This window comes from Mizuhopecten yessoensis, unplaced genomic scaffold (assembly GCF_002113885.1).
Source record: "Mizuhopecten yessoensis strain PY_sf001 unplaced genomic scaffold, ASM211388v2 scaffold716201, whole genome shotgun sequence".
In the NCBI taxonomy this organism is placed as follows: Eukaryota; Metazoa; Mollusca; class Bivalvia; order Pectinida; family Pectinidae; genus Mizuhopecten; species Mizuhopecten yessoensis.
In genome coordinates, this window is record NW_018479998.1 from 1 (window position 1) to 55,634 (window position 55,634).

At 34.6% G+C, this 55,634-nt stretch overlaps 1 protein-coding gene across 4 annotated transcripts; it reads right to left on the reverse strand.

The window, feature by feature from the left end:
• Positions 1–11,701: 11,701 nt before the first annotated feature.
• LOC110442063 (serine incorporator 3-like) lies at positions 11,702–37,400 on the reverse strand. Of its 4 annotated transcripts, XM_021485490.1 has the most exons (14): positions 37,250–37,400; positions 35,261–35,425; positions 34,799–35,004; positions 33,073–33,152; positions 30,149–30,286; positions 29,304–29,380; positions 28,843–28,936; positions 27,573–27,659; positions 26,443–26,599; positions 24,157–24,230; positions 23,276–23,290; positions 19,195–19,206; positions 16,602–16,752; positions 11,702–15,634 (listed from the first exon to the last, which is right to left on the reverse strand). In XM_021485490.1, exons 1-14 carry the CDS (start codon positions 37,268–37,270, stop codon positions 15,496–15,498), a joined length of 1,416 nt encoding a protein of 471 aa, XP_021341165.1. In that variant the 5' UTR covers positions 37,271–37,400; the 3' UTR covers positions 11,702–15,495. The 4 variants fall into 4 exon arrangements, with proteins under 4 accessions (XP_021341165.1, XP_021341167.1, XP_021341166.1 ...); XM_021485492.1 differs by lacking the exon at positions 23,276–23,290 and having other exon boundaries at positions 15,166–15,634; XM_021485491.1 differs by lacking the exon at positions 19,195–19,206 and having other exon boundaries at positions 15,166–15,634.
• Positions 37,401–55,634: the final 18,234 nt, after the last annotated feature.

Consider the following 55,634-nt stretch of genomic DNA (forward strand, 5'->3'; position numbering starts at 1 on the left):
TAATCTGTGAGAAAGTTTAGCGACCCTGTGGGGATTCCCTATAAATAATATCACTCTTATCTGCGCGGTAGTGTAGCAGCATTGTGGGGATTCCCTATAAACCATATCACTATCCATTCTGTGAGAGAGTTCAGCGACCTTGTGGGGATTCCCTATAAACAATATCTCTTATCTGTGCGGTAATGTAGCAGCAATTACGGGGATTCCCTATAAACTATATCACTATCCAATCTGTGAGAAAGTGTAGCGACCTTGTGGGGATTCCCTATAAACAATACCATATACATGTAACTCTAATATGTGCGGAAGTGTATCAGCATTTTGGGGATACCTCATTACCCATATCACTATTCATTCTGGGAGAAAGTGTAGTACAATTATGGGGGTTCCCTAAAAAACACATGAGTAATTTTTCCGAGAAAGTGTAGCAATATCGTAAGAATTCTCTATAAAAAATACCGTCTAATCTTTGAGATAGAGTAGTAACATTGTGGATCTTCTCCGTATACCAATTCTTACTCTACTCTGTGCGGAAGTGTAGCGACATTTCGAGCTAGGGATTATTATTATTTATTCACTGTCTATTCTGAGAAAGTCATTTATGGGGACTCCCCACATATTGAATGAGATTCTGGGGAGGGGTTTATTTTGGGGATTCTCTGTGAACCATTTCACTGTCTAATCTGAGAAAGTCGTTTATGGGGACTCCCCACATATTGAATGAGATTCTGGGGAGGGGTTTATTTTGGGGATTCTCTGTGAACCATTTTACTGTCTAATCTGAGAAAGTCGTTTATGGGGACTCCCCACATATTGAATGAGATTCTGGAGAGGGGTTCCGAAATATATCCCCATAAAATACTGTGATATAGCTTGTTCCCCATATCCCCATTTTGTAATTTACGAGTAGATATCTAGAAGTATGGTTTTATGGAAGAAGTGTTTGCTTACAGGATTGATTTTGCAATGGAATCCGAGCAATTTCGAGTTAATTCGGACTTGTTAAAGTGGTTTCCCCACAAGTCGGGTGTATAACTAATTCCTCATAATGGACCGTCCATATTCAACATATATGTACAAATTATATAGTAGATTTTAAAATTTGTCATGAAAATGTAACCATCCAGCACAGCCAGCGCAGTGATATCCTGGCACTATTCCATACTTCTAGCTATTCAACAGTTCGTCACGTCCCATGCTTAGTGACTTTCTCCTTTTCATTCCATCCTTTCTCGAAAATTCGTTTCCACTGCACTGACTGTAACTGAATGGCCCATCACATGCCTATATTACATACATTATATACAACGGTAAATGGAACGATTTACAGAAATAACGTAACGCACATCTCCACACTCACTCGCATACATTCAAGCACACGCACACTTCTTGCATTCACGCTCTCGTGCACTTAAAAGAAAGTTTAACATTACAGAGGATTAAATTTTCATTTTCGTCACTCGAATAATCTTCATGGCCATACAATAATTTCTCTAAGCTAAGAGGCCATACAATAATTCCCTGAGCTTAGTGGTAAGTATTCATGAAGATTTCTAAACATTTGAAATCTTTGATCAGTATATATACTGCATGTAAAAAAGAAATGATGAGCATTTTCATTAGGATATCCACATGCACAAATAGGAGAGTTGATAAGGTTAACATTAAAGAGATCATCATTTAAAGGGCTGAATTTATGACGGAGTGTGGTTAGTAAAATATTTAACTTACGGTCACCGGCTAAATAAAAAAACAGGCACTTTAAATGTTTCATTTTGTTTTTTGAGGCAGTTTGTGAAGCTCTTAAAAGAATGTGCAGTTTTAATATTACTGTCAAGCTCTTTCCATAATCTTAAAGTAGAAGGTATGAACGAGTTAAGTGAAGATTGTAAACGGAAATTAGGAATGGAATAGTTCTCAGAGTTTCTCAAATTATAAGGAGTTAAAGTAGTTACTAGTGGCGGAGAAGGTCAGTTAGGTAAGGGGGAGTCATATTGTTGTGAATTTTGTAGAAAGGTTGAAGTTTGCGGCGGGTGCGACGTTGAGACAAGATTTCCCAACCAGTTTCGAGATAAAGAGACGCTCTACTAGCAAAAGATGGCAGACCGGTGACAATACGCGCCGTTCTAACTGGAGTTTTTCAAGTTTATTTGCATCGGCAGTTGTACAACCGTCCCAAACTTCGCAACAGTATTCAAGCAGAGGTAGTATAAAAGTAAAATAAATTCTGTTTAATGTCTTGCGATTTAAAGTATGTTTGAACTTGCGGAGAATCCCTATTTGTTTCGTAACAGTTTAACAAATGTTATCAATATGATGAGTCCATTTACAGTTAGCATCTAGGAAAATGCCTAGATGTTTATGATGTTCAATAAAATCAATATTAACATTATTAAAAATAAGATTGACATCAAGCTCAGCGTTGATATTTAAAAATTAGTAGAGCTTCAGTTTTATTAGAATTAAATTTAACAAGCAAATTTTCTGCCCAGTTATGATTTTTTTCAAGATCTCGGTTAGTAGTAGTTTCAAGTTCAATTGCGGAAGGAGAAGAGACGGATAGGGAAGTATCATCAGCAAAAAGACGGGAAGGGCTGACAAGGTTATCAGTTATATCGTTGATATACAAGAGAAAAAGAAGCGGACCTAAGACAGAGCCCTGGGGTACACCAGCATTAGTTGTTTTAGTATGAGAAGTAACATTGTGGATGAAGACTTGTTGNTTTTCTAATAAATAATTATGCAGAAATTTTGTAATAACTTTTTCAAAAACTTCTCCTACAGTGCTTAATAAAGCTATTGGTCTATAATTACTGGGGCATTGTTTATCACCTTTCTTAAAAATGGGCATGACTAAAGCTTTTTTCCAGGAATTGAGATAAATTCCAAGAACAAGAGACTTTCTGAATATAAGAAATAGCGGAAATGAAACATAAAGAGCTGTGTTTGTAAGCATTTGGTGACTAATTTTATCATATACAACAGCTTTACCTAATTTTAGAGACTTAAGGATGTCAACAATATCAGCTTGTGTAAAAAATATATTATCTTAACGACTTTGGGTTCTCATATCAACTTGTGTTAAAGGTACACCTGAGTCGTCTATAGTAGAGATAGACACAAAATAGTCGTTTAAAATATTAGCTTTCCGTTCATCATCTACTGCAGTAGAATTAGTAATAGGGTCTTTTAGAGGAGGTATAATGTAAGATACATCTGCACTTATAATTAATCTCCGAACCAGTTTCCAAAAATTCTTTTGATTAGTTTTTGCATAATTATCTAAAAGCCCATTAATATCAGCATAAAAATGTTCTCTTGTCCTACGTTTGAGATTTTTGACATGATTTCTATGTTTTTAAATTTAACTAAATTCTCTACAGAAAAAAACTCTTTATATTTTTTTATGCAATCTATTTCTAATCCTAATTTCACGACGTAGTTCAGAAGTAAACCACGGTTTATCATTCGGTCTAACTGTAAAATACTTAGGTGGAATACAAAGAGGGCATATTCCAAATACTTATCTATAAAAAATCGAACACATATCGTCGCATGTATAAGCATTTCTAAATACGTATTGCCAATCGGTGTTTTGAAACTAACAGGTTATTAAATTTAGGATAATCAGCATTTTTATAACACCAAATCATGCGTTTAAATTTGTTAGTAAGAAGAAAAATGTTTAGTTTAATTTCAACGAGAGTAGCGTCATGGTCCGAAATGTCCCTGTCAATTTCAATAACATCGGAACGAGCACGGGGTCAAGGAGCGATACACGTGTTTGGCCTACCCGAGTTAGTTGGTTTATTACATTAGAAAACAGATACGTGCGGATAATGTCGTTCAGTTTATGACGAGTTTCAACCAGTAGGTCAACGTTTATGTCACCAACTATAATGACATGTGGGTTTTCATCGAGTGCATTTTCAATGGAGTTTTCAAATTGTTCCCAAAATGGATTTACAAAGTCATTTGGTCTATATACTGCACATAAAAGATACGAGGAGTTATTAAAAATAATTTCGACCCAGATGGCCTCACCTGATGGAAATTCTAAATCAAAACACCGCTGGGCAGAAATTAAAGGCGAAATATAAACAACGACACCTTCCGGAAAGGATTATTTTTAAAACCTGCAAGTGCTATTTCTTCGTCAGATATACTGTTGTCTAAGTGGGATCCCGTGATACATACTACTGGAAATTCGTCTAAAATATTTTCAAGGTGAGTTAGCTTATTTCTTAAACTACGTATGTTGGAAGATACATCAGGCCCAAGGTTTTCATGACTGTCCATGCAAATCAATAATAAAAGTAGAGGATAAGGATGAAAGTAGTATACTGTATTGCGTGGTCTTAAATGTAAGAAGAAGGATTTCAAATAGATTTCTAAATTCATCAATTACGAAATTTAAATTAATTTTAAAAATTAAATATTGAAGATGAGCTCGAGTGGTTACAGTGTGTACGCATGTAGAAATTGCCGACCGCCACCCTGTGTGCTACTATATCGTTACCCATTATCAAGAACGGTCATGGTTGGTAGGCTATCGGCAAAAAAACATGCGCACGTGCGTATACACCTGTCCAACAGTGCAAACGGACTCGAGGTGAAGGTCACACAGAAGTAAACAAGAGGAAAGTGGGAAGGGAAGGTGGAATAGTAAACAGGAAAGGAAAATAAAATAAAACATAGGGGGAGAACCGAAGGATGTTTCTGCGGCTATAAAGAAAAGTAAGAGTTAAAATGATTGTTAGGTAGATAGACCGACAGATTATGATAATTTTGTATATAATGACAATGTAGAGAACAAGAGGCCCAATGGGCCTGCATCGCTCACCTAGTATTAATCTCCCACTTGTAATCTTAAAAGTGGCAGAATATCAGTGTTTGACTCATAAGAACCTATTAAAAGATTTAAACATATGACGCCTGTGACCTTGAATGTCGTACAAGGACATCAGGTTGAAAGTGGATCAAGGTCATTCATTTAAACAAACTTGGTAGTCCTTTATCCCAGCATGCTACAGGCCTAATTTCAGTACCCTGGACCTTTTGTTTATTGAGAAGTTGTTTGAAGATTTTAAAACATTTGACCCCTGTGACCTTGAAAATTGGTCAAGGTAATTCATTTTAACAAACTTGGTAGCCCTTCATCCCAATATGCTACAGGCCCAATATCAGTACCCTGGACATTTTGGTTATTGAGAATTAGTCGTTTGAAGAGTTTACGACATTTGACCCCTTTGACCTTGAAAGTTGGTCAAGGTCATTCATTTGAACAAAATTGGTAGTCCTTCATCCCAGCATGTTACAGTTCCAATATCAGTACCCTGGGCCTTTTGGTTATTGAGAAGAGGTTGTTTTAAGATTTCAAGACATTTGACCCCCTTGACCTTGAAAGTTGATCAAGGTCATACATTTTAACAAACTTGGTAACCCTTCATCCCAGCATTCTACAGGTCCAATATCAGTACCCTGGGCCTGTTGGTTATTGAGAAGAAGTTGTTTGAAGATTTTAAGTCATCTGACCCCAGCGACCATGAAAGTGGGTCAAGGTCATTCATTTGAACAAACTTGGTAGCCCTTCATACCAGCATGCTACAGACCCAATATAAGTACCCTGGGCCTTTTGGTAACCGAGAAGAAGTTGTTTGAAGATTTTAAGACATCTGACCCTAGTGACCTTGAAAGCTGGTCAAGGTCATTTATTTGAACAAACCTGGTAGCCCTTCATCCCAGCATGCTACAGACCTAATATCAGTACCCTGGGCCTTTCGGTTATTGAGAAGAAGTTTTTTGAAGATATTAACATATTTGACCCCTGTGACCTTGAAAGTGGGTCAAGGTCATTTATTTTAACAAACTTTGTAGCCCTTCATCCCAGCATGCTTCAGGCTTAATATCTACTCCCTGGGCCTTTTGGTTATTGAGAAGAAGTTGTTTAAAGTAAAAAGTTGACGCCGGACAGACGGACGACGGACGGACGGACGGACGACGAATGCCGCACCATGGCATAAGCTCAATTGCCCTTCGGGCAGGTGAGCTAAAAAAGGCAAAGCTATTTACATTTTCAGCATGGTATAACTATATGAATTTCATAGTCATTAATTATATACAAGTCAGCTTGGGACAAACAGATTATACAAATGTGAACAATTGGTACACAAACAACACAGGGTAGGGTACTATAGGTAGACACTTTAGATAGCTTATATTGACAAGGTAGACAGAATCAGACTACGTAGAGGGTTACACATAGACCATATCATAGGTAAAACGAAAGAATGCATCGGTAATCACGTAGGCATATATTGGGGAGACACGTGAATCAAACGGGTATCAATCAAGACAGGCTACCTGTTTTAGTGATATCAGTGAAAACAATATAGTTGTCTTCTGTGATATCACCCGTCATAGGATACTTGATTTGAGATATCAATCATCACAGGATAATTGTTTGAAGATTCCAAACAACACATATTACTTGTTTTGGATATCAAACAATAAATGATACTTATTTTGGATATCAAACAATAAATAGTACTTGTTTTGGATATCAAACAATAAATGATACTTATTTTGGATATCAAACAATACATAGTACTTGTTTTGGATAGCAAACAATAAATGATACTTATTTTGGATATCAAACAATAAATAGTACTTGTTTTGGATATCAAACAATAAATGATACTTGTTTTGGATATCAAACATTAAATAGTACTTGTTTTGGATAGCAAACAATACATGATACTTATTTTGGATATCAAACAATAAATAGTACTTGTTTTGGATAGCAAACAATAAATGATACTTATTTTGGATATCAAACAATAAATGATACTTATTTTGGATAGCAAACAATAAATAATATTTGTTTTGGATATCAAACATTAAATAGTACTTGTTTTGAATAGCAAACAATACATGATTCTTATTTTGGATATCAAACGATAAATAGTACTTGTTTTTGATAGCAAACAATAAATAATATCTGTTTTGGATATCAAACGATAGATAATACAGTGAATATTAATTGTTTTGGATAGCAATAATAAATGATACTTATTTTTGGATATCAAACAATGAATAATACTTGTTTTGGATATCAAACATTAAATAGTACTTGTTTTTGATAGCAAACAATACATGATTCTTATTTTGGATATCAAACAATACATGATACTTATTTTGGAAATCAAACAATAAATAGTCCTTGTTTTGGATAGCAATAATAAATGATACTTATTTTGGAAATCAAACAATAAATAGTCCTTGTTTTGGATAGCAATAATAAATGATACTTATTTTAGATATCACACAATACATAGTACTTGTTTTGGATACCAAACAATAAATAGTACTCGTTTTGGATAGCAAACAATACATGATTCTTATTTTGGATATCAAACTATAAATGATACTTATTTTTGATATCAAACAATAAATGACACTTATTTTGGATATCAGGGAATAAATAGTACTTGTTTGGGATAGCAAACAATACATGATTCTTATTTTGGATATCAAACAATAAACGATACTTATTTTGGATACCAAACAATAAATAGTTTTGGATATCAAACAATACATGATACTTATTCTGGATATCAAACAATAAACGATACTTATTTTGGATATAAAACAATAAATAGTACTTTTTTTGAAAAGCAAAAAATAAATGATACTTATTTTGGACATCAAACAATAAATGATACTCATTTTGGATATCAAACAATGAATAATACTTGTTTTGGATATCAAACAATAAATAGTACTTGTTTTAGATAGCAAAAAATACATGATACTTATTTTGGATACCAAACAATAAATAGTACTTGTTTTGGATAGCAAACAATAAATGATACTTATTTTGGATATCAAACAATAAATAGTACTTGTTTTGGATATCAAACAATAAATAATACTTGTTTTGGATAGCAAACAATAAATAATATTTGTTTTGGATATCAAACAATAGATAATACAGTGAATATTACTTGTTTTGGATAGCAAACAATAAATAATATTTGTTTTGGATATCAAACAATAAATGATACTTATTTTTGGATATCAAACAATAAATAATACTTATTTTGGATATCAAACAATGAGTAATACTTGTTTTGGATATCAAACAATAAATGATACTTATTTTGGATATCAAACAATAAATAGTACTTGTTTTGGATAGCAAACAATAAATAATACTTATTTTGGATAGCAAACAATACATGATACTTGTTTTGGATATCTAACAATAAATTATATTACCGGATAGGGTAACGAAGTAAAGGATAGTAACACCGGTAGAGTCGGAGAAAAAAGAGTGATAGAGAGAGAGAAAGATGATCAAATTCAACCAAACCTGTTGCATTTGGTGATATAATTTTGGACAGATTTTGCCATTTTCGTCATTGTTGAATTAGTGATCGCCATATAGGAGCAAGTCTAAAGTTAAATCATCACGAAAAGTTTGTAGATCTATTATTAATAGATTACGGTGCTGGGTGTATAGGGGACAGACACAGAGGAAGTGATACGAGTCTTCACATGGATTACCGCATGCACATTCAGCTGTATTAGATAAATTTGCTCTAAATAGGTCATAGTTAAGAGAGCTCATACGGTTTCTCAAACCGCAATGAAGTATATTTAATATACGTGAACCCCATACCAGAAAGCACTTATGTAGTTTACCTTTTGATTTTATATTTGTTTTAAATGAACTGAGAGAAGCCAAATTCCTAATATATCTAAGTCATTCCACATTTTTTTAGTTGATGGGAAAAAAGAATTGCGCATTGTTTCAAGCCTAAAGTTTGGTTGTCTTGAATGTTGGGAATTTCTTAGGTTATAACGAGAAATATCCCCAATGCTATCTGGTATGTTGTTACACAAATAATTTGGAGCTGTACTGTTTTTAATTGTTAAGAATAGGGACAATTTTCTGTTTTTCCTTCTATTACTTAGTGGAACCCAGCCAATTTCATTAAATATATGTTCAATTTTTGTGTATATGGGTAGTCCTGTAACAATTCGTGCAGCGTCTATCTGAATATTTTCAAGTTTTGATGAATTTGCTATTCCACAATTGTCCCAGACTTCACATGCATACTCTAATAAGGGTCGAATGTACGTTAAATATAGTGTTTCAAAGTTATTTCTACTGAGTAACCATTTTATTTTACCAAGGGTTGCTATATGTTTTGCCACTTTTTTGATAAGTTTGTCTACATGTTTATTCTATTTGCCATCGCTACTTAGTATAACTCCAAGGTGTTTGTGGTTATCTGTTAAAAGGATGGAAGTATCATTACAAATAAATTTGGGTTGAAAGGATAGATTTATATCAGAAACAATCATGATTTCGGTCTTTTGGATTGAAGGACATCAGCCAATTTTTAGACCATTTCTCTAGAGTTTTAGGTCTTTATTTACTTCACTTACAATATTTTCTAGGTTTGGTGATGAGTATGAAAGCAACATATCGTCAGCAAAAAGACGAGATAATGAGGAAAGTTCGGTTGAAATGTTAAACAAGAAGAATAAAGGGCCTAACACTGAACCTTGGGGAACACCGGCGTTTATATTTCTTACAGAAGAATGTGAATCATTAATAAAGACGGATTGCTTACGCTCAAAAAGATAGTTTGTTATCCAATTAAGAAGACTGCCTGAAATACCATGTTGATGAAGTTTGTATATAAGGCCTCTATGCCAAACTCGATCGAAGGCCTTTGAAAAATCACAAAAAGTAAAAGCTCTATGGTCATGGTTTTCTAATGCTAACATCATAAGGATACATTTCAATGAGTTGATGCATACAAGAATGATCAAAAGTGAATGACGATGTTCATACTCCACATGTGCTTTTGATTACAAACATGGCAGACTACTGTCGGTTGAGCTGTGACTGAAATAATAGGATGGGAGAAAAATAATCATCCCCTAACTTGAGGGTGTAACAGAGAAATCCCCAACCCTCGGGTGATTTATTTGGTTGTCTAACCCTCGGGTTGGAGATTTCTCTGACTGTCAAACCCTCAAGGTAGGGAAGATTCTATTAGTCTGATCCCAGGGTAAAAGTGGTGTTAATACCCCGTCATGACAGCTGTATGACGTCACGTCAACAATCAAATAACGAACGTCAACAATAGCTGATCACAGTCCAAGATAACTCGGATTTGCTGAAAATTATGATATCAAAGTTTGCACTTCATGAAATTACCTGGTGAATTTAATGTGGAAGAAAAATCATTCCTTAATCCAGAATTATAACAGAACAATTTCAACCCTCGGGTAAGATTCTTAAATGTCTGGCCGTCGGCACAGGTACTATGGGTGTATTGACACTGGTACCTGTGCCCTCTGCAATCTTACTTCTTGGTTTGCGATTGGTCTGTCTTGTCCCAACGTTGGGGTAAGATTATGTTAGTCTATATAGAGTTGAAGTTAACTGTAACACCTGAACACTAACTGGCTTAGTACCTGGCACCACAGCAGCGAGAAGGGATCCTCCAGCAGAATAAAAACGTCCTCCAACGTTGCTGTTAGGAAATTACAAAACAGAAATATCTATTTATCACTTGACCAGGCCGAACTTGACGCCTTTTCTGAAATTAACCAACACAACTGCGGTGGGGGATTCTGAATTCTACATCTATGAGTCAGAACCCTTCAACAACACTGCCTCACTGACGTTTCTATTTGCAGAGTGGCCCGTTATACCCTCACCAACACTGGTCAAATCTGTCTTTACCTACTTGTGTACTGATTATGTAATGATATATACTGATAACATCATGTTGTTTAGTACAATAAACGTCTATTTCAATTATTATGAGTGTTGATTGATTTTGTTGACAACCGTACAAGCTTGCAGTGCGACAGGATGTGACTAGTACAAGCAGCTGGACATAAATGTGCTTTTTAACCCTCATATATGTTATAAAATAAAAATTTCATGGTTTTCCATTAAAAATTTAATATATCTGTATACCAAGGGGCAGAAAACTTCTATCTTTTAATTTTGCATTGCCTGTATGCATTCATGAATTTAACGGTATTCTACAATCCCTTCAGTTATATATTGCTTTAACTGTACAGAAAATGTCATTTAACAGTCATGAAATTCATTTAAAAAAAGTACACTTAAGGATATAAATATCATTTTTTTGAAACAAGTTTGAACAACTGATACGCATGAATTGTCAAAAGCACCACTACTGAAAGTATACATATTTTTTTAATGATTTTTGTTTGTTATTTCTTTCCAAAGAACTTACAATGTCACTAATGAATTTTAGAATGTAAGTTAGACGGAAATTCTCTTGCAGCAGAGTTTATAAATTAGACAAGGCTTGTACCAATGGTCTTTCTAAATTTTAGTTTAACTGACGAGCATTAGATAAACATGGCAACCAACCAGCACAAGTTGAAGAACCATTTTTGATCAACCACAATATTCATAGTATGTCAGGAACATAATATTTGGCACATTGTAATTTTTTGACTTGGACCAAACACAGTCAACTATGACATCACAGTTAGAGAACATAAAACGGTGACATCGGTGACATCGCGAAGAAATGTGATGTCACTTCATTCAATGTTGAAGTTCACAAAGTCGTTATAATATAAACGCTGCCAATTTTCTTCATCCTAGGTGGTAAAATATAAACAAAACAAGTTCATCACCATAGTTGTGTTTATTACACTGTTTAAAAGTTGTGAAACAAATACATGTGATGATTTTTCTATTGGTTTTTTTAACACAGAGACCAGTACCTTTTGATTTTGAAAAAACAGCAGCATCTTTTACAAAATTTCGAAATTTTCTATGTCTATGCAAAACAACGTTAACATCAATGAAATGATATTCAGACATTTATCAAGTGTTAAATACTGCATATACATATCAACATCAAACTAAATTTTGTCCACTGATAGAAATTATTTTTACTGCCTGTTTTGAGGGCATAAATTCAGAATATAAACTATAAGAGAAGCTATCCTCTTCACCATGTACGAGTAGTTGAACGAAACCTAATATTAGATACTGTAAGAATTGAAATCATATCATGAATTTTTTAAACTCTACCTGGGGACAGAGAGTTAATTTCAGCCCCGGCAATGCTTCTACATTGTAAACTTTATTGTGCATCAATTAGTCGGTACCTCCATATATGTATTTGACCTAGGCCTGAATGAAAAGAAAAAAATAAGTGCAAAAAATAAGTGCAAAAATGTATTCTTTTATAGGACAACAAATTACCGGACGACTAATTACCATACTATATCTATGTGTTTACAAATGACATGATATCACTGGGATGCACAAAACAATATGTAACTATTACAAATTATCTCTAATAAGGTGTTTTTTTCCGAATTCTGATGTGATTTTTTTCAAATGAAGAAATAATATCTTTGGTGAGATATTTGCATTTTATTCAAAGTTAAAATTTTGTGGTATAATATATATAAATATAAGATTTAAAAACAATATGTTACAATAATTAAATACCTTATGATAAGATTTGTTTTCAATCATTTCTGATACTCTTTTACCCACTCAAGGAAATCCTATCTTTGGTAAAAATATTTTTCTAAGTTCTATGGTCCGTTATCTAACTATAAAATAGAAAAACTTATATTGTTGCTGTGTTTGATCAATTTATCAAAGACGTTATACATATTACTGAAAACAATAATGAAAGACAATTAATCATTTTAACAGATCAGGATTCAAGATTAAATCACATTTGAACCATTTCACCCCTATGTAACTTTAGTAGACTCTACCATGCATCAATATGGAGGGGTCCATTATGGTCTACAGTGGTGAAAAGGGTTAAATTAAATCTTAATTTTCACCCTACACCAGAAATAACCGTATTCACCCATGTCAATTTTGCCCTTTCCATGCAATACCTTATAGTATATATGCTTTGTACTAATATTTGCTTTCATAATAAATTTAATCTCATAATATTGCGGCCGGCTAAACAGGCGAAAGTTACACTGCGGCGAACATTTCCTGATAAACGGAATACCGGTGAAGAAGACTTTTATTTTTTATAATCTAATTCATGTCTTAATTTTCTCACTTAATGCATTAACTTACTCACCCCTGAAGATACAATTTCATTCTTCCAATTCAAAGGTTGGAATAGTTCATCATGAAATTTCAGGGGTGAACTTAAAGAATGTCCATTTCACAAACTTTAATGTACTTTTAGGAAATAAAGAATCAAACTTATACACAATAATTTTTGAAGATATAGATACAAAAAGGAATGACAACAACTTACAGTTGATTTGGTGGGAAACATTACCATCCCAAAAATACTTACTATTAACATCATATCATATAATATAAGTGATGAATGACGAAAACATACAGGAAATGAGAGAAGCCATCATACAATAATCTCATCCACTTTCCATAAACAAGCTTCCTGGATGTTGCAAATGAAATCAAGAAATGTTCAAGTCATGAAAAAGAATCAACAAAAATGAAGAAAAGATTTACACTAAGAAGAAGTCGCATGCAGAATTTTCAATGTAGAGAAAATGTTTTCCCTCAATTTTCTCTATGTAAGTGTCCAGATAGTTTTTTTTTTTAAACAAACAGTGAGTGTTTCCAAGTACAGAGCATTCCTAAGGAGTAAATTAAGAATGAAAATCTGTGTCACCATTTTTTAATAAACATATATCTTATTCAACATATATCACATTGATAATAATAAGCACAAAACTTACTGACAATAGAAGATAAAGCATAACCTCGATATAATGCCAATTATTTCACTTTCAATCTCGGTGTTTCGCAAACGTATTCCCCTAATTTAATTTTCCTGCTCACTTATCACTGTACATGCTAAAATGTTTACCTTTCCTTTCCATTTCCTCTGAAATATGTTTTTCCCCAAATCACTTTATAACGCCGCCAACGTTGTACTGAGCAAATGATGGCAGCATAACGAGGTTTAACTGTATATTTCATCGATAATAAATATATATTGACAATCAACATACAGCATCAACACAACAGAATAAGAAGCAAACTTATAAGCTTTACAGTTTTTAGTCAAGAAATGTACCGCATCTTTTTAAGTGGAGTCCGACATGGCTGATGGACGGCGTGCTATTATTGTTATCTTCACTGCCTTACTTTTGAAAAAACCATGTGACATATATATAAATAGATCTGCGCTAAGTTCTTTACATGAAACATCACGCATGATGAATTTTAAAAATTTAAAAATTAACTTTGAATAATGTTTGTGGGTTCTTTATATGAAAGCAAAACTGCAATCTATCAAAATCTTGATAAGCAACAACAAATATTTGAAAATACAAGGCAACATTTTCCAGTTTGAAACATAATTACATCATGCCTTGTACATTGTAGACATATTTCTCAAAAGCAATTCTACAGGTTTATAGTAAAACTACTAAATATCTTTGATAAATAGGACATTAGTCAAATGTTTTCTTCATTAAGCTAATTTTCTTTGAAAACATCACAAAACTTAAGAAAACAAATAATGACAGTGTGTAACAAGCTCTAGGTCGACAGGTAAACAAGTTTCATTGGCACGACAAGTCTCAAGGATGAACTCTACCATACTATATGTATCTACCATACTATATGCATCTCTGGTCAAAAAAGAGTTCAGCACTAAAAGAAAAGTATGGCATATCTGGAGTGGATGGTAAAATTGACATTTTGAATAAACTGACCACGTATTGGAAAGTTATACAAAAAATTCTTAGAAATTGATAATGTTCAGGCAAAGTCTAAATGCTAGGACGCTGCTGCTATCAGAGCCAACTCAAGCATGAATTACAGGAAAAATGTGTAACATAGGCATTTTCCTTCAGTCTGAGTTTCAAACAAATTGTCTGCAGGAGTCCTACATTAAGCAGTGATTGTTTTGCCTACTTTTACAGCCTGCTTCCCCAGGCTAAAAAGTGCTTTATTTTCCAAAAATGTAGAAATAAATCGGGAATATCTTTAATTTCCAATTTCGATAAAAATAATGCTACATTTCCCAATTCATGGAAGAACAGGCTGTTGTATTAAATTTAGGTTGAAAAATCACATTTAAGAAATAAAAAAAATCCATGTAAAATATTAATGTTGCTGTTAATTTTGTCCTTGGAGCAAATATATTCAAATCTTACTTTGACACCCAACAAAGCCAATGAAACTTGATAACACAGGACAATAAAAACTAAAATTAGACAAAGAAATGTTCCTGTGTCTCCACACACTATCAGATATATCACATCAGTCTGAAAATCATCACAACTCAGGAGCGTTAATTACTGCTCGCAAAGTTGGTCATGTCTCCAACCATGTCAAGTTCGATTCATTTAGAGTTATCCCCCTTTGGTAGTCTTAACTTTTAAAGTCCTTCAATTCACAATCAGAAGACTGCCTTGGTTAACTCTGATTCACAAAGAGAGTTGTGTCCCCTAGCTGAACTCGCGGTTGCGGAGGATGAGGGGTGCAATCAGGGTCCAGACATACAGGGCTATGCAAACCCATGTGGAGGCAATCTTCACCCACAGTGCCGGCATATTATAGTTAAGTGTGTTGAAGTCAGAACTTGGGCTGCAAAAATAAAAGGAAAATCTTAGTAGATGTCTTAAAAGTAATGTTATAACCTAAATAGATTCAATTGTAATTTGATTAGAAATGAATGGAACAAACTTGGACCTTTAACAGTATGTCACCCTGGTAAAATACTAGCCAATCCTACTGACTCGGCTAGGGAGAATTTCTCTTTAGCTCATTTGGTAGAGCGTAATACTAGTAAACCAGAGGTCCCGGGTTCGACTCCTAGCAGAGGCATTGAATAAACTAGAAAATGTCTTTAAGACATCAATGCCCCCCACTTATGGATGGGACGAGACAGGATTCGACGCGACAGGACGGGACAGGACAGACATGGGCAACACTATATGCCCCCCCGCCCCCCCCAACATTTTATGGCGGGGGCATAATAATGACTTCTGTTACAAGTGACTAAGTGTCCAAGCACATGAAAATGCTAGGTGACACACCACTTAACGGTAATTCATCCATGTATTATAATAACTTCAATGAACCATTGAACCATCTGCAACAATGACAAAGAAATCAACAAAGGGACACTAGTCTATATAAAGTGTGGCAAACGGCAAAGTTATGAAACATTCCGCCATGTCAAGAAGTACTAGCGTAATTTGTTTGGCAGCTATAGGTGGCCAGGTATAGGAGATACCATAAACATACTTATTTTAGTGTACTAAAATTTTAGTGCACAGAAATTTTAGCTCATTATCAAAGTTATTAACATACAAACATATTAGCTCATTCATGAATTGGTGCACCCTGAAAAATACTCAATAGAGAACAATGTACAGATCTAGAAGACCTATTGTCGCTTCATACTTCATAACTGACTGCAATAGTTAAAGCACGAAAAGCGCTAAAACAGGCTATCGCTAAAAACTAAATGGTGATGGTGGGCTAAAAGAAATGTCTATCTTAGATTTGACTTTGATTGAGATTCCAGTATGACAGTCAAACAACCTACCTGTACCAGTTGGTGAGGGTCATCATGACATACAAAGCGCCCAGACACAGCATGAAGTGGAAGAAGCTGTAGCTATAGGCTACAGCCTCTTCCTCATTGTCCCAGACATTCTGCCCACCCTTTTCCTCATCCTTGTCAGATTCTGAGGAAGCTGTAACATAAAGATACGGTTGCAAAATTTCCATTTTTCTTTATAACAGTTTTTTTCCCCCCAATGAAGCTAACGATAAAACATGTTTTCCAACCAAGTATACAAGATCTCTTATTACCATCCAAATAAATATTGACTACAGTTATATTTTAACTCTGATGGTATTGAAATATATCTGTACGTATTTTAACAGTTTATTATGTCACATGCATCAAATCCCACACAAGCCCTAATTAGTCTAGAATTCATGACAGCTGTGCAGAAATCTCTTAAAACAATTATTATAACAGAATAGGCCTACTTTAACTCATTCACCCCTGAAATTTCATAATGAACTGTTCCAACCTTTGAATTGGAAGAGTTCAAATGTGTCTTCAGGGGTGAATGAGTTTACATACATGGAAGTTACAAACATTAGTAGCTGTGGAACCTGTTCACAAGGCCGTGCAAGAGTAGAATTTGAAATCTGTTTCAGATGAAATTGTTGAGGTGTTTTTTTTGTCACTATTTATTGATATATATAATACATGTACAGTGAAAGCGATTTCCATAGATCAATTGTAATTACTTACTATACTAGACAGTGACTTTTACTATGTTTTAAAATGATAACAAGATAATTAAATTTTCATAAAACTTGAACTAGTAAAATTTATTATTATGTTTGACTAATACTTATTAACATTTGAACATAAATTGCCACATTTGATCTACCTTTATCAGAAACAAAACTTTCCTGAAAGCTATTAAAAGGTTACCAGATTTGACTTTCTATCAATAAATAATGATTTATCTGAACATTGGATACAGCTAGATTAGTTTTGGTGAACAAATTTGGTCATACACTGAACAACACTCTTTAACAAGATTTAATTTTCAGAAACTTAAATGCCTTGTTAAAGATATATGTGTTTTACAGAATTTCATTGCTCGAAAATCTAAGTGTTGGTTGGTAGGTAATTTATAAATTTTGAGGTAATTAAAAACATCCATTGAATTTATCATACATGGTTCAAATTTATGAGCTGGCAAGAACAGCAGGTGGGCATATAACCTGGAGCACACACATCTTTATTTTAGACCAGAGACTTTGTGTTAAAATTTAAATCTGTTTCATGATTTCTTCTCTTCCTGTAATACATCAACCTTTACTTTATCTTCAATAAACATGATAAATGAGTTAATTATAGTTGTTATCAATGAAAGTGTGATTATGCTGTGATGTTTATTAGTAATTTTTTGAATGAGAATGAAAATCAAAACAAACCGAGATTAACACACAATACACACGTACAAAGAGAATCTAATATTCACAGGTGTTGATCATGTGGATATTAAAATTCTCAGAAGGGATAAAGAGGATTATTGGAGATAGTGGCTTGCTAAAGGTTTATACATAATGTACAGTATATGAATATACCACATCAGCATCAAGACTTGAACAAGTACCAGTAAACTGTGACATGGCATCTATTCCACACAGCTACGAAAATAGCACGGTGCATAATGGGAGTACTAGTGTTATGTCGTGTTGCTAGGCTATAGTTAGTATTATATAGTTAATTATATCAAAGTGTACACAACACAACAGCACAGCGAAAGAAATCAGAGTGTTTACAGAATAGGAAAATATTTGTCCAAAGTCCGCTCTAAAATATTAAAGCCAAACGAGCAGTATATTTCCACGAAGATTTACTACAATAAGTTTTACTTTGTTTAACTCATTCACCCCTGAAATTTCATAATGAAGTATTTCAACCTTTGAATTGGAAGAGTTCAAATGTGTCTTCAGGAGTGAATAGGTTAAATACCCTCATTTGCTCTAATTAGTTGGCAGAGTATAGAAAAAGTTGGAAAGATCACAAATATCATATTTTGCAAAACAAGCCATTCTGATTGATATGTCTCGCCTGTGCCCCGCTTTTACCATCAATGCACATATCGGTGAAATAAACTCAATGTACACGACATTTGAAATGAAAGTGACTTAAATGTAAAAACTTAATGTTGATGGAGATGCTGACAAAGTCAATGGATCATGAAAGGTAGGCAGCCTCCAGCATTTCATGCATGGGTTGTGATGTACTACCTAAGATGCATCTATGGTCCAAGTTTGGTTGGTGTAGCACTTATACTTTCAGTGAAACTAACTTAAATGCAAAAACTAAATGCTGACGCCGCCGCCAGACAAGCAACACCTTAGTCTCGCTTCCGCTACTTTGTGGCGGTGAAACAAAAATGTCAAAATTCTATCTCAATTTAAAAAAAAAACAGTCTCCTTTGAAAAATATGTTGGATCAACCGAGCTCTTTAGGAGGAGAGTCTTTCAAAGGTCAGATATAAATAAGGGTCATATTAACAGAATCAGACAAAGAAATATGGTTACCATGACTACAAAACAAACTAGGTAATGGTGTAACACCTAGCAACACTAATACACACCTTGATAATCGGCTGCAAATGATAACAAAACGGCAATGCAACAGTCATGCAAAAAATATATACAAAATACTGGTACAGTGTACTACATTTCTGAAAACAAAATAAGTTTTAGTCGCAAATGTTCTTGAATCAGCGAGATCAAAGGTTTTAATTACAATCAAACAGCTACACACTGAAATCAACTTTCTTTGTATTAGCTTGATAATCTGATTTTTTTTAATTTCTCAAGGACATTTCTGAACCCAATTAGTTTATTTTATACATTATGAGAAATATTCAAATGAATTTTTAGAAGTCTGGAGAAATACAAACAGCTCAGTTTTAAAAACAGACTTATCTTGTTCCAGTATGAGAAATATTTCTAGATTTTTTGTTTTTAATCTAAAAAAAACCTCAAATATTCTGATTTGAAAACTATAACTTGTTATACTGGCACAGGTACTATTTGTCTGCATGGAACTTGGCATTATAAAAGAATTTGACAATCTTTTAAATGAGATATTTGGCATTATAAAAGAATTTGACAATCTTTTAAATGAGATATTTGGCATTATAAAAGAATTTGACAATCTTTTAAATGAGATATTTGGCATTATAAAAGAATTTGACAATCTTTTAAATGAGATATTTGGCATTATAAAAGAATTTGACAATCTTTTAAATGAGATATTTGGCATTATAAAAGAATTTGACAATCTTTTAAATGAGATATTTGGCATTATAAAAGAATTTGACAATCTTTTAAATGAGATATTTGGCATTATAAAAGAATTTGACAATCTTTTAAATGAGATATTTGGCATTATAAAAGAATTTGACAATCTTTTAAATGAGATATTTGGCATTATAAAAGAATTTGACAATCTTTTAAATGAGATATTTGGCATTATAAAAGAATTTGACAATCTTTTAAATGAGATATTTGGCATTATAAAAGAATTTGACAATCTTTTAAATGAGATATTTGGCATTATAAAAGAATTTGACAATCTTTTAAATGAGATATTTGGCATTATAAAAGAATTGACAATGTATTTATCAAATGAGATATTTGGCATTATAAAAGAATTGACAATGTGTATCAACCAAGATTTCTGGCATTATAAAAAGATTTGACAATATTCATAAAGAGATATATCTATAGGTTTATGTAAAATTGGGTTTCTTATAGACCTATTAAAACTTTCGTAGACCAGATATTGACCCTAGAAAATCATACAAATATTGAGTACTCAATGATGTTAAATTTTATGAGAAAGTGTGTGTAAAAATAATATTAGCCAGAATATAAAATAATATTAGCCAGAATATATAAAATAATATTAGCCAGAATATAAAATAATATTAGCCAGAATATAAAATAATATTAGCCAGAATATTTTTTTAAATAATATTAGCCAGAATATTTTTTCCCTTGCTACTATATACCTGACCTTGACAATTATTCATAGATCTGCCAATACATATTGACAAACCCCTTTTTACACCCAAAACTGTGCTAGCGCTGCACAAATGGTATTAATTAGATTTTGCTGTACAAGTATAAATGTGTTTATTTTATCGACCTGCAGTTGTGAAACTTTTTCTATATACTGTACCAAAGCCTGAAAGCACAATTGTTTTATATATCTATACTAGCACAGCATTATATCTATATTAGCATGGCATTTCATTTTTAGCATAGCAATACAAATATTCCTTTCAGGAGTTTTGTACAATCTCAATATATTACTACATGTATTACCGGTATCACAACACAAAACAATCAGTTTCCATCAAATATTAGAAATCATCCGAGGTAAATTTATCATATTTTATAATATGAAACAGGGAATGTGGATAAAAATATCTAATTGCTCTAGATTAGAACAAAAAACAAAAAACAATCAGATAACAACAATTAGAAATCAGGTAAATTAATCATATTTCTACATGATACATGGATTATAGATAAAAAAAAGTTGTATCTCATTAGATTAGGACATAAATGAATTAAAATAAATGTACAGGTATTTAACATTATGCCATCCAATATCTGGGTCTTATGCACGTAGACTCATTCAACAACAGCACCTATATAGCAGTGTTTTTTCTACCTTAATTTTACAACAGCAAGTTCCTACATGAATTGGCAAAAGGAAGCTTTTTTTTATCGAAATTAGGGAGATATTCCTCGTCTTGTAAATGCTTCTCATTATTAAGAGGGAGTGTAATACAAACTTGCTGTTAAATTAATCTGCCGGACATACAAAGCATAAAGCATGCACTAGCGGTGCTCTATTGAGTTCTGTAGTTTAATTTCGCTACAAATCAAACAATCGACACATTTGTTTATGTACATTAAAGCAATTACAAGCGGAATATTGATATCGAATTATCTACATTTTACATTTTGTATATGATTTGAGTTTTTAATGAAGTGTTGATCTAATATCTTGAAGTGTGATCATTTCTAGAAATTACTTTTTTGCCAAAAGCTTATATCAGTTCACTTGATTGAAATACTTTTTACAGGTTTGAGTTGATGTCCACCATCTTCAACCTATATCTACTTTACCCTTTCACCCCTCTGTGTAACTTTAGTAGACTCTACCATGCACTGATTTGGATGAGTCCACTATGGTTTACAGTGGTCTAAAGGTTAAACATTTTATATATATATTTATATATATATGAATATTATTCCCATCTCATGACAAACCAAAAACAGCTGGCTCATTTTTAAAAATAGACTTAGCTGTTTACCCTTTCACCACTGTAGACCATAATGGACTCATCCAGATAAATGTATGGTAGAGTCTACTAAAAATTCCTAGGGATGAAAGGGTTAATAGGACGTAAAACATAAACAAAACTCATGACAAGACTTTTAATTAAGATGCAATAATTTTTCAAATCTGTCTTTTTTCATTATCGATTAAAAATTTTCAGATGTTATTTGAATTATTTAACTTGTATAAAGCACATACACATGTATATGTATTACATATGGAAAATTACCTGATATACGTTTAAATGTGGTATTTAATATATAGCATAATACATTTTATCACATGATCACTCTGATATCTACACTGAACAACGGGAATGATATAGGGCCTATATATTGTGACATCATAAAATAATCACAGAAAGAAAACACAGACATCCAAATTACATCAGGACGTCTCTTTGAAGACAATTGAAATAAAGTCATGATGGCGAAATTTCTGACTTCCAAAATGACATGGTATCACGACATTCACAAAAAGTCTGTATCATTTTTCAAAACCATTTTTTTCCGGTTTGTGAGTACAGATTGTATAAAAATTGATTTAGCAGAACCAGTGAGGTTTTTATGTTTGTTGTTTCCATGACTAGGATGGTTCAAGTCATACCCTGTCACCTTCATTAATCAGACAAATGACAAGTGAAGCGTATGTACACAAAGGTAGGAAATATGTACAAGTTGACAATACAAAATCGTCATACTAGTCATCGAACTGTCACACATAAAAATTTCACTGGCTGTGCTATATGAATCTTTATATAATTCTTAATCATGTGATAGATTTGTTTTCATTTATGATCTATGTGATTAATTAAAATTGTTAAGATTTTTTTTAATTTTGGCTTGCGAGTGGCTTAGTTAAAAGAATTTTATTTTGTCCGATTTCATAAATCTGATGAAATGGAAACTGATATAAGATCCCTCGTGTATAAATTACATGTACTATAACTTAAAGCACATAATGTATGAGGGCAAAATTAGATACCAGTGTTTTAGTGCTTTAACAGTGCCAAATTATAAACTACTGCAACATAGCATTTCGGACATACCAAAAAAATCAACAGGGGGAGTGTTTCATAAACATAAGCTTGCTTTTCCTTTCTGTGGTTGGAACAGTTGAATCAGAACTTTGCACACATCAAAGAATTAGAGCAGGCAGAAGAAATGTTCCATTTACATATAAATGACTTAACTGTCCCAACCAAATAAAAGTCAAGATGCTTTAAAGGTGGCTAAATCATTCCAACCACAAGGAATTACAGGAAATGAACCGTTCCAAACACAAAAAAGAAAATATCCGAGGACACTTACACAGAAGACTTTCCCCTGAAGAGTGTATAAAGGGACATCACTTTGATAAGCAAGAACAGTACCGTAGATCAGGTCAACTTTCGTATCATGCAAAATTGATAGAAGTTATTCTATTGAACAAATAGTGTACGTTATGGGCTAAAGTTTTGATACTCAACGGCTGGATGCACATTAATCAGTCTGTCAATGAATCACTTAAATTTATAAAAGTAAGCCATCATCATCATGGTTTTCATGTTCCATTTCACAACGGATGCTTTTTTACTGAGCCCTAATTCATTGCATTACAGTTTGTTTCATAATGACACAAATTTAAGTTGGTGGGGTTGACATCAGATGAGCCTAAATCTAACACTTTCTATTTTACAACCAAAATAAAGTCAATTTGAGCCAAAAAAAGAAAAATCATTTCCAAACCATGGCAACTGAAATACATAATTATGCTGTGTGCATATGCAAACAATTCATATAATTCATAATAATGATGTGCAGGTTTAGAATGCATGGCTATTAATATCACAGTGTTAACTTCAAATATGAAGGCTTCTTAACTCATTCACCCCTGAAATTTCACAATGAACTATTCCAACCTTTGAATTGGAAGAGTTCAAATGTGTCTTCAGGGGTGAATGAGTTAACAAATACTACCATGGTTGAATACGTAGATTTCCCTTCGTTATATCGCAACAGTGTGCAAATAAAACATTTTTAATAACTTATTAATTTTATTTCTACTTTAAAACTCTAAATGTAACACATGAATCTTTAAACAATTCTTACAATTTTATCATAATCGCTTCCCTGGCTTAACTAAATATTTAACAACAAGTATTTACAATAACTAGGGTATGCTTGCAACTGCGAGTACCTGTACTACATACCTGTGTCCGACTGTAGGATGGTTTTCTCTGACATGGTCAGTTTGCCGACCTGGCTGTGGGTGGAGGTCCTGATGCTAAAATCATCAATAAAATTATGTTGGTTTTGAATCCTCATAAGAGACAACAAAAGTAAATAGCCTTTACATTTATCATCTCAGATGATGTATTATAGTAAATAAAGGACTAATTAATTACCTGGTCCATGGCCTAATTACCTGGTCCAAGGCCTAATTACCTGGTCCAAGGCCTAATTACCTCAAGTGCAGAATACATTTTCATGAATGTAAGATAAATTATCTGGGTATAAGATTATTGTTTTTATGTATCCGATAATTTTTTCTGGTGTATTATATTAAATATCTTGTGAGTTATCTTGTGCATCAGATTAATTATCTTGTGTGTCAGATTAATTATCTTGTGTGTCAGATTATTTATGTTGTGTGTCAGATTAATTATCTTGTGTATACATCAGATTAATTATCTTGTGTATCTGACTAATTATTTTGTGTATCAGATTAATTATCTTGTGTATCAGATTAATTATCTTGTGTATCAGATTAATTATCTTGTGTATTATCTTGTGCATCAGATTAATTATCTTGTGTGTCCGATTAATTATCTTGTGTGTCATATTATTTATGTTGTGTGTCAGATTAATTATCTTGTGTGTCAGATTAATTATCTTGTGTCAGATTATTTATGTTGTGTGTCAGATTAATTATCTTGTGTATACATCAGATTAATTATCTTTTGTATCAGATTAATTATCTTGTGTATTATCTTGTGCATCAGATTAATTATCTTGTATGTCAGATTAATTATCTTGTGTGTCAGATTAATTATGTTGTGTCAGATTAATTATCTTGTGTATCAGACTAATTATCTTGTGTATTAGATTAATTATTTCGTGTATCAGACTAATTATCTTGTGTATTAGATTAATTTTCTTGTGTATCTGATTAATTATTTTGTGTATCAGATTAATTATGTTGTGTGTCAGATTAATTATCTTGTGGATCTGATTAATTATTTTGTGTATCAGATTAATTATATTATGTATCAGATTAATTATCTTGTGTATTATCTTGTGTATTAGATTAATCATTTTATGTATCAGACTAATCATCTCGTGTATCAGATTAATCATATTGTGTATCAGACTATTATTTTATGTATCAGATAAATTATTTTGTGTATCAGATTGATCATAATGTGTATCAGATTAATTATTTTATGTATCAGACTAATTATCTCGAGTATCATATTAATCATTTTGTGTATCAGACTTATTATATTTATCTTGTAAATAAGTTCAACTATCTTGTCCATCAGATTAATTTTCTTATAAATCAGACTTATTATCTGGAACAAACTAATTACCTGGTTTACAGCATTAATAACCTTTAGAATTACAACTAATTCCCTCAAATTTATCAACCAAATACTCGAAGTGTAGGACTAATTACCTTGGCCTTGCTGTTCAAATGGCGATTAGCGTAATGGATGATATAAGCAATTTCTTTTTTGTGTATTTTTTTAAACACAGCTATTAAATGAGTTCAGGCTTTAAAGATAGTAAATATTTAGTAGAGTAAAATTACATGCAAAATTACAACTTTTTACCTTGTATACTGACTAAATTCTTAGAGGTTGAAAAAAGTTGTTTTAACAGTGATAAAATTAACCATCTTTTGAACAACAGGACTTAGGTGTATAGCACAAATTACCTATAGATAATCAACTAATTTCCTCAAATGTATCGACTAATTCCCTCAAGTTTATCGCCTAATTCCCTCAAGTTTATCGCCTAATTCCCTCAAGTTTATCGACTAATTCCCTCAAGTTTATCGACTAATTCCCTCAAGTTTATCGACTAATTCCCTCAAGTTTATCGACTAATTCCCTCAAGTTTATCGACTAATTCCCTCAAGTTTATCGACTAATTCCCTCAAGTTTATCGACTAATTCCCTCAAGTTTATTGACTGATTACCTGGAGTTTAGGACTGATAGCACTAGTTACCTATAGAATTACCAACTAATTCCCTCACATTTAATGACTAATTACCTGAAGTTTACGACTAATCACCTGAAGTTTACGACTAATTACCTGGAGCATACATGTAGCAACAATTACCTTTAGGTTACTAACTAATTCCCTCACATTTAACGACTAATTACCTGAAGTTTAGGACTTATTACCTGGAGTATAGCAATAATCACCTTTAGATTACTAACTAATTCCCTCACATTTATCGACTAGTTTCCTGAAGTTTAGGACTAATTACCTGGAGTAGAGGACAGCAAAGAGCCACAGAAGGAGAGCCAACAGACTTTGGTAGTCAAACTGTCCAAAAACAATGGATCCATCTTGAGTGCCTGAGGATGGGGAACCTGTAGTGTTGCCGCTGAAGATTTCTGGCAGGCTTGGATTACATGAACGATCTGTGCCAACAAATCCAGGAATTCTCAATGTATGTGATACAAACAAAATGTAAAAACTATTTATTTTACAACAATAATGATTCATGGTTCAAATATTCAAAAAAGGCAGCCGATACATTTAAGGATTGACCTTCATTTTGACGGCTTATACAGTAGTATGAACGCAGTTGGCAACGAACATAGTCTATGCATGGTGCGCATTATATAGAGTTTACTAAGCTGAAGAGATGAAAATATTTGTATTTGTGGAAAGTTTTATGCAAATTTTTTCTTCAAGAATAAGTTCACAAAACCAATTTAAGCTATAAGGTGCCTAAATCTAACGGTGAGCCGCTGGTTTCCATATTGAATTTTGGTTTGGGCTCGATAGCTCAATAGTATAAACTTATACATATACTTAAGGTTCCTTGCGCCATCGCTCTGTGGTTTTTCGTATATGTACAGTTACCTACTTCTAACTTCCGCTTGGACATGTATGTCGCAGATGCTGAGTCCGGACATTTCCATTGACCTGGTAGCTCCATTGGTTAGAAAGATAGTATAACAATGTGAGGTCCAGGGTTCGAATCCCAGTCTAGGCCCCCTGGTTTTATACACTAAGAATACAATGGCGGATCATTTTTGGTTTCTTCCATCTCTATTACTTATTCATAACAGTCCCACATGGTAAACTCTATCTTTTCAGAGATGATTTATCTAAGCTATAGTCATGAAGGTAAAATATGTTTCGAATGCATAGCTTAAAGTTTTTGGCAGTGGTACGAGGATTCTTTAAAGAAAGAACATATGTGTAAATGAACTATTAACTCATTCACCCCTGAAGACACATTTGAACTCTTTCAATTCAAAGGTTGGATAAGTTTATTATAAAATGGCAGGGGTGAATGAGTTAAGTCCACCGATCTACCGCCAACTAGCTAGGACAAACAATATTTTTAGCATCGTTTGAAATCAACCTTGAAGAGGATAATACCTGGGTTGTTGGACATGGCTGACCAGGTGAGGTACTGGATATACAGTGTGATGACCGCTGACTGTAACAGGCCTGACCTAGGACTCACTGTTAAATAAAACAGAAACACAATCATTATACACTACATTTGGTTTTTTAAAGCATTTTTTATAAGAAAGTGTTTTATCTACGTAAGTTTTATAACAGCCTGTTCCTACATAAATTGGGAAAATATAACATTTTTTTTATTGAAATTGGGAAGATTTCCTCATTTTTTCTTAATTTTTGGAAAATAAAGCATGTTTTTGCTAAAGGAAGCAGTCTACATCCAACTGTTATCATGGCAAAAATACTCTTTGATTTCGATGAATATGTGCCAGTGGTTATGTGGAACTTTGTCTCGGTCAATATCACTTTTAGGTTCATATAACCACATATTCACCTCGACAGAAGTTGCCTTTATTGTTATAGGGGTCTGTCAGTAGCTATACATGTACTACAAATTTGTTGCATGAACAACCCTTAATTAAAACCTAACAAAACAAGAGATCCCAGACAGACCTCGACGCCCAGCATCGTACCATCTTCAAAAGTTTAATGCAAGATTGATTTTTTCCCCTCCTATATTCACTCCTTTTCACTTATCTGTTTCCCCTCCTATATTATCTCCTTTTCACTTATCTGTTTGATTGAGTCATGAAAACAGTAAGTGGAACTTGAGGAACCTAGTGATCAAAACTTCATACTGCTGTTATGTGTATAAATGACATTATCTGGCAGATAATGCCTGGCAGCCACCTTGTTTTTCTGATCAGTCCCAAAATGAAACATGCAGGTTTAATTAGAGCTAGGGGAACGTTAACCTACATATAAAATTATGGAACTATCTGTCGAGTGGCAGTCATCTTGTTTTTTTATCAGTCTCAAAGTGAAACATGCACAACTAGGTCCCAATGAGAACCTTGATATGAACTTTGAGAAAGATCTCTCATATTTCTTCACAAATAGTGAAAAAATTAAACTTCAACTCCCAAAACAAAATAACTGTTTCGTTAATTAGTAGGCCTTTCTAAGAATTAGGGGTCACCACCGAATTAACATCATTGTTGTCCAATGTGCAAAATAAAATGTATCACAGGAAATTCCTAGTCCACCAATATAAGCCCCCACAAACCTACGGATCAATTTGAATATTGTTTTGTCCACACCCATAAGACAAAAAGATGCACATGAATACCATGAATACATAACGATTCCAGTTAACCTGATGTACATGTAGGATTTGACTGACCTTCCTGGACCATGGGTAAGACGGCCAATACAGACACACCCGCACACAGAATCAGGTTGAAGCTCACAAAGAACTTGTGCAGAGTGCAGTCTCCCTGTAAATATAAATAACTATATTAAATGGAATGTAAATCACTCTGTTTTATATAGCATACAGAAAAGAAAAGAAACATATAAACTATACTGAAAGTATACAAACCATAATGAATTTATACTGAATTTAAACAAACCATACTGAGTCTATACTGAATATAAAGAAACCAAACTGAATATTCATAAACTTAGTACCGTATTCTATAAGTCCCCCCTCCCCCCACCACTCCTTTCTTCCCAATTTTGACACTGAATTGATGATCTAAGCACCACTTATGTACAAAACAAGTAGAAAATTAAAGGCAGATTTAGATCTAAGGAAAGCAAGGAAATTAAATTTCCATTAATAAGAGACAGTGTTACACTTACCTTGGCATAGTACACGTAGAAAAGGATGATGGCCGCAAGAGCAAAAATGTAGAAAATAACGGTAAAAAACAGCAGTCCTGAAACACAAGCATAACATTTAAAAAGTTTAATTTAAAGTCCCAAAACACAAGTTGTACTTAATACCGGGAAACTTTCGCCCGCAAAATATCTGCATAACCTTTGCCCCGCCAATTATCAACCAAAATTTTGCTCTGACAAATATATGCCAAACTTTTGCCCCATGAAATATTTGCCAAACTTTCAACCCCTCAAATATCTGCCAAACATTTGCCCTGTCAAATATCGGCCAAATTTATCTAGGATATTTCACCATCCTGTGGAGGGCACTTAGGTGAAAGTAAACTGTCGCAAAAAAAATCCCAGTATACAGTATTGCTTATTTCCTGCGGTAAATTCCATATAATTTTCTATAATTTCCTTTCATTGATATTGTCACATCACAACGTCTCAAACAAGGCACAGTAAAGCCTTGTTATACTGCCACCATTTGTCCAAAGAAATTTGAAACTATAAAGGGGTTTGGCAATAAGTTGGGGGAAACGTTAATATATACAAGAATTCTGAAGAAAAAGAGAAACAAGGACCATGAAACACATTTGTCGTAATGGCAATTAAAGCCAAGGATATTTCTATGGACTGATATTAATTTCTAAAATTGCAATTATCAAATGAATATGACTTGATCTTTTTTAAATAAAAAGGCCCATGAGGTTTGGTTAAATTCTTTTCAGAGAAGATTTATCAAAGCTATAGTCACACCAGAAGAACAGTTTTTTATATGCAGAGTTACAATTTTTGGCAGTGCTACTGGATCCAAAACTTACCAAAGTAGTAGCATTTGGAATCAGTTTCCTCATGTTTCTCCACCCAGCTCTCGGCCCAGCCGTGCGCAAAATCAATGATGAGGATAAGTTGTATCAGGATGAAGAGGAAGGCTCCGATCATACCGATGACCATCCATACTGAAAAATATACCATTCTTTCATTAGTGACTATGTCTGTATGTGTGGTACACTCTCAAAAATAGCCCAAAGTTTGGGCAGGGAAAGATGTATACTGAACAAAAAAAGAAACGCACAAAGTTCCCCCGCTGCAGTACACCTTAGCTGTAAGGAAATAATGGAATATTTGGTCAGGTATTATATCAAGAACGATCTCCCTTCTCACCAATCTACCCTAAAATCAGCCAAGTGTGACGATGTCATTGTGTGACTTTGTGAGCTTCTTTAGTCCAAATCACGCGGCGTGATCGAGTCAAGCCGGAGTTTTTAAAACAAATAATCTCAACGGATACTCTAAGTTTAGCCACATTAATTTTCCACGTTGGCATTTTGATTTCGCCATTGACTGAGATGCCACGCTTAACGCAAATTCAGAGGGGTAGAGCAATTGCGATGTTGATGGATGGTCATAGCCAAACTGCTGTCGCACGGCAGTTTGGTGTTGGCCCGTGTACAATTAACCGTCTCTACACATTTCCGTGCTACTGGGTTAGTTTCCGATCGTCCCAGGAGCGGTCGTCCGCGTGTAACGACCGCACGACAAGACAGGGCGATTCGATTGTCGCACTTGCGCAACAGATTCAAGACTGCTGTAGAGACTGCGTCGCATACCTTAGGTACTCATGGCAGACCCATTAGTCCTCAAACTGCCAGGAACCGCTTGCGTGCCGAGAGAATCATTGCGCGCCGACCTTATGTCGGGCCACCTCTGACACCACGGAGGCGGCAAGTGCGTCTTGACTGGATGCGCAGACATGGCCCGAATAGGTTTGGGATGCGTCGATGGAGGCGTGTGATGTTCACCGACGAGTCTAGATTCTGTCTGTATCGCTCAGACGGAAGAAAAAGGGTATATCGCAGACGCGGTGAGCGTTTCGCCGACGCATGCGTGGTTGAACGCGATAGATTCGGTGGGGCTTCTGTAATGGTTTGGGGAGGCATCTCCCATGGAGTAAAATCCCCCTTAGTGGTCCTGGATCAAAACCTCAATGCCGTTCGATACAGAGACCAGATCCTCCAACCACATGTCCTTCCACTTCTCAGACGTCATAACCTAATTTTCCAGCAAGACAATGCTCGACCGCATGTTGCCAGAGTCTGTCGTGATTTTCTCACGGCAAACAACGTTCAGCCTCTGGAATGGCCCCCATATAGCCCCGACATGTCTCCCATTGAGCATCTGTGGGATGAGCTGGACAGGCGTATTAGGAAACGTCAAAACCCCCCAACTAACCGCGCCCAGTTGATCGCAGCATTAACACAAGAATGGAACAACATTCCCTTAAGGCGAATAAATGTTCTCATGAATTCAATGCATAGGAGAATCCGTGCAGGGATTCGTGCAAAAGGTGCCCACACCAGGTACTGAAGTGTCATTTTGTTTTTCGCGGGTATCCCACTTTGAGTAACTACTGATGACACGAGTGACGTCACACAGACTTTTCTTCTACAGTATTGTAAAGAGTAGACTTGTCCCTTCATATTGATATAAAATTTTGTACAAATTTCCAAAAATATCATAGGCTAATTGATTGCATAATTTAATTGTGTGTTTCTTTTTTGTTCAGTATACATACAGTGAATCATTATTATTTTGCATTCTTGGTTTAATCTACATAATGATATCTTTTACCTCGGTAAAAGTCTAAAACAGTATGATAACACTACGCACTCTAAACTCATTCACCCCTGAAGACACATTTGAACTCTTCCAAATCAAAGGTCGGAATAGTTCATTATGAAACTTCAGGGGTGAATAAATCAAAAGCTGTTAAAAGATAAAATCAGCCTGGAGATGACAATTGCCTTTTAATTTCCTGGACACGTATTCATGAAACTGTTCACATGCTCAAGCATGGATTTTGTGCTTAAATCAGCTTCCATGCAACTCACTTAAATCATCCGACATGACAAAAAGCCAAAGTGTAAATATTGAAAATGGTGTCTGGCTTTTTGTCCCTCCAGAATTTTTTTCAAATCATTCAGAAAATTTGGATTTTTATTAATTTATCACCGAAAGCAGAAATTGGGCATGAGCAGAGAACTGAAGTTGAGCATGAAAATGGTTTCATGAAAGACAGGTTGTCAAGTTTCAGTTTGATGCTCAAATTTTATTCCACTTTTGAAGATTTTTAATTGCACATATAAGTTTGTTAGGCACTTTGATGTTCAAAAATCAAAAAAAGAACTTGTTATTTTTGTTTATAAATCAAGGAATTCGTTGTAGACATTATTCTAGACCTCGTGATCAGAAGAAACCCACTTGCCTGATAACAATGCTATTGTTGCTTTTTGCCTTGAGAGAGGTATCAGTAAATTAAAACACAAGCCATTCCGATTGATATGTTTCGCCTGTGCCCTGCTTTAACCATTAATGCACATATCAGAGAAACTCACATAAACGCAAAAACTTAATGTTGATGGAGATGCTGACAAAGTCAATGGACCATGAAAGGTAGGCAGCATCCAGCATTTGATGCATGGGTTGAGATGTACAACCTAAGATGCATCTATGGTCAAAGTTTGGTTGGTCTAGCACTTATACTTTCAGTGAAATTAAGTTAAACGCAAAAACTTAAGGTTGATGCCACCGCCAGAAAAGCAACACCTTAGTCTTGCTTCCACTACTTGTGGTGACGAGATAAACAAAACTATCAGTACTGTATAGTACTTGTATGCAACATATTAGAGAGTAATACCAATACTTTCCTGTGTTTTTAATTTACAATTGTTTTCTTAGATCTTACCTTGTCCAAACTCTCCTCTTGGGATGAAGAATGCTCCGACACAAATAGCTACAAGAATCAGTATCTTTATGGACCAGTAACTAGAAAAAAAATTAAAGACACTTTTAATGGTTTTTTGTCCACTCTACAATGATATCAGATATAAACTTTTAAATAAAGTATCAGAACATATTGATAATTTTGCTGGATTATCAGGGAGTAGAAATTCATTAATATTATGAACTGTGTTATTTAAATTTATATGTAGAAGAAAGTTCACCTTAAACTGAATATAACCCTGTTATCATTTTTTCATATTATTCCCGGCAAGTGATTGTAATTGGCCAGAAGTGCATCCCGCATCCACCAATATTGACTTGGAGCGCGTGATTTTTGTTGAAGGAGTGGGTGTTTCTAAAAATAGAATTATGACGTGTCTCCAAACAACGCACCTTCCCGCTTCCAAGGCTTTTTTGTGTTTTTTTCAGATTGCTTACATAACTTTTTTGAAAATAATGAAACAATTGTAGCCTTTAACTTCGGTCGATACCTGGATTTATCGACCTCAGCCAAAGGCTATAATTGAATAATATTGATTACTAAGTCTAACGTATACTGGTATTGTTCATCTACTTAGGAACTAATGCAAATATTTTAATGACTTTTTCAACTGTTTTGATGTATGAAAAATTGATGCATTTTATCAGCATATGCTTTTACACAGCATTCTCAATACTCCCAAGGGTTACGCCCACTTTCACTCTCTGCACCCCTGGAATATGCCATAGCAAAATCTAAGGCTCAGTGTGCAGCACCTTGTGTATGAGACGAGGAGACTAGCTTGATCCTTTGATGTACACCAAAAGAATATTACGTTAGCGTAACTGTTAAATTGACAGGCTCTGAAGTCGGGTGTTGCTCCCCTGTAATCTTCAAAGGACAGGTATCAGCCTGGTGATTGGTCAGCTTTTTTCACCTAAGACCAATCAAATGACTGTCTTTGAGCCTTTGATTTTGCTCTGACATATTCCAGGGATGCAGACAGCGAAGGTGAGCGTAACCCCTGGAGTATTGAGGATGATGCTACAGAAAATACTTCCTAATAAGTAAATTCAAACTGCATATAATAGAGTTCAATGAACAGTATGTACCTTTTTTTATACACAGTGACTTAGGGCTGTAACGATACACCTATACCACGATACGATACGTATCACAAAATCTACCCCCGATACGATACGATACAAATGCGTCACCATGTTTGATGTGTTCCCGGACTTGTATCTTACATCTACGAAACATATGCGACAAGTGGAGAGTGATTTTCTATCGGGGACATTTAGCCGGAATCCAAAATGTTGCCAAACAGGCGAGCGAAAGGAAGCGGGAGTTTTTTTTAATTGAAGCTCCGCCATGTTGCATGCTTGTTTATGCAAAGTTTTGTAACAGCAACAACCATTGCACAGCTTTTATCATAAGAGCCAATCAAATTTTACGTTACACATGTATGGTTAAATTCCGGTCAGGTAATACTAAAAACCGAACCAAAACACGGAACCAAAGCAATTTAGCGCGGTTTTCTGTGCACCCAGTGTATCGTTTCAGCCCTACACAGTGTGAATATTCATTTCCTGACAAAAACACGAAAATACCTCAGCACAAACTCAGAACTGTATATACAGTGTAGGATTCAATATCTCAACCAGGTGGAACATCTGAATCGATCAACCTAGTTTTAGCTACGTACCCATTCTGGATACCAGATCTCGGATCTTTGGAGGATTTGACTTTGATCATGATTATGGCGAAGAGGAAGAAGAAGGCAGCCATAGAAAAGCAGATTCTGTACACAGATAGGTATCCGACCATGTCATCGCACATGGAAACCTTGTCGTCAGCGTGTTCCGGCGTAAAAATGTCAAAAGTGAAATAGTCTTTACACAATCCAGGAACCTGCAATGGAAAAATATCCTGAACACAACAAAACAGGAAAAAGTGAACTAGTCTAGGTCTCAATGAGGTTTCCCATACACTCAGTTATTCCAATCATAATTTAATTAACAATGGGTTTTTTTTATGGAGAGTCAAAACACATCAAATAGACATGTCCTTTCTATACCCAAAAGTCAAAACTCATCTATAAGACTATAAGGGAGTTAAAATTGAAACAATGGGTCTACTGTCATGAACTGCTGTGTGTTTTTTTTACCTTATCCAGTGCACCTCGTAGGCCAGGAGCCAGGAAGATACTGGCTACAATTGTTCCAATGATGAGCACAATGGAGTAACCAACCCGAGTCGCAGTCGAGTTCTTGCATGATGGGCAGGCGGCACAGCACAGGCTACAGGCCGCACTTCCACAGCAGCAGGCAAGCTGTGGGGAAAAGAAAGGCAAATGAACAAGTGATAATGATGGACTGATAGACGCCCATGTACATTGTATGTATATATATACATGTTTATGTCATAAAATTTTGAAAATATATATATAAAAAATAATGATGGACTGATGACTGATTATTATCGAATAAACCAATCCGTTTGCCCTTTTGGATAGGATCACAACTTCCAAAATAATTTGATATAATATTATTGATTCTAGCTTCTAGGTCCGATCGTTTTATTTTTTTTATAATCGGCCGATAATAATAAAAAAAAAAAACGATCGAGTCTGGAAGCTACCTTTCCCGCATGCAGCTAAATGGTTGACAAAATGGGTGATTTTTTTCTGTATACGTACATGTTGAAAAATCAGATAGCAAAACTTTTAATGCTTATCTATATCTCCGACGTTGACTTTTGTTCCAGATTGAAGTCACCTGGACGATATTTAATAAAACTATTTTTTTAAATAGTTTATTCCAGCATTTATTTCATATATATCTATTGGATAGAACTGAACTTAAACTGTTAAAGCTGAATCGAAGGTAACCCCCAATTCCCATTTTTAAGTGTTATTTGATACTAGCTATAACATTAGGGTACTGAAAAGTATGGAATATCGTTATATATACATATATGCAGTATCATGCATGTGATCAGGCCAAAACAAAAGCCATGCACGTTTCAGGTACCCCAACCGACCTTAGTTTTTACCCCTGACCCTAACAAATTTATCTCATTGAATGCGCTAATCTAGATCTAAACATCCTTCAAATGCGCTGAAAATCTGAATTGTCTTTATGGCTAAGCATGCTGGCAAAGTGTCATCAGCTTATTGATAGATTGCATTGCTGTTTAAACCTTTACAGAAGTAGAAGCTAGGACACCAACAGGTGTGTCAAGATCTGCAAAGAGAGTCGTTCAGACCTAATTGATGTGTCTCCACATCTACAAATGCATATATGCATATGAATGAAAAAAGCATCGAAATCAGCACCAGTTAGGCGATTTAAACAAGTTTGGTGGATTGGTAATTAACCCCCAGGCCATACCCCCTCAAAAATAAAATTCATTTATAATGAATTAAATCCTGTTCTTTAATCATGTTACCTGGTACATGGTGCATGCCTATGTTTTGCTCTTGGCCTATATAATTATTATAAACTTAAACAAATTATACATTGTATGAATAAGTGAAAGTACACACAAATATGTAGATAAGAACAACATTTAAGGTCCTTGATTATTTGAAATCACACAACAGCAAAACATATTGTTATTGTGCTCAATGTCTGTTTTTGTAATGACTCGCACTGTATGGGACGGGAACCAGAGTTTATTATCATTTTTTTTTATCGCCGAACAAGTCTATCTATCTATCTATATATTCTGCATCACCCTCTTTCGAGTATTATGTGCAGCGTGCGCTTCTGTGCATGTTAAAAGGTATTGTGTGGTGACCGAGATAGAAATGATAAAGTGGGGACTGGTGCATGCATAAGGCAGAGGGAGAGGAAAGANTTTACCTAATATACAGTAGCTGTATTTGGAAAGTTGGAAAGAGTTCTGATTCGGTGTTGTCAGTTATGAAATTTTGATTTATTACCGCGGGTCTTATCACATATTGATATCGCCATTTATATGTTCATCTCATCATTGAAACACTATCCTTAAAAAAACATAAAACAGGTTCTTAACTAGGAAGTTAGTTAAAAGAGAAGTTTTACCCATGGTACTTTTGTTTATGACGCAAAAGATTACAAGTCAACACAACCAGACTGCTTATCTGCTGAAGAAACATTATTTTCATACTTACCGAGCCTACAATACAACCCATGTTTCAGTATCAGATGTTTCGATCTATCCGATATGAAATGTTGTAATTTTCTATCAAACCCTGTGATGTTTAGTCATCAAGATCCCTGTTTGTTTATGTTTTGCAAATGGCGCATGAGTAATGCCTAACGTATAAAACCAATGCCGGAAAAGGACCAAACCGGATTTTTTCTGCGTCTCGCTTTCCGACTGTTCCAAACTATTTTGAAGAAAAAAAACACCTTCTAATTCGAATTGGATCTTGCTTTTCAAAAAATCATAAAAATGATATATCTAACTCGCGTTATAGACTTGTAACATGCTAATCAATTTTGATTTAAACATATTTTATTGCAAATAACAGATGTTGCAAACGAATTGGACGAATCAATTATTTATCGAAATACAAGCTCCTGAGAGCGTATGTTTATTGTCCATCCTATTCGACGTTAAATAAAGCTTCTTGTATCTTGTACGACAAGTTAATTTACTCTATTGATTGAACAGAACGAGTCGACATTACCGTAGGGCACAGGCATATAAAGCCATATATATATAGTATATATACGTCTCTGCGTAGGGTGAGGCTACCAAAAATGGAACACTTATTATATATATGACGCAGCAATTTTTATTTTGCAATAACGAGTAATGGTATATATTCTCGATCAAAATTTAGATAGTTTGATGTATTTCGAACAAATATCATCTGCCTACCTCTTAAACATTGCCAATAAACTCAACTGAAATATTAAAAAACGAAATGAAAAAAAATCCCGGGAAATAGTACGATGCGAAAACATGAATTTTGTTATCATATTTCTACACATGGAAAAGTATATGTTCAAACGAATATTTTAGGGAATAAATGAGTAAAATTTGTCAGTTATTGTCAAAACATTTTTGAAATGAAGAAAATTATTTAAATGCTGTCAGTCATATTCATAAACTGCCTTATAAGATAAAGTGTTCTATTTTGGGTACTCGACCAGCTAAATATATTCCAAGTGAATCTGACGAACTTTAATGAGCTCTATTAATAGACACACTTGATGCTGATACCCCAAAAAATACATAAGATTAAGGCTAAAGGCATGTTTTGTTTCATTACAGTAATAAAAAGTCATTCAGGAACTTTATAGGAAGTTTAATATTTTTCTTTAAAATGTGTTCTATTTTGGGTACCCTCACCCTATGCCACTGAAAGTAAATAGCGTGTCTTAAAAAAAATAAAAAAAAATAAAAATTATCTAGAGGTTTTGAATTTTGAAGAATTGCCGAAATCATTAATAATCTTTTCGCGATTTCCTATTTATTATAACCATTGTTTCAATCGATCCAGGGGGTACGTGGAATAGCCTTTTAAGCCATCGACAATTTGATTGATTTTTTTTAGAGATTGTAAATAATGTTTTGACTGAAAATCTGTACTTTAACAACCACAGAAAAAATGCCTCACTTTGCCACATCGGCGATGATGATTAAGAATACTAGCTTAAACCACGGACGGTTTTCAAACTTCTCGGGTCCGCCCCTGCGAACACTTTCCAATTAGACAATTTATCTACGTATAGTAGTTCTTGCTGTTATTGGTTTATAAACAATTATGGACTTGTATGATGGTGAATATGACGTGGCATCAACCCGAAAAGCAATAATGACCAAAGTGGTAAAAAATATATTCAATATATTCAATTCGTTCAACGATTTCTCTAAGATGGTAATAACATTATTTCGAACGCGCACATATTATTTGACTGAATGATTTATTCATTGTTTTTTTTATTCTAGTGGTTCATTGGTTTAGATATAAGAAGTACTATCAAGTTGATATTTCTCCAAAAAAACACTAAAAAACCCATTACATACAAAAACAAATATTGCATCGGTAAAAATGGATAGATGGAAGGATGAATAAATGAATGGATGGATGGATGTATGGATGGATGGGTGGATGGATGATTGATGATTGGGAGGATAAATTAAAAGATTGATGCATGGATGGGTTGATGGATGGATGGATGAATGGATGGGTTGATTGATGTATGGGTGGATGGTTGGATGGATGGATGGATGGATGAAATGAATGAATGAACGGATATATGGAAGGATGAATAGGTGAGTGAATGGCTGGATGAAACGAATGGATGAATGAATAGATTGGTGGGTGGATGCATGAATGCATTCATATGGGTGGTGGATGGATTGATGAATGGGAGAATGAATTAATAGATGGATGGGTGGATGGATGGATGGATGGATGGACGGATGATTGGACGGATTGATGGATGGATGGATGGGTTGATGTATGTATGTATGTATAGATGTATGTATGGATGGATGGATGGATGTATGGATGGATGATTGGACGGATTGATGGATGGATGGGTTGGTGGGTGGATGTATGGATGGATATATGGATATATGTATGTATGTATGTATGTATGTATGTATGTATGTATGTATGGATGGATGGATGGATGGATGGATATATGGATGGATGGACGGACGGACGGATATATGGACGGACGGATATATACTTAAGGTGAGAGATGGACGGACGGACGGATATATGGACGGACGGATATATGGATGGATGGACGGACGGACGGATATATGGATGGATGGATGGGTTGGTGGGTGGATGGACGGACGGACGGATATATGGATGGATGGATGGATGGATGGATGGATGGATGGATGGATGGGTTGGTGTGTGGATGGATGTATGGATGGATATATGGATGGNATGGATGGATGGACGGACGGATATATGGATGGATGGATGGATGGATGGACGGACGGACGGATATATGGATGTATGTATGTATGGATGGATGGATGGGTTGGTGGGTGGATGGACTTCCACCAGGATGCCACTATACGTTGTGTTTTTGTTCTGCAGGAGGAAACAGCTTAAAGTTGTTTTAAGTGGTACACACATTTTTAACTTAATTTTAAACGGTTTACAGAATAAACAAAGTGAGTGGTTTCATCGTAAAATCACACCACTATATAAGAAAATAATACCCCAGATGAGTGTATATAGATTTAAGCATATGCCCAGAATTTCAGATAAGTATTGATCTAGCTTTTGTTGGCGACAATAGTACACACATACCATCGTTATTGTAAGTGACCACAACCAAACTATTGTAAAATCATTATATTTATATGCTTTTTCCCGATTTGTCTCATATTCAAAACAACAATTACATTCCATTATAAGAAAATTCCCCATTACTTTTTTCTCATCTTTGTAATAATCCGGAAATATTTTTTCCGGTCAACCGTATGTTACATTTGCTTATTGCATTCGGAATCTCTCATCAAAATGTGGAGTCTCTCGTACATGTACATACTGAAACGAAAGGCATTACAAAAGTTCTATTTATATATGTGCGCTAGGCTAGGCCTATCACAAGATGCAGGTTTGCGTTCAGACAAAGCAGATGAAATTCGGATAACGTCAAATGATTTTTTTCATCCAAAACGTAATGAATTTGGTTTCATTGAATTCCTCAGAATCGGGGTAGGGGGTAAATATTTCCTCATTATTTATTTATTATTTATAAGCCTATGCCGATCAAATCACGGACTAAACGGAAATGTCAAGCCAAACATTTAAAAAAAAGAAGCAGTTAGTTCGTTATTTCGCAATAGGAATGAGTTAGCAACACATTTTTTTAATATTAATAAGTAGCTATTTTTTGTAGTGATTAGATCTAGCTACCTAATTGGGATTGACTATAATTGTAATTTTAAAAACTGTGGAATCTAGGATTGACAAAATAAGTATCAGGACAAACTAGTCGATCGCACAGGGACCTGATAATTTGTTATAGCTATATTTGGACATAAACTAAATTGTTCAGTGTAATTTTACACGTTTAGAGGTTTAGACCAACTTTCGGTAAAAATTCCACTCGTATCGGCCCTAATGCGCTCGTATATATATATAGCGTGTGGGTGGCATTTTTACCGAAAGTCGAACCAAACCCCTAAAACACGTAAAATTACTCAGAACACATTTTTTTAGGTCCAAATAAAGTTGTAACAAATTATCAAGTCCCTGTGGTCGATCGAACATTTAACAAGAGAATGACAAAAAATAAACAAAACAAATAGAAATTAATTAATGAAGCATTGTAAACTCTTAGGTAGAGTAAGGCGGTTCCATGAATATAACTATATATTGTCTACACTGAAGAGATAGACACTTTCGAAACTCAATGCCGCAAATCTAATAGAAAAGTTCGGATTAAGACCAATATCACATTTGTAGGTACGTACTGAGGTAATACCGGCATAACCCAAATCAGTTGCATCAGTGTTTTTTTTTTTTTTTTACTTAAGGTGAGATTTAAATGTGATTTAACCGAGTACATGACCACGTGGGTTTTTTCTCCAGGTACTCCGGTTTCTCCCCACCTTAAGACCCTTTGCGTACTTCCATCTAGGTCAACAAGCACGATGAATAGAAGTTGTAGTTTTATTATTCCAGCCAAAAATGTATTCAAAATTAAAAAGAAGGGGAAAGGCTATTTAAAAACTCAAAGCTCAAGACATGTTTAGACTATTATATTGTCCTTTATACACTTATTATTAATTCCCCATTGACAGCGTGTCTTACCAAAATGGATGTAGTTTCAGCATCAGTGACATTTTTGGCCTATAGTACAATTCCGCGTCGTTTTCTTTGATAAAATTTAGCATATATTTACATAATTGATAGAAACACTTCATTTACGACACATTGGCATTTTCTTTGGAATCTGCGAATCGGAGAAGTGGAATTTGTTTTTGTATTCATGATAATGTCAAAGTAAACATCAACAGTTTGGAAAAAGTGGGAATTGGGGCACATATCGTGTTAGTGTTGGTTCGCGCCAAATACTTGTTGTTACCATACAACTCGTAATAAATACTAATAATGATAATAATATACAACATTTATAGAGCGCCCTATATAATTTGTAAAAGTACCCTAGAGCGCTTTACAACATATGGATAATAGTATTGGTTTTAATTGTGAAATAAAAACAAAGGCTTACAATCACTTTTATACATTTAAGCAAGCAGATAAACATCGCAATGTGCACACAAATGAACAAATAAAGGGTGGTATTTACTTGACGTCTTTACAAAAAGCCTAAACTGCAGACGTGAAGTGGTGAGTTTTGATGTCCCTCTTGAATTTGGCCAGGATATTTGACTTTATAATAGCAAATGGTAAGTTATTCCACAACGTAGCCGAAACCCTTCCAAAGCACCGATATCCATAGGTCAGTACGAGATGTTGGGACACACAAGAATGATTCTGACTCCGACCACAGTGATCGTGATGAGTGAAAATCTAAGCCCTACGTGTTGGCTGTTTTGTTTGGAAATTGGAAATTGTACACCACCGTATGTCTTTCATCATTTTAGACCTACAAACCTAAATAACAATTCACTAATCTAAAGTTTCAGTTGATTACCAATTACTGTTCACGACTGATAATTTACCTTCGAGTTTTGGGCTGCATAGGGGACGCTTTACGTCCATGAGCATAAAACATCTTTTAGTAAATATGTAGACAATAATATGCAGATACAGTCAAAATTCAAGTATTTGTTGATGAAAGGCGAATTATGTTTCAAAATTGAATGCTTTGGCTATAGTTTTAAATTTAGAGCTTATTTTGTTTGGCTGTTCAGATCTTTCGGTGGACCTTAATACTTACGTTTTTAGACGTGTTCATGATTTTCAGAAAATCCAACAATAGGTTTTGAACGTTATTTTAATGTTGTGTTTATGTTAATGTTATATATATCTACCTCATGTTTAAGCCTATTGTCATTGATTTTCATATAATTGTAAATGTATGACGGGAGAAGACCTGCCTAATCCCTTGTTCGATTTGAATTGGCAATAAAATATGTTTATAGTAAAGTAACCCTTTCTCTAAGGTGTCGAAAGCCGAGGGAAACAGTTCATCCGGTTGGTCCGAGGTCCGAAGGAAAGTAGTTTTGACTGTTGAAATAAAGACATGTTTTGTTACAAGGTCAATGAAAAACAAATGCTATCTGACATTAAATGACACCATTGGAATCGTCAAACCTTGGCTGTTTCGCGCGGCTGCCAGCTAATCCAAGTTTGCGAGACAACCGTCTAAACTGTTGACCGGACAATATTTTTGACTACATTGTATTTATCGGATTTGTACTTTAATTTTAATTTTAAACAGGAAACAGTCAAATGGTTCAGTATGGATACAGAGATTCAGAAAACAATATGCTGTGATTATTGTGTTGCTTTAACTTGTAAGATATGTGCATATGAAATATTCTAACTCCCTCGATCTACTTGGATTCGGTCTAAGACAGACGTTCCCGTCTCTTGACCGCATTGGGATACAACCTTGCAACTGGATTTTATTATCATATGTCTAGTATGATAAGCGATACCGCACTTGCTTTTAATGTCTAAAAAGTTTGAAATTCGGAGACCTAAAGTTTTATGAAATATTAAAAGTACATCCCACCGCTGCCACCAATAACTTGTGACTTGTGAGATGCGGGGAAGATGCGTCTTTGGCCAAGTCACTTCTTTGGATAAGAGATATCTACGCCGTCCCTAAACACAAAATATGCATAATAATATACATAAAAAATCAATTGCGTTTTGGTGTGACAACAGACATTTTCAAATCAAATATTTCCGACATTGAAAGTTACCTCATCCGGGAAAGTTTCGATAAATCTTTTATTATTTACTGAATATGTATATATGACGCTGGTATCTTGCCTTGTAAACATTGTTTACAAGTATATTGGCATTTTAGAGAATTTCAATCATTATTAGCTCACCTGGCCCGAAGGGCCATGTGAGCTTATGCCGTACTGCGGCGTCCGTCTTCTTCTGAAGAACTATAGGACCCAGGGTCATGACATTTGGCCAGTAGGTATCTGGGATGTAGTGCTATACAGTTTCCTCATTAAAATGATCTTGACCTACTTTCAAGGTCACAGCGGTCAAATATGTGAAAATATTCAAACAACAATATCCTAAGAACTATTTGAACTAGAGTCATGATACTTGGTATGTTATGTAGACCAGCAGTGCAAATATTTTTCTCAAATACATTTATGAGTTCAAAGGTCAAATTTAAGTGCTAGTCGGGGGTCAAATGTCACCTTTGGTTAAAAGCTTTAACAATCTTCTTCTCAAGTTACATTAGACCTAGGGTCAGGATATTTGGCCAGAAGGTACCTGGGATTGAGTGCTATAAAGTTTCCTCATTAAAATGACCTTGACCTACTTTCAAGGTCACTGGGGTCAAATATGTTAAACACTTCAAACAACAATATCCTAAGAACACATTACCAATATGAATATATTGGTGTTATACAAACGTAAATTTGTTCTGTAATCTTTCGTTGTTTTAACTTTGTAGCAAAGGCAAAAGCATGGGGCTGTCGTTAGGTATGTACCGCAGGTCGGTGGTTTTCCTCCGGGTACTCTGGTTTTTCGGCCGCCACCAAACTCTGGCATGTCCTTACATGACCATAGCTGTTAATAGGACGTAAAACACAAACAAACCAACAAAACCAAACCATTCTAACAAACAAAACACCACCGCAATTGGCTCAGGAAACTCACATATTTCCTGACACATACCTTTCAACGACCATAAAACGGATAACTCTCAAGACACAAAGCATTGCATATCGTTTTGCTTGAGATCGAAGATATGGCATTGACCTTACTAAAGGAGGTCACTTGCACTGCCATTATAAGTCATAACTGACGCGTCACACAGCCTGAGGATCTTAGACGGTGTCTGTCACCGATATCGCAATAAAGACATGATAGAGCTGTCAGTCCCACATACGATGCCTTCAATCATGTAGTCCCCAAACACCTGGACCTATTATTACACCTTAATACAGTACAGAGCACCGTTTGACCGTTGATTAATGGGTCAAGCACTTATGCATTTAGCCTTCCGAACAAACGGTAGGGACTCCATTACGATAAGACTAGAGTGGAATAATTGTAAATATTGTTATTTTGTATATTAAATTTAATTCAATTCAGTGTTTTATTGCTCATTTTTAGTTACAAAGTAAATTGAAGGCTTTGGTTTTGGCTTGGTTTGTTTGTGTGTTACGTGCTATTAACAGTTATGGTCATTTAAGGGCGTGCCATGTTTTGGTGTTTGAGGAAAGCCGGAGTTCCCGGAGGACCAGTACCCAGCAACTGCCCCGCCCAGGCCTCGAACCCGCGACGCAGTGTTGGAGGGCTAGTGGTAGCAGAATGTCAGACGCCTAAACCGCTTGACCACCACGGCCCCAATTTGAAGGCAATTAACAAAACAACAAACATATAAAGAAACTTTAAAAAAATGAACAACAGATAACTTACACAGAAGCCATATTTTACAAAATAACATGAGGTCTGTCAATTCATCCTCTCCATAATGTCATTTCCATATTTTATCAGCAAGCGTTGCTCCTCTTGAAATTATGCTAAAAGACCATGTAGACCGTCCATTTAACTATGATCGATTTAAGGTGATTTCATGTTATTCATGTATTTGTTTGTTCCTCCCGATTGTTGACGTCGGCAAAACCTAGTTTAGTTTTAATTGCTTGTTGATTTAGTCTTTTAGACAAGACTAACGTATCGACAAATGCATTCATTTAAACGAAGGTTCATATATATTTAAGCAATTACTTATGATTAGCAACTTTCCTGACAAATGCGTTTACAAGAATTTATTTTATTTTCTTACGTGCCGTAAAGAACTCGATGATTTACATAATGCTAAGCAAGCGCAGATTTGGCACGTACGGCGGAATGACGATGTTCATGCTTAAACGTGGTCGACCAAGCAGGTAGACAGAATCAGCGAGAAAAAAGGTAACAGCTGAAAGCCGATCAACAGCGCAATTAAGCAAAAGTGTACATCGATGAAGCCGTAGGCAAATGAATTGCGAGAAAAAACGTTTTATCCAAAACTAAGATTTGCGAGGCTCTTACTTGACAGGTGATAACTGAATCGGCTCAGCGTAACTCTCAGCACATTTAAGGTGTTAACAATGTTGTGATGTGTGACCCAGTCGAAGATATATCTATTCGTTGAATTCTGTTCGCGTGACATCTCGTGAATTCGCTTAAGCATAATAATGATGTAAACATGGTCTAAACCCTGCCTCTGGTGAGATATAAGTAGCCGTAAGGAAAGTAGAAAGTTATTCGTTATTCCGAATAACAAATAACGAATAACTGTCAAACTTTACTTTGCTCCCTTGAATTGTAGTATAAGCCGTTAAGTTTTAAACGCACTGACGTTGCAATATGTTTGTGAAAAAAGCAAATGGACCCTTATCGCGCACCGAGTGGTGAAGAACACTCTGCCCGACCTCTTAATTGCATGTTGACTTTATGTTGTTTTTTACTATTATTTTTAAATCCATGAGTTAAGGTGTTTATGCACGTGCCCCAACAGTGGTTTAGACGATGATGATTTCCAACATTTTGTCCCCTAGCATCACTGATGAGTCCCAGCAGGAGGAAACAGATGTATGATGCAGAGTAATTCAATTTTTGCATACTGAATCTATTACCAAACTCTAAAGGTGCAGTCACCCTTGTATGACTGTGTGTGTGCGTGCTCATCTTCGTTTTTTCTAACATCTCTGAATATATTGACATCCTTGGTCGAGTCAGAGGCCTTGTACTTTGTAATGTTAAGTATTATTGATATATATATATATGCCAGCTAAAGTATTTTATGAATATGACAGCACAATATCTTTGCTAAACCAGTGACATATAGCTTATAATTCTTGGTATATATGTCAACGTTTATTTGTATTAAGCAACGACCAGGGTCAAAGGAGGAAAGAAAAGAAAGAAGACAGGAAAGATAGGATTACAATGGGGGCAGCTGGTAATTTTTGGACTTTTCTATGTCACTTCGTAAAAGAACATCTACTTTTCAACAGGTGGACCCACATAAGTCGCCTTTTAAGATACACGTGCAATGGTATGCAGCAGGCCTATTCTTGGTTTCTTCCACGTGTCTTAAACAGAAGACACGGACGAAACCACCCCGATTATTAGTTGCCTCTTACGATCATGCAGTGTGATATATATATATATTGCACGCGCTATTTTTATAAATGATGACAAAAATAATGTGTTTTCCTGACACCTAGAAATATGATACGCTGTTTATAAATACAACTATGAACCCTTGATTTTCTGTTAACTACTTATGTTTTCATAATATATACATTACACAGATTGTTTAATTTGATATTAACCCATTAATTCATAAACTAATTCGTTTTATGACATACTGTATCTAAATACTGAACTGTATCTAAAATATCCGATTTTAAATGAAATGTTTCTTGCAGGCAAGATTCACCATATTTACTAATAACTTACGTAGCAAGGTTACATTTTCCGTTTAAGAAATTTCTTGCTGGTCATATGACCTAATATTCTACTCTGAGATTTAGTATTAATGGCCGTTTATGTAGATGTGATAGGTTTATTGTTGTGTCACAGGAAACGCTTACCCTGTAGAGGCACAATAACCTACCTTTTGTGTTTGTGTGGCGGGAGGATGGGTGTTCGGAAAGACAGGTGTTCGTATTATCATTCTGTTTGTTTCGATGCTTCCCAGTCCCATTCTTGTTTTTTTCGCATTTTTTTTTTTGAAGTCTGCTGTTCTAATTGACACTTCTTTGTACATTGTACTTCTAAGTTCTACTAGTATCTTACAATTCATTCAGAAATCACATCAGTAAGACACATTAAAAGTTTTTTTTTTTTTTTTTAAAAGCAAAATAAAACTTTGCAAAAACATGCCAAAATAGAGTGAATATTCAATTTTGAACTCGTTATCATGGCAACCATAATTTAAGGCACAGATGAATGTATTTATAAACATTACAAATTAATGAAAAAGTCAGTTGAAAGCTTATTTTGGGACCAAAAAGGCCTAAACCATCAGCAGTTCTATTCAAAATGTCAAGAGCAAAACCTTTATAAGCCATTGTATATTTTCATTTATAAAAATGCTATATCAAATATTATTATTTCATTTAATAGGAGTTTTTGTGCAAGCTATTGTTTATTATTACCAGTATACTTTATGGAACTGTTGGGTAATTAAACCATTTTGTTCCATAAAATGTATTGTATACTAACAACATAATATTTTGCAAATGTCTAGTATTTTATTGTATGAAACTTATTGTATGATATTGGTATGTTCTTTTAGAAAACTAACCATGCAACTGTAGTAGCTCGAAAATGAAAATACGTTATTTACAATGTAAGTTGTCGTAAAAACATCAAAAAATGCTGAAATATGAAAATATGTTGTTTACAGTGTTGGAAGTGAAAGATCGAATAAGCTGAAATCTGGAAATATGTTGTCAACAATGTAAGTAGTGAAGATCAAATTTTCAATGTAGGTTGTAAAAATATCGAATAAGCTGAAATATGAAAATGCGTTATTTACAGTGTAGGGTGTAAATAAATCGAATAAATCGAAATATTGTTTTACATTGTAGGTAGTAAAAGAAGAAAATAAGTTCGAAGATAAATAATAAATGCGTTATTTACAGTGTAGGTTGAAAATAAATCGAATAAGTTGTGTAGTAAAAGAAGAAAATAAGCTGGAATATGGATATATGCTGTTTACTATGTAGGTGGTTAAAGACCAAATAAGCTGAAATATGAAAATGTATTTAACAGTTTATGGTGTAAATAGATATGCGTTATTTACAGTGTAGGTTGTAAATAAATCGAATAAGTAAATATGGAAATATGTTTTACAGTGTAGGTAGTAAAAGAAGAAAATGAGTTGAAAAATAGAAATATGTTGTTTACTGTGTAGGTGGTTAAAGACCGAATAAGCTGAAATATGAATATACGTTATTTACCGTGTAGGTTGTAAAACGATCGAATAAGCTGGAATATGGAAATATGTTGTTTACTGTGTAGGTAGTGTGGGACCGAATAAGTTGAAATATGAAGATATGTTATTAACAAAGTAGGTAGTAAAGATCGAATAAGCTGAAATATGAAAATGCGTTATTTGCGTTGCAGGTTGTAAACGATCGAATAAGATATCTGGAAATATTTTGCTAACTGTGTCGGTAGTAAAAAGATCGAATATTGTCAGGCGAGGAATGCATTATATTAGCCGATCTGTCTCCAGTGCCTGACACAGCGTTACATGTATGGCCGCTGGAGGCGTTATATTATAAGGATGTTAGCGCTAGGTTGACATCTGGTGTTAATGACTCTTTCTAGCATTGTCAGCTTGAAATATATTTAATTATTTACTTTTGTCCATCATTTTCTCCTGAATGGTTGTTATTTTCTTATCAACATTGTTATTATTTTTTCAAACAACACACATTTTGAACACAGAAACCATGCACTCTTTGTAATTAAATCGTATACAGAAATTCTTGATTCAAACTCAAGAGATTAAGTTAATGTTAAGCTTGCCGATGAAAGAGAAATCGACTACGCTGAGTATGAATTGCAGACTTTGTCATGTATTTGCGGATATATGTTGTGTTTTGTAATTTGTTGTACCTGACTAACTTATCGGAGATCTATGGAAGTAGGCACACGTGCTATTATCTGGTGATTGAAGCTAATGATACCGGAAAATATTTATACAAAGCAACACATGTTCATAGTACTGGCGTTTACTAAGGTGCATCGACATGTATTTTACTAAATAGAAATGTGACGACTGGACACGCCTTTTATGTGCTTCATCACGAGTGACAGCTCGATTGTATTTCAAATTACAACTGAGTATGTGATATAGGCGTTTCTATCAGCGTATATGGACAATATGATTTTTCTGCAAATACAATATGTAAAACTATTAACACTGTGTTATATATAGTAAGCGACGTTCGTTTGTTATTCTGTGTGTATATTTTACAAGTGAACAGTGTGGATTTTATTGTCGACTGTGCTGTGTAACCTCAGCTGAGAGACGTAAAGAAGACACTGACTTGTATACAGGTAAGTCATTTTGGCAGGCTATGTATATTATCACTGATACTGTAACTGTAATGTAAACACAGCTATTTTACGTTATGTATGTGTTGCTCATACAAATACACAGGTAAAGCAGCTATGCAATATATTGAACAAAAGTATCATATACATGGAGAAAGGGGATGTTGTAAGCACGATGGTCAAGTGGTCGGACGCCGAGCTCGTGACTGAAGGGTTGCGGGTTTGAGTCACGTCACATAACTGTGTCGTATCTTTGAGCAAGATACCCATTCCGCTTGTTACATTCTACTCAACTATAAATGAGAACGTGGTTGGGCAGTGCTAGAATTGTTGAATGCTAGCTGTGAGCGCCGAAATGGCAGCACCGGCTGTATGCTCCCAAGGGAGTTGAGAAAGATATTGGCTGGTTGAAAATTTTCTATAACAACGGTAGTAATTCTTGAACCGCTTTGTAACGACCTACGGTCTAGGTTGTGATAAAGAGGTATAATAGAACCTCGACTTATTATCATTATTAAATATATTCAACACTGTATACCTGAAGCCGAGAACATAAAGGAATTTACTCTCAAGACCAAATTCGAACTTGTGTAATAGCTCCGATATTAACATGTTGATGTGCGTTGATGTAGATTTTGCAAACAAGAGATAAGTGCAGCTTACGAAATCTATGGATGTGTTGCTCATACAAATGTTTATGTAGAGGATTAATGCAAAATATTGAACAAAACTATGATATGCATGGAAAATATGGATGGTGTATTCCATATAAAAAAAATGCGGTTGTGTTGGTCCAAGTGTATGCGTCCAAGCTTCATATTAAGTTCATTATTCTATACCTGATTCCGAGAGCTTCATAAAATTTAGACTTAAGACCAAATTTGAATGTGTGTTATTAGCTTATATATTGGGGGGCCGGGGTAGCCAAGTGGTTAAGGTGACAGACATTTTCTCCGGGGGCATTCTTCCACCACCAAAACCTGGCACGTCCGTAAATGACCATAGCTGGTAATGGGACATACAAACATAAATAAACCAAATAAATACCTTCTATATTAAAGTGTTGATGCGCGTAGATGTAAATATTGCAAACAAAAGATAAACATAAAGCTAATCAAATACAAACTGATTTTCAAGAGGAATAGTTTTTAATCGATACTTTCTCTATTCCTCTGAATTGTCTCCTGTTTTACATGTTCAAGAAGTCTCCATGACTCCATATGAAATTATTTCTTTTTCTCCCATCCTCCACAGGTGTGTCTCCCGTTTTATCCGGGAAAGATCAGCTTGTCACCCCCTAGGGGGAGATAGCCTCGTGCCGATTAGCACGTGTTCAATTGTGACGTCATTAAAATGCGTCACCGGTAATTGTTACTTCATCAAAAGTGAATGACGATGTTTATACGCCACATGTTTTTTTTTTTACACTACTGTTGGTGGAGTTTTGACTGAAATAATAGGATGGGAGAAAAACAATCATCCCCTACCTTAAGGATGTAACAGAGATATCTCCTACCCTCGGGGTGATTTTTGTCGGTTGTCTAATCCTCGGCAGAGCCTCGGGTTAGACAACTAAAAAAGATTTGTCTGTCACACCCTGAAAGTAGGAGAAGATTCTATTAGTCATAATATAGGGTATGACAGATAGCACGTGGACAGAAACAATAAGATGACGTCACGTGAACAATTAAATATAACGTCACGAGAAGCCTTTTGCCGGACAGGTCATGTGAAAATCATGATAAACATAGACTACGAACTATGATAACCATTGACTTAAAACACATTGATAGGATTGCTGGAAGAAAATAATGCCCTACAATAAATGTATTTCAGACAAATTGAAACCATCGGATGAAACAATTAAGAATATCACCCTTGGGATGATATTTCTTGTCATATCCTCATACCATTGGGAATTATTTTATTATGGAACGTTGGAATTAAGTCTAAAACTGCTGCATCGTCCTGTAACTGGTTAAAATTTAAGGCAAAATCTATTTATCATTTTACTCTAAAGTCATACAGTTTTGCCATTTTTATTTTGTTGAACCATTAAATGCGATATTGTTTATTTGGCAGCTGAATTAAATGGCTATGATGAATGTGGAATCTTGATGATATTCATAGGTTAATGAAGTGTAGTGTTAGTCAAGTTGTAGGTTAACTTATATACAACGTAGAAGTACTCGAAATGTGACTATAGTTGTAAACGTAAACATCCCCATACAGGTTCCGAATAATTGTACATATCTTTTAAACTTATGAAGGTTACAACACGAATGATATGCATCTGTAGGTTTACATGTATGATATATCAAATTGTCAAAAAGCACTGTTGGTTGTGTCTCAGTTAAATGCCTAGAAAGATGTGATTGTGTCCGTGAGCAGGTCAGTTTTACCCTTGTTATTTAAACCATTCGCCTAGATTGGATTGTGATGTGGTATTGGCTGGTTACGACGGTCTTTGCTGCATTGAACACGACAACGAGCCGTTGAAAACACGCACCCATAACAAATGTAACACCCATTCTACCTCAGACACGCTGGCACTTATTGTAAACGTTTTGGAAGAAGGACACAGGTCTTGTTTATACACCACACTCAAAGAGAAAGAGGGCTAGGACATACAATACTAAATCAACAGACTGTTTTTTTCACCCGTCAATGAGTCATATTTATAAACATTACTATTTAAGCATATAAGCATATGAACACATCAGCAAATTAGTGCAGGAATTGTGTTCATTCTTTTGTCAGTTAGTCAGTTAGTTTGTTAATGAGTTTGTAAGTTATTTATTTAGTTAGTAGGTGAGTGAGTGAGTGAGTAAGTAAGTTAGTTATTTAGTTAGTTAGTTAGTAAGTTAGTTATTTAGCTAGTTAGTTATTTAGTAAGTGAGTGAGTGCCCTAGTAAGTAAGTTTGTTATTTAGTTAGTAGGTGAGTGAGTGAGTGAGTGAGTGAGTAGTGAGTGAGTGAGTGAGTGAATAAGTAAGTAAGTTAGTTATTTAGTTAGTTAGTAATTTAGTTATTTAGCTTGTTAGTTTTTTAGTAGGTGAGTGAGTGAGTGAGTGAGTAAGTAAGTAAGTTAGTTATTTAGTTAGTAGGTGAGTGAGTGAGTGAGTGAGTAGTGAGTGAGTGAGTGAGTGAATAAGTAAGTAAGTTAGTTATTTAGTTAGTTAGTAATTTAGTTATTTAGCTGGTTATTTTTTTAGTACGTGAGTGAGTGAGTAAGTAAGTTAGTTATTTAGTTAGTCAGTAATTTAGTTATTTAGCTGGTTAGTTTTTTAGTAGGTGAGTGAGTGAGTGAGTAAGTAAGTTAGTTAGTTAGTTAGTTAGTAATTTAGTTATTTAGCTGGTTTGTTTTTTAGTAGGTGAGTGAGTGAGTAAGTAAGTTAGTTATTTAGTAAGTAGGTGAGTGAGTGAGTGAGTGAGTGAGTAAGTAAGTTAGTTAGTTATTAAGTTATTAGGTGAGTGAGTGAGTGAGTGAGTGAGTAAGTAAGTTAGTTAGTTAGTTAGTTAGTAGGTGAGTGAGTGAGTGAGTGAGTAAGTAAGTTAGTTATTTAGTAAGAAGGTGAGTGAGTGAGTTAGTGAGTGAGTAAGTAAGTTAGTTAGTTAGTTAGTTAGTAGGTGAGTGAGTGAGTGGGTGAGTAAGTAAGTTAGTTAGTTATTTAGTTATTAGGTGAGTGAGTAAGTGAGTGAGTGAGTAAGTAAGTTAGTTATTTATTTATTTATTAGGTGAGTGAGTGAGTGAGTGAGTAAGTTAGTTATTTAGTAAGTAGGTGAGTGAGTGAGTGAGTGAGTAAGTAAGTTTGTTATTTAGTTAGTTAGTAATTTAGTTATTTAGCTGGTTTGTTTTTTAGTAGGTGAGTGAGTGAGTAAGTAAGTTAGTTATTTAGTAAGAAGGTGAGTGAGTGAGGGAGTGAGTGAGTAAGTAAGTTAGTTAGTTATTTAGTTATTAGGTGAGTGAGTAAGTGAGTGAGTGAGTAAGTAAGTTAGTTATTTAGTAAGTAGGTGATTGAGTGAGTGAGTGAGTGAGTAAGTAAGTTAGTTAGTTATTTAGTTATTAGGTGAGTGAGTGAGTGAGTGAGTAATTAAGTTAGTTATTTAGTAAGAAGGTGAGTGAGTGAGTGAGTGAGTGAGTAAGTAAGTTAGTTAGTTATTAAGTTATTAGGTGAGTGAGTGAGTGAGTGAGTTAGTAAGTTAGTTATTTAGTTAGTTAGTAATTTAGTTATATTAGGTGAGTGAGTGAGTGAGTAAGTAAGTTAGTTATTTATTTATTTATTAGGTGAGTGAGTGAGTGAGTGAGTTAGTAAGTTAGTTATTTAGTTAGTCAGTAATTTAGTTATTTAGCTGGTTAGTTTTGTAGTAGGTAAGTGAGTGAGTGAGTAAGTAAGTTAGTTATTTATTTATTTATTAGGTGAGTGAGTGAGTGAGTGAGTGAATAAGTAAGTTAGTTATTTAGTAAGTAGGTGAGCGAGTCAGTGAGTGAGTGAGTAAGTAAGTAAGTTAGTTATTTAGTTAGTTGGTAATTTAGTTATTTAGCTGGTTAGGTTTTTAGAAGGTGAGTGAGTGAGTGAGTGAGTGAATAAGTAAGTTAGTTATTTAGTAAGTAGGTGATTGAGTGAGTGAGTGAGTGAGTAATTAAGTTAGTTATTTAGAAAGAAGGTGAGTGAGTGAGTGAGTGAGTTATTTAGTTAGTTAGTAATTTAGTTATTTAGCTGGTTAGTTTTTTAGTAGGTGAGTGAGTAAGTGAGTGAGTTAGTAAGTTAGTTATTTAGTTAGTTAGTAATTTAGTTATTTAGCTGGTTAGTTTGTTAGTAGGTGAGTGAGTGAGTAAGTAAGTTAGTTATTTAGTAAGTAAGTGAGTGAGTGAGTGAGTGAGTGAGTGATTGAGTGAGTGAGTGAGTAAGTAAGTTAGTGATTTAGTTAGTTAGTAATTTAGTTATTTAGCGGGTTAGTTTTTTAGTAGGTGAGTGAGTGAGTAAGTAAGTTAGTTATTTAGTAAGTAGGTGAGTGAGTCAGTGAGTGAGGGAGCAAGAAAGTTAGTTATTTAGTTAGTTAGTAATTTAGTTATTTAGCGGGTTAGTTTTTTAGTAGGTGAGTGAGTGAGTGAGTAAGTAAGTAAGTTATTTAGTTAGTTAGTAATTTAGTTATTTAGCTGGTTAGTTTTTTAGTAGGTGAGTGAGTGAGTGAGTGAGTTAGTAAGTTAGTTATTTAGTTAGTTTGTAATTTAGTTATTTAGCTGGTTAGTTTTTTAGTAGGTGAGTGAGTGAGTGAGTAAGTAAGTAAGTTAGTTATTGAGTTAGTAGGTGAGTGAGTGAGTGAGT

Excerpts from the sequence above, each read along its gene's own strand:
- LOC110442063 (XM_021485490.1), bottom strand. The coding sequence starts at position 37,270 with ATGGGTTGTATTGTAGGCTCG. Across the intron at positions 35,005-35,260 it reads TACGAGGTGCACTGGATAAG|GTTCCTGGATTGTGTAAAGA; the intron begins GTAAAAAAAACA and ends TTTCCATTGCAG. Across the intron at positions 30,287-33,072 it reads AAGAGGAGAGTTTGGACAAG|TATGGATGGTCATCGGTATG; the intron begins GTAAGATCTAAG and ends TATATTTTTCAG.